General features: G+C 43.7%; 1 protein-coding gene across 3 annotated transcripts; it reads right to left on the bottom strand.

Annotated features, from left to right (window-relative positions):
• Positions 1 to 20,298: 20,298 nt before the first annotated feature.
• Positions 20,299 to 42,884, bottom strand: LOC122924268 (rab5 GDP/GTP exchange factor-like). 3 transcript variants are annotated; one of them, XM_044275219.1, is made up of 9 exons: positions 42,825 to 42,884; positions 41,548 to 41,771; positions 39,038 to 39,180; positions 38,104 to 38,249; positions 37,449 to 37,518; positions 31,170 to 31,305; positions 30,731 to 30,822; positions 22,055 to 22,311; positions 20,299 to 20,812 (listed from the first exon to the last, which is right to left on the bottom strand). In XM_044275219.1, the coding sequence occupies exons 2-9, from the start codon at positions 41,766 to 41,768 to the stop codon at positions 20,510 to 20,512; spliced, it is 1,368 nt and encodes a 455-aa protein (XP_044131154.1). In that variant the 5' UTR covers positions 41,769 to 41,771; positions 42,825 to 42,884; the 3' UTR covers positions 20,299 to 20,509. The 3 variants fall into 3 exon arrangements, 2 of the variants coding, with proteins under 2 accessions (XP_044131154.1, XP_044131147.1); XM_044275212.1 differs by having other exon boundaries at positions 42,810 to 42,882; XR_006387384.1 differs by lacking the exons at positions 20,299 to 20,812; positions 30,731 to 30,822; positions 31,170 to 31,305; ... (3 more) ...; positions 41,548 to 41,771; positions 42,825 to 42,884 and adding exons at positions 24,082 to 24,852; positions 25,447 to 29,289 and having other exon boundaries at positions 22,178 to 22,311.
• Between the last annotated feature and the right edge of the window lie 29,205 nt (positions 42,885 to 72,089).

The following is a 72,089-nucleotide window of genomic DNA, read 5'->3' as shown; positions in this document are numbered from 1 at the left end:
CTCGGGCTTACCATTTTTCAGGATCGTGACATCCGGTGTTTGATTGTTCCTAAAATGAACTTCAACAGAGTTAAACCTTTCCTCAATCACATGACAATTACGTTGGGATTGTGCATTGCAAGAGTACTCATAGGCAATGGGTGCCTTCACCTGAGTCCAGACGGCTTCATTGATGAAGTCTACTATGGAACTCAATCTTCTCAGGAGGTCAATTCCTATGATCAGCCGATCATAGGGAAGGTCCACGATCAGAGTGGGATGTCTAATTATCTTCTTACCAATTTTGAATTTTAACCATGATGTACCTTTTACCTGCAAAGCTTCTCCGCCGACACTTATCAAAGAGCCATCAAACGATTTCAGTTTCGGCTTTTTTGCTGTCACCCCCAATACCTGTTGGAAATGACTATATGACAATATAGTGGCTTGTGATCCTGTGTCAAGTAAACCCCTGATTGGTCCGATAAGTTCATCTTGGAGATAGGAATCAAGAAAATATCGGCCTTCTATCTGAAACAAATCACATAAAAAATTAGGGTGATCACTTATTTGACATTTGTTAAGGATTTGACCTTTCTGCAGCGTCGCGACCTCTGATGAATTCTTGGAATTCCTGCTGCTCGCGGTGGCAGCAGCAGCAGCCCCCACCTTCGGAGAACACTGGATCACATCACAGCTTACAGGCGGCAGCTCACAGGTGGACGCTGAGATGATAGGATCACTCACTGGAGAAGACACATTAGTGCAGGAATCATCATGATTAGACTGTAATATAGACAACATGTTAGACATCTCCTCCTTGGCCTCAATTTTAGGGACAGGAACACTGCAAGGCAAAGTAGGATTAGAAATCACATCAGATTCTTTTACAACTATCTCAGTAGCCTTGCACCGGCCTGGGCTCTGACCCTGCCCTGCCTGCATTATGGGGCTGAGCTGGGTCCTGCAGTTGCCCCTAAAAAAGACTCAGGCTGTTTTCCAGTTGACACCTGGGACATTTTAATAACGATCTCCTGTAATTTGGCCACTTGATCTGTCAACTGATCCAAACGATTGTTTGGTTTGCGCACAGTTTGGACCTCTGGTGTGCCCTTATTAGAAGGGGGTGACCGACTTCTAGGTGAGGTAGGGGATTCAGGCCTATTTTCCTTCTGTTGTCTGGGCCTGTTGTTCCAGCGCCTGTATCCCCCTTGGGGACCCCTATTGTAATATCGGGGACGGTAGTTAAACCTGCCAGCACTGGAGTTATCCCCCTCTGGCCCATTGGGGCTCTGAGGTCTTGTTTGCTTGGGTCCTAACTGTTGTCGCTGTGTTTGTTGGACAGGTCCTGTAGACTGAGGGTACTTACGTGGCTGCGTTTCAAATTTGAAGCTAGGGTTTACCTTAGCTTCTGCTATGCTTTGTTCTGGGGACTTTTTATATCTCCTCTCACCTGTAGCATGGCATTCACTGATGTTATACAGTGAGGTGGCAGCCGTCACCAACCTGTCCAAGGGAGCTTTGAGATCAAGGTCTCTGGCCAAGCTAAGTTTAATTTGCATGGGCATTGCATCATAAAACAACTGTTTGAACTCCTCAGACTCCCAGTTTGGGGATCTATACGCCAACCCATAGGTATTTTTAAGGATGGGGAGGAATTCCCGGGGACTCTGATTGGGTCTACATGTGAGTTTATAGATATCACGTTTTGCAGCAGTCACAGTACGGTAAGGTCCAAATTCTAATTTGACCTCATGCAAAACATCCTGCCAATCCTGAATTCCCCTCTCCCTAAATGAAATAAAGTAGTGGCGATATTTACCATCAAATGCCCATGGTAGGAACCTGATCCTGTCCGCATCAGAATACAATTTTAAAGAATCCATGGTGGACTGGTACAGTTCTAAGTGATTGGCAATTTCAGGAGAACCCTTTTTAGAGAATTTGGGCACAGTGACATTTAGAAACTTAATGATACTCGAGGAGTTCTGATCCTTTTCTGAACACTGGGTATTTTTCTTTCTAGAGACCACCTCAGCATATGTTGGTCGTCTGAAACTCTCATCCCCCTGATGGGCAATCTTATGCCTGCGTGGTAGGGAATGGATCACACGCTTTCCCACATCACTGTCACAATCACTCCTGCTCCGCTCACTTCCATCAGACCCACTTGGCACAGGTGACTTAACCCTAACATTCCTCTCTAGAAGAGGACGTGGAGGGGCACTTCTGCGGCCTTTTGCGTCGCTAGCGCCTAGTAAGGCGGTTACAGCTTGACACGCCTGACTGAAATGGGTTAAGACCTCCTGTGTAATCATGCCATCACCCTCAGGGGGCTTAAGGTCTCGGATGGATTGCGCTTTAAGAGCATGTGATGATGACATATCTACATTTTGGGGTGTGAGAATTGGAGGGTCTGGATATCCCTCATGATCAGACATATCACCTTGAACATCAGCTACAGTTTGGCTTAGTTCATTTGTTTGCTGCAGACTGCTATAACGGATGTGCAGCTCCTCTGCCTCACTTTTTAATTTGTGATAGGCAGCATGGCTGTGATCGAGCTCACATTTTAAGTCCTCGATCGATGCATTTGCAGATTCTAATCTTTCTTCCATATGGGATATATATGCTTTCATTTTCGTTATATGCATATGTCTACTCTCTGAGAAAATGCTGACCTCTAATAATGCATACAAAATTGATGGCAACATCTTTAAGAGGTGTTGGTTTTTACCTGCGGTATTTCTAAGCACATCAAGATAAGTTAGTTGTCTCCTGACTGTGCCAAGTGGCGTCCATACATCCACACATTCTCTCTTGGCTTCTGCCTGCAACTCACTTATCCATGCAGCCACATCATGATCCAAATCTAAATGTGAATTTACATATTCAACAACGTTATGGATTAACTGCTCCGGGCTGGATGGACAATCTCCTGTTGCAACATCACAACCGGCTTCACTACCGGCTGCACTCATTTTCTTACAATAAAGTTATACACAGATCTATGAATAATCTGGTTAGCCAAGAAACGTATGGAACGGTTTACTATTTGCACAAATAATCAAAGAATTAACTCGATCTCGCTGGGGCCTCCATTTTATGTCGGGTATATAAAGCAAATGCTTTATATAAATATTTTTAAAAAATTATCGGGTCAAAAGAAAAATTATGCAAACTATATTGACCCGTTAGATGGACATAAACATCTCAAAGAGTTCAATCAAGAACCTGATTATTTTGTGCAATCAGTAAAACAGGGTACAAGCGTCTATGCAAAAATATAAATGGTTTATTATACAATAGGTTAAAATACAAACGAAAATGAATCAACATAAATTTCAATAATATACAATGATATGCAGTACCCAGAATTCACCACTATATGATACCAACAAAACACTACTCAACCAACACAAGAATATGATGCAATACAGCTTTAAATCTGTGAGAGATATACAATCAATGGATTATGCGGAAAACTCAATCAAGAAGATGACAGATACGAGCCCTTGCTCCGCCCAAAAATGATGACCAATCTTTCAGATAATGGTAGTATTGCAACAAAACGTATAAATTATTGGCTTGATATCAAACTATGGAATACAAAGATTCCCAACAAAGAGTTTCTCCAATATTATCCCCTTTTTTCAGTTATATGCATCGTAACTGAAATCAGAGAAAATACTGATGTAGCAACTAACGTTACACGTCCGCAAGTGAGCGGGTATCTGGCTAAGTATCAAGCCAATTAATTTAGATCAATACTACATAAGAACAGAACATACATTACCCAAGGGTCAAGTGATGTGCAGAGTCTTGGGGCAGCCAGTTCTCGAGAGTTTTTCCCGATAATCCAAATGATTCCCCAGAGATCTATAATCCAAATGTTTGTTTCTCTTTTTTTTTTTTTTCTCCCTCCCTTTTAACTGGTTTCTTAACCCAAAACTTATCAGATGAACACGCCCTCCGAGTTTGGAACTTACCAATCATTGTTGGAGGGGTGTGTGCATTGATAAGGAGCATGGCGTCATAATACTACCCAGAATGCAATTTTGCTACTGATGTAGTATTAACCGCTTATACCTAGATGGCACTGTTGTATAAGCAATATGCATCATACCATTAAGGGTTAACTCATACATGCCTAATATTTTCACTACTTCACACCTCTGACATCTGGGGCCTTGTCTCAGGGCTGAGGGACAAACTTTGATACATGAATATATACTTTGAGGAACATCTAGACCATTCTCACACTGTGGAATTCATGTTCAGATAGGAAAAACAATGAAGCCTCAGAATCGGCAGGTGCGGTGTATCTTCCAACTTTCTAAATGTATAATATATTGTTACAATAACACTAGTTTTGAACAGTACAGTAATCTTCTCATGGACTTACTTCGGCCTACATGAAAATCCATACAAAACAGTGAATATAAATCAACATTGCTCTTAAAGGCAATGAATACTTATTATAACTAAAATAAGTAAGTATAACTGTTTAAACTTATGAAAAAGCACAACACAGCCCCCTGGATCACACAGGCATTAAGGCTGTAAGTGTATTACACTCTTGTAATAAACTTACAGCCAATGCATTACAATACAGAAGTATTGTAAAGGGGACAAAAAATAGCGTTTTCCCCCCAAAAATTCAACGTTTTAAGTAAAATAAAAGCATCCTTTTCCCCAAATAAATGAAAAAAAAGGGGGGGGGGGAGAGAAGACATATTAAGTATTGCGCGTCCGTATCGACCGGCTCTTAAAAAAAAAAATCACATGACCTAACCCATCAGGTGAACATCATCAAAAAAAATAAAAAAATTGTGCTAAATAAACCAGTTTTTTGTCACCTTACATCACTAAAAGTGCAACACCAAGCGATCAAAAAGGAGCATACCTCCGAAAATAGTACCAATCTAACCATTACCTCATCCCACAAAAAATTAGCCCCTACCTAAGACAATCGCCCAAAAAAATGAAAAAAAATATGGCTCTCAGACTATGGAGACACTAAAACATGATTTATTTATTTATTTTTTTAAATGCTGTTGTTGAGTAAAACTTAAATAAATAAAAAAGTATACATATTAGGTATTGCCGCGTCCGTAACAACCTGCTCTATTAAATTCCACATGCTCTTAACCCTCAGGTGAACACCGTATATTCTTTTTTTTTAAACGGTGTCAAAAAAGCTATTTTTTTGTCACCTTAAATCACAAAAAGCATAATACCAAGCGATCAAAAAGTCATATGCACCCTAAAATAGTACCAATCAAACCGTCATCTCATACCGAAAAGAATGAGCCCCTACATAAGACAGTCACCCAAAAAAAAATGGCTTTCAGAATATAGACAGTAAAAAATAATGCTTTATTATGTAAAACTGAAACAAACAACCCAAAAAAGTAGTCATATTTGGTATTGTCGCATCCGTAACAACCTGCTCTATTAAAATACCACATGATCTAACCTGTCAGATGAACATTGTAAGTAACAAAAAATAAAAAGCTAGTTTTTTGTTACCTTGCCTCACAAAAAGTGTAATATAGAGCAACCAAAAATCATATGTATCCTAAAATAGTATAAACAAAACTGCCACCTTATCCCATAGTTTCCAAAATGGGGCCACTTTTTGGAGTTTCTACTTTAGGGGTGCATCAGGGGGTCTTCAATTGTTCTGCCCTGCAAAAACCATATGGCGTTCCTTTCCTTCTGTGCCCTGCCGTGTGCCTGTACAACAGTTTACGATCACATATGGGGTTTTGTTTGGCTGTTAACCCTTTCTTTGTCAGCGGGGGAAAAAATTATTAAAATGGAAAATCTGCCCAAAATTTGAAATTATGAAATTTCTTCTCTATTTTCCATTAATTCTTGTGGAACACCTAAAGGGTTAACAAAGTTTGTAAAAAAAAAAAAAAAATTTACTCAATTTTACCACTGTCATAAAGTACAATATGACGATAAAAGAATCTCAGAAAGGCCTGGATAAGTAAAAGCGTTTCAAAGTTATTACCACATAAAGTGACACATGTCAGATTTGTTAATAATCGCCTAGTCTTTAAGGTGAAAAATGGCAGGGTCCTTAAGGGGTTAATTAGGAACCCGTGTGTGGATCTAAATGGGAACTCAAATAATAGTAGCAAATTTTCGGGCTGCAGCCTTAAATCTTTTCATGTCTAGCAACCTGGCTTTAGTTTGTCTGACTTGTTTCCTTTATCTAGGAAAAATTATACTGGGCCTGGCGATCCGCCTCTTGGCTTCTGTGCCCGGGTTGTTGCTTCCATGTCTGTGGCCTGCTGCCTCTGTGCTGGGACTGCTGCCACCTGCTTCTGTACATGGCCTGCTGCGACTTGCCTCTGTGCTTGGCCTGCTGTCACTTGCCTCTGCGTGTGGCCTTTTGCCACCTGCCTCTGCGCGTGGCCTGTTGACTCTTGCTGCCTCCACGCATGGCCTGCTGACACTTGCCGCCTCCGCGCTTGGCCTGCTGACACTATCCGCCTCCGCGCTTGGCCTGCTGACACTTTCTGCCTCCCCGCTTGGCCTGCTGACACTTTCTGCCTCCCCGCTTGGCCTGCTGACACTTGCTGCCTCCGTGCTTGGCCACATGACAGGTTCCCTTTAAGTTAAAGCTAAAAGGGTCCTAAGGTGAAGATCTCAGATAAGGACCCAATGTGACAGAAAGATTAGGGAAAGCCTAGTGGAGATGAGTGGTAGTTCAATCTATGCACTCTACTATCATTAGTTGAGTGGAGTAGCCTACAGTGCCTATTCACGATATACAGCTTAGCGCAAAGCTGTATTTGGAGCCACATTCCTCCTTGGACAATGTGGACAATATTAATAGAAATCGTATGTAATTCAAGGAGTGCAAGACATATATGGGTACCGTCCATGTGATTTATAGGGTATAGTATACTCTTCATCTGGAGATAGTATGGGTCAGTCTGAAATTAAAGGAACATTAGTGTGACCAGAGCTCTGAAATTTAGTAAAGATCCTACCCTGACCCATTATACTGGGAGGCAGCACCATCCTGGCTGGGAATTCGTCTTGTATGGACTATAGTTATCCCTTCTAAGGCAATAAATTGGTATATCTACCTCAAAACAAATTATTTTCAGTAAATGTCAACTTATGCCCAACTCTGTTATTCTATCTATTTGCACCTAAGGGCGCTGATGTCACGAACATTAGGGACCCAGCCTTCATTGCACCTAATACCCATAACCTCAAGTGCACCTCTGTCACCTCTGGGAAGGAGACTCCCCTTACTGCAAGCCAACCCAGGGAGCTACAAAACGGTAATAGAGACTACTTTCCTTTGTCCACATTCACACAGCCGTGCTCACACATATAGCTGCAGCTATGTACGCTGCACAGGTCCTGTAACCTTTTGCCACTCCTAAGTCTGTCTCCTCGCTAGTGCCATTTAAAGATCTTGTGGAACCCTTAAGGCCCCATTCACATGTCCGCAAAAGGGTCCCCACCTGTTCCGCAATTTTGCGGAACGGGTGCGGACCCATTCATTTTCTATGTGCTCTCCGCTTCCGCAGTTGCGGAGCGCGGCCCTGAACTTCCGGTCTGCAGCTCCGCAAAAGATAGAACATGTCCTATTCTTGTCCTCAGCTGCGGACAAGAATAGGCATTTCTATAGGAGGTGCCAGCCGGGTGTGTTGCGGATCTGCAACACCACAGAATGGACCCCAAGACTGCTTCTGACCTTAAAGCTATGCGGGCAGGTGGGTTCTTGGTTGGCCTGGTTTCATCGGGAGGGTTCTTTCTCCTTTCTTCTCCCTTGAGTTCATACCAACACCTCCTGGTACGGGATCCCAAGCTTGTCCTGCACCGGTATGAAGTTAATGGTACAGTTTGGTTACCTCATCGTTGATGTCCATGTCTGCCATGTGCCAGTGCTCTCAGCTTGGTTCTGTTTCTTACATATACCTTGTAGACATTCCAGAGTTATTTGTTTATCATATTATAACAATTAAGCTCTTGGGAATGAACTGCAATGGGGGTCTCCAGTAAATTTTTACTTAGTGTAGTGTTTATACACCAAAAAAAAAGCCTTTAGCTTTGATTACGGCACACATTTGCTGTGACATTGTTTTGATAAGCTTCTGCAAGGTCACAAGATTTATTTCCATCCAGTGTTGCATTAATTTTTACCAAGATCTTGCATTGATGATGATAGAGTTTGACTGCTGCGCAAAGCCTTCTCCAGCACATCCCAAAGATTCTCAATAAGGTTAAGGTCTGGACACTGTGGTGGCCAATCCATGTGTGAAAATGATGTCTCTTGCTTCCTGAGCCACTCTTTCACAATTTGAGCCCGATGAATCCTGGCATTGTCATCTTGGAATATTCCCGTGCCATCAGGGAAGAAAAGATCCGTTGATGGAATAACCTGGTCATTCAGTATGTTCAGGTAGTCAGCTGACCTCGTTCTTGGAGCACATACTGTTGCTGAACCTAGACCTGACCAACTGCAGCAACCCCAGATCATAGCACTGCCCCCACAGGCTTGTACAGTAGGCACTAGGCATGATGGGTGCATCACTTCATCTGCCTCTCTTCTTACCCTGATGCTCCCATCACTCTGGAACAGGGTAAATTTGGACTCATCAGACCACATGACCGTCTTCCATTGCTCCAGAGTCCAATCTTTATGCTCCCTAGCAAATTGAAGCCTTTTTTTTTTTTGGTTTGCCTCACTGATTAGTGGTTTTATTACGGCTACACAGCTGTTCAGTCCCAATCCCTTGAGTTCCCTTCGCATTGTGCGTGTGCAAATGCTCTACAACAGTTCTACTGTTGTTTTTCTTCAATTTGATTTCACCAAACGTTCGCCGATCATGATCATTCTGGATTTTTTTTCCACCACATTTCTTCCTCAAATACGATGGGTCCCCACTATCCTTCCAGTTTTTAATAATGCGTTGGACAGTTCTTAACCCAATTTTAGTAGTTTCTGCAATCTCCTTAGATGTTTTCTCTGCTTGATGCATGCCAATGATTTGACCCTTCTCCAACAGACTAACATCTTTTCCATGACCACGAGATGTGTCTTTCGACATGGTTGTTTAAGAAATGAGAAGCAACTCATTGCACCAGTTGGGGTTAAATAACTCATTGCCAGCTGAAAGATAATCGCCCATGCAGTAATTACGGTATCCAATAAGGCTCATAACTATTTGCTTAGTTAAATCCAGGTAGCAATAAAAAAAATTTAACAGGCAGTGTAATGATATAATATTTTATCTGGTTTTAGAGCAAGTCGCTTTTACGCAATGGCACTTACCATATAGACTAGTCTTAGAGGTAGACGGCATCCTTTTTATGGCCGATGTCTAATAAGACAATTTATTCTTCCTCTAATTAAGTATTTAAGTCTATAAACAGAGGTAGGTCTGTTGATCAGGGATGCAGATAAAGAGACATTTCAGAGATATGACTGGGTTCACAAATTCTGTCATCAAGATTTAGTTTTCTGGCAGAATCAAAAAGTTTGTCTCAGGTTTGTTCCTGATTGTATGAAATTGTATTTTTATCCAATGATAAATATCTGAGATATGTTGCCCTTAGACTTGGTACCCCCCTAAATTATAATTTGGTACGTCTCCTGTTGTGCTGTCATGATGGACAAACTGGAAAATAGTAATTAGACTTACCGGTAATTCGCTCTCCAGAGATTCCCTCATGACAGCACCCGTACAATATTGCGTATAAGATTTTCTGATGATTTTAATGAATCAGTTGCATCCATCCTGGTGTAGTAATCTAGAAAAACACTGGTGGGTGGAGGTGGGAGGGACCTTTTTAACCTCTCTGTTTCCTGTCCCAAGAAGGCCAAAGGGGAACAACCACCTGTTGTGCTGTCATGAGGGAATCTCTGGAAAGTGAATTACCGGTAAGTCTAATTCCTATTATTCGCTCTATTAGATGCATTTGACCATAAGACGCACCTAGGTTTTAGGAGGAAAAAAATAAGGAAAAAAATATTTTTCCTAAGATCTAACCCCAGTCTTATTAGACTTCAGAGCACTCCTCCAATCTTCATCAGACTTCAGATCTGACAAAAAAATAAAACAACTTACCTGTCCTGCTTCGGATGGCAATGCCACTTGGGAGATCCACCACTGTCTTCCAGCTCTGCTGCATTGTGACCTGACGTAGCACAGCGTTGGGTCATACACTGTAGTATGCGCACTATGTCCTGACACTGTACGCTGTCAGGACACAGTACGGCAACCTGGAGAAGACCAGGGAGCAAAGAGTAATATTAGCACTAGCAGAGTTACACTAACCGCTCCCTGGTCCTACTGTACTAATGAATGCTTCCATTTGGAAGCGCTCATCAGTATTCGCTTTATAAAATGCACTACCAATTGTGGGCGAAATCGATCCTTTTTAGCACCAGCATTCAATCTGACACTGGAAATGTATAGGATAACAGGTCTCTTTCACGCGTCCATGATGACATGATAGTCAGTGGTTCATCCATGAAGATGTCTGGGAAGGATTAGTGTTTGGTCCATGTGTCCATTCTACTACTGGTCCATGAAAACCATGGACCAAACACGGATGGCGCCCATGTTGTGTCAGTGGTTTTCACTGAGCCATAGACTATAATGTGCATGAGGGATCTGTAATCACAGACTAAAATAGTGCATTCTTCTGTGGTGTCACCACCGACCCACAGTCCATGGAAAACAATTGATGTGTGAATACATGTATGGAAACGTAAGGTGTCCATGGAGACCACAGATGGCACACATCTGCGATTGACGTGTGAAAGAGACTTGTTTGTAGTCTATTGTTAAGCTGCTACTTAGGGCTGGCTGATATGGCCTATAAATAAAATATAATTTTTTATATTTTTGGTTCTTTTTGCTGAACAAACTAAAAAGATATTACACAATTCAATTAAGTGAAAGTGATCTCACAGCACAAATTTCTGATCATCAGTATATATAAAAAAAATTGCTGTGCATGCAATTATATTATGTAAAAAATTGGGGTGCAATAAAGTAAATGATGTACGGTATATTGTTTTACTGAACCCCCATTCTTTTAAATCAGTGGTGCCCAACCATTTTTTGTCTGAGGGCCGCACTAGACATGGTAAAAAATTTTAGGCCAGAACCAGGTAGCTTTGACAGAAAGAAATGCAAACACTGTGAGGTGGCATGTGTGAGCATTACTACTGTGAAGGGGCAAATATCTGGGCATTTTTTATGTGATGGGGCACATAAGAATCAGAATTTTTGGTGGTGGTGTTTTTAATTTTCCATGTCAATATCTATATTTAGCCCCTTCGCTGGAGCAGTGGGCAAACATGGCGTCTGCTCGCAGTGGGCGCCCATGACCGGAGGGTCTCCGCTGTTTCAAACTGGAGAGACCCGCAGCTAATGACCGTGATCAGCAATAATTAACGCTTTTAGATGCTTTGATCAAGTGTATTCTTAAGAGACCCAGGGTATTGAAGCTGCAATTCTTATTTTGGCCAGCAGGTGACAGACCAACATAACAAATTCGAAATTCTCTCATCATGGCTATATAAGAACCATGATGGTTCAGAATAAAAAAATATGAGTTTTGTAACCTCAGACATGAGCTACAATATATATAAATATATGACTTGAGAAAGGTTCTGTGAGAGAACCGAAACGTTGTTTTTTCTGACATGTGTGAATAAACTGCACATTTTTTTACTTCAAGGAGTGCTGCGGATTTTCTGTTATATATACACATACATATATAAAAATTTAAATCACCCCCCTTTAATAAAAGAATAAAAAAATAAATACATAAATAACAAAAAATATAAACATCATGGCTGTCACCATATCCGAAAACACCCATACTATTAAAATATATTTTTCCAATACAACGAATGGCGTAACGGGAAAAAAGGGTCATAATAAAATTTGATCAAAAACTCACACACACTCCAAATGATATCAATAAAACCTACAGATTGTCCCGCAAAAAGTGAGCCCATGGGTATAACTATAAAAAAGTTATGGGGTGAGAATATGGTGATGTAAAAAAAAAAATTCGCCAAAGTTTTAATTTTGTTTTACACTATTTAGACATAAAAAACTATACATACTGTATGTGGTATCATTGCAATCCTACTGTCCCAGAGAATGAAGAGCACAGGTCGTTTTTGCCATAAAGGGAAAGCCGTAGAAACAAAACCCGTAAAACGGTGGAGGAATTGAATTTTTTTTTCAATTCCACCCCATTTAGAATTTTTTTACAGCTTCTCACAATTTGTACAATTTGTCCCATAAAAAATAGGCCCTCATATGGACATGTGAACGGAAAAAAAAAAGTTATGGCTCAAGGAAGATACGGAAGAAAAATGAAAACACAAAAACAAACTGGCAGGTAAAATTTTTGGTGACACATTTCCTTTAGGGCAAATTCACATGAATGTGGTTTGGTTCTGCATCCGAGATGCATCTTTTGTGGCAGCTCAACCCGATTCATTTGAATGGGGCTGACATGTGCTTAGGCTATCTGACCGCGATGAACATGACTTCACATGGCCACACGGGGCGCGGCAGCCTCTACATATAGCTGATGCGGGGTTCCCGGGAGTCGGACCACCACTGATGAGATATTGATTACACATCCTGAGGATAGATCATCAATATGTAAATCCCAGAATTGAAGCTGCTGAGGCCTGTGTGCCACGAAGTGTGTATGCATGTAAATTTGATTTTGCAATTCTGTAGTATTGTGATTAATTGCTCTTAAAGGGGTACCCTGGGGCTTTACCAAGGTTCTCTCTTTCAACTAATCTGTGGATGAAAGAGTTTCAGCAGTACTTACCCTTCTGCTGCACCATCAATTTCTCGATTCTTAGGCCTCCTGCACACAAACGTATTCGTTCCGTTCCGTACATTGGGGACCGCAATTTGCGGCCCCCAAAGCACGGACGACCTCCGTGCGGCCGCCGGGACAGATCCAGACCCATTCAACTTGCAAAATGAGCAAGTTCTATCTTTCTCGTGAATGGCATTGGGGGACACAGCACCATGGGTATATGTCCAGCTGCCATTGGGAGGCTAACACTAGAAAGAAAAAGCTATACCCTCTGCTCAGACACTAAACTAACCAGTTTTAGTCTAGTGTCCGTAGGAGGCAGACATGACCTGCTCAGTTTTTTTGCAGGTCTTGCTGCTTTTTGTTTTTTTATTTTATTTTTTTCTTCTCTTCTGCAGGTCTCTCCATCGTGGGTATCCACTTTAGTTGCACCCCCTGCGGGCGCGTACTCTGAGTACCTCACCGGTCACCCACCCTTTACTGCATCAGTTTGCCAAAGGGGTGACCCTGCAGTGCCTGAAGACGCTGGACGGTGAGTATCTCCCCTTTCCCTTACTTCCCTGTCCCATGGGGTTTAAGGTTAGCTCCCCTCCTTCGGTCTGGGGGTGGGAGTCCTTATTCGGGGGGCCTGTCCGGTTCCCCTTCCCCTCTGCCTCTCCTGGGGGGAGAAATCTCTCCACATTGGTGGGGCCCTTGTTCCCCCCCTCTTTAATAGGATCATCCTTGGCAACCCCCTGCCTCTCGGGCCCCTGGTGCTCCTTCTCCCGTGCCCTCTTCTACTTTAGTCCCCGGCTTCTGCCAGGGATTAGGCCACAACTTCCCTCCCTGAGCGTCGCTTCTCCCCAGGAGCCCCCCCTCACCTGTTTCTTTCGTTCCGGAGGGCCCCTGGTTTCCCGCGGTTCCTTCTCGCCAACGGTGCTCCTTTCCCGGCCGCGCCATTAATCGAGGCCCCAGCTTTTTCTTCGCCTAAGCCGCATCCTTCCCGCCTCCCCCTCACTTTCCAGGCTTTTTCCTTGGCCCTCCACTTCCCTTGGCTCTTGGGAGGGGTCTCCCTCTCCTCCTATACCAATTCTGCGCGGGCTTTTGATGTGGGCAGTTTTTTCTTACTTTTTTTTAATTTTTTTATTCTTTATCTTGTCAGCACTCCTGAGGGACACTCTCCAGATCTCCCTGCAGCCTTCCTGGCACTCTCCTGCAACTGCTGCAGCAGCAGCTCTTCGGGGTCTCAGCATCTGGGGTCTGGTAGGACAGCCTCTGGCTGGCTGCTTTTCCCTCTTTCAGGCTCCCAATAAGTCCTCATGTCCTCTTCCAGAGAAAACTCCAATCCCCAGCCCCCCTCTGGGGTCACCAGGTATTATATGTGCGCCCGTTGTAATAAAAGATTGCCATGCGGTCAACCTGAGCCTGTTTGTGCGCAGTGCCTTGCCCCCAGACCCCCCCTCAGGATGCCCTGACTGCTGCTTCCCTGTCCCAAGCCATAGAGAACCTTGCCCGACTCTCCCAATCCATGGTTGAGTCGCTAGACCGCTTGCCTGCCCAAATATCAGCCGCCTCGGTCCCTCTCAGGGACTCCTCAGCGGAAGGGGCACGCTCCCGTTCAGACACCAGGTCCCGCAAACGACCTCGGGTTGTCACAACTATGTCCCGCTCCTCCTCAGCATCCTCGGGTCACTCCCAGGACAAGTCTGGGAGTCCTCCCCTGCTGCACCTTCTGCCTCCTCGGGGGACACCTCTCACTCTGTTTCCAGATCGGAGCAGAGCACAGCCCTGTCTGTGGCCATGCAGGATCTCATCAGGGCAGTTAGGGATGCTCTCCATGTGCAGGAAGACCCCTCCTCTTCGGCTCAGGAATCTGTATCTTTCAGTCGTTCCAGGCGCAAAGGAGTGGCATCATCTGGATAGGCGTCTTCAGCCCGCCAAGAGCTCGGATGTCCTCTTTCCCTTTTTCAAGGGGTCCATTACTATGTGGTCTGTCCCTCCTCAGGTACACTCACAAGTGGCCCAACTTGCTAAGGCGGTAGCGGCCTCCTTGTCTGATCCGTTGAACAAGAAGATAGACTCATTGTCCAAGTCTGCATTTGTTGCAGTGGGTTCCGCTATCCGTCCCGCCTTTGCTGCGTCATGGGTGGCTAAGGCCTGTGTGGTATGGGTCAAACATCTTGTTTGGTCCTTACCCCTGGATTCTACTCAGGGAGAGCTCCATCTCCTTGCTTCTTGTCTTCTCCAGGAATACCGGCACCTTTGTGATGCTTCCCTGGAATCGGCAAGCCGCCCTGTTTGGCTTCATGCCTGGGCAGAGGATGCCGCCTCCAAAAAGGCACTCATATCTCTCCCCTTTCTGGGTGGTAGGCTTTTCAGGAAACACTTGAAGGAGCTTATCTCTGAGGCCACGGGTGGGAAAAGTTCTCTCCTGACCTAGAACCGTCCCCGCCGCCACTGTCCCATGTCTGCATCGTGATCTCAGCGCTTTCGCTCCATTCGGGATTACTCTTCCCGTCAGGACAAAACGACTGTTCGGCCTTCCTTCAAGGCCAAGCCCTCCTGGCACGCCCGCCCTAAGCCTTCCAAACCCCAGTCTGCAAAGCATTTATCTGCATGACTGGTTTCCCCCGCTCGAGTTGCCCCCTCGAGTGGGGGGTCGGTTGCTCTCCTTTCAGGAGTAATGGAGCACAAGCATGGACGCAGCCTGGGTTCTGGAGGTTGTGTCCTCCGGATGCAAGATAGAGTTCTCCACCCTTCCCATGGGTTGGTTCTTCCAGTCGTCACCGCCCAGGTCCCCCTCCCGGACGGCCGCTTTTTTTCAGGCCATTCATTCACTTCACGCGCATGGAGTGATTGTTCCCGTCCTGACCTCAAAACGTTTTCAGGAGTTTTACTCTAACCTCTTAATCGTTCCCAAGAAGGACGGTTCCATGCGCCCCATTTTGGAACTGAAGGCGCTCAATTACTTTGTCCGTGACCGCCACTTTCGCATGGAGTCCCTCAGGTCGTTGATTGCTTCCCTTGAGGTGGGCGAGTTTGTCGTCCATCGGCATCCGAGACTCCTACCTGCATGTACCGCTTCGCAGTAGGTTCTCTGCATTTCAATTTGTGGCGTTGCCCTTCGGCCTGGCGTCTGCCCCGAGGGTCTTTACCAAGGTGTTGGCTCCCCTTGTTGCACTTCTCCGTGCCAGGGGAGTTTCCATAATACCGTACCTGGACGATCTTCTGTTGAAGGCTCCGTCCCAGGAGGACAACCTGTCCAGCCTCCACATCACCCTGTCCGTGCTGGCCCAGTTCGGCTGGCTGGTGAATCGCTCCAAGTCCTCCCTTGTTCCCAGCCAGAGGATGGAATTCCTAGGCATGCTCCTCAACACTCGGCTTGGCCGAGTGTTCCTTCCTCAGGACAAGGTAGTGGCTCTACAGTCAGGGGTGGCTCGCTTCGCGAGCTGTCTCCTTTGTCCATCAGGGTGTGCATGCGCATCCTGGGCCGGATGATTGCAGTGTTCGAGGCAGTTCCTTACGCCCAATTCAACACCCGGTCCCTTCAGCTCTCAAACTTGCCCGGTGGAACAAGTCTCCGTCAGGCCTCGATCACCCGATCCCCCGTCCCCTCAGTCCGCTAAACATCTCCCTCGATAGATCCTTCCTTCCCCTCCGTTGGCAGGTGATCTCCACAGATGCCAGCATGGCAGGTTGGGGGCAGTTTTAGGATTCTTGCCTTTTTTCAGGCCGCCTTGAGAAGGGTCTCCGCCTGGCCTCCCTCAAAGGTCAGGTCTCGGCCTTGTCTGTCTTTTTCCAAAGGCCCTTGGCTTCTCGTTCCCAGGTTAAGACTTTCCTTCAGGGTGTAGCTCATCACGTCCGTCCTATCCGTTCTCCGGTGGAACCCTGGGATTTGAATTTGGTCCTAGATGCCATTCAGTCCTCTCCCTTCGAGCTCTTGAAGGAGGTCTCCCTTTCTTATGTCTCCGTTAAAATTGCGTTTTTAGTCGCGATGACTTCCATTCGCAGAGTCTCAGCTGGCGGTGCTCTCGTGTCGGTCCCCGTTTTTTTTTACACAATAAAAGCACACAGAGCTATGGGGAATGGATATTGCGGATGTGCTAGCGGCGATCTAGCAGCCCATATGTCCTCAGCTCTATACCCAAAATCCAGGTGACAGGTCCCCTTTAAACATGTTTTCTTTTGTCCCCACCAAACTTGTGTGTGGCAGCACTCTTGCAGTTTTTTGGGCCTAAGTCTGAAGTGAATCCAGTAGGAAGGAGGAGAAGTATAAAACATTACTTTATATTTCACATTCCCATCCAAACTACATTTGGCTTTGGCTCAAGAAACTGCCACAAATAGATGTGAGTGACACCAGCCTACTGGGTATAATTACCAGGAATTTATGTTATCACTAAATTTTATAACATTGCTGGCAGGGGAAGACTAGGAACTTAGAGTGGCCCTGGAAAAATTTATTAAAAGTGGTTCCATTTTGTAGTCGGGTCCAAATTGGTGGAAGGCAGGGCCAACACAAGTAGGCAGTGCCAGCAATATCATATTGCGGCACATTATACCACCCAAACAGAGCCAAATACCACAGTCCGTCAGAAAATACTGCGCCTAGCAGCACAAAATATATCCCCAAAAACTTCCACTGGCCGGCTGTGAGGAGGGCTCAGGTGGCCCCCTGGGCATCGGCCCACCGGGATATTTCCCTGTAAGGTATATGGCCAGTCCGCCCCTGATTGCTGGGCCCACAATGAAACCAAATTCCAGTATTTTTTATTTTTCATTTTTTGCTTGGTCTTACAAGATCAGTTTGCAACAAAAACATGCATGTAAATGCTGGAGTTCACTGCCAGCGAGTCCTCCCAGAGAAGCAAAGCTACATGTAATTGATTCAATTGATTGTACACATTCCAATATTTTTTGGCATTCTCAGTTTTTTTTTGTACCCATACATCATTAATCATGATTTTCATTTATTTTGCACATTTTCATCACATGTAATCTTGAAAATGTATATAATTTTCTTTTGATTATTATTGTATTTAAATATATACTTATGATTTGTCACTTTTTTAACATTATACATATTTTTACCTATTTATATTGGAGATTGCACTTTCACTAAATTATATTAATTCATTTCTATGTCGCTTCATATTTATCATTTATGTTGTTTTTAATATGACAATGTTAAATTATGTATAATTGATCATGTAGTTCATAGTTTATTTAATCATGGTAGTAGTTATTTGATTTGTGCATGTATGGGCATTACAAGTCCTTGATGCCGCCGGTAGTTTGCATGCAATGTTAACATCGCGGGACTGCCTGCATCAACACATGGCTTGGTTCCTGATCAGTCACGTGGCGATCCCTTGACATGCGATACTCTTGGAGCTAGGTCTGTTTCATTTCGCTGATTGGGTGTGCTGATTCATTGGCTACCATGGGGTATTTGAAATCTGTCCTGCAGTGATTACGCCACTCCCAGACGAACGATCGCCGAAACGCGCGTCGGGGCTGGCACCATCCTGGAGGAGACACAATATGGGTAACTGACTCTGTCCTATACACTGCCATAGCACTTTAATTTGGTTGTTTGGAGTATTATGAATTGCTACCATTGTGTTCTCTCCCAATGATGCCGCCATTTTCCATGCACTTGTTTTTAATATTTCAATATTTGTAAAGTATACTAATATATTTTATACCGTCTGGTAGCTTTTTGAAGGTATTTTCTACATGTGCTTTAGCCCAACTAGAAAAAGGGAAACACATGCATGATGAAAGTAGATCATATTACACTAATTCACATTCAGTGCTGATTACGTGATATTGCTTGAGCATGCATTCATGCAAAAGATTTTATTATTGAAATCGCCACTATAAATACAGCAGCCGTATACTGTATTGTCTACCTCACAGAAAGTAACGTGTCCTGTCCATTTCCATGCTATCTGGGATGAGAAATCTAAAGTAAGATGCAGAATCCACCTCTGACCTGGTTATACACCAGCCTGTAAGGTGGACACATAAACATGTAAAACTATGCACATTTGTATATTTGTCTAACTGCTCTGTTTATTTGCTCTGCTGTAGCCAGTTATACCAGAGATCCTTTGACCTCACTTAAGTATGCAATTAGCAGACAGGCACTTCACCAAATGGACACAGGGGGTTAGTCTGGTTTGACCAGTACCCTCCCTCATAAATCTTTTAATAGGTGTGTAAACGTTGATGTTACTGTGATCCATAATGTTGGCATTTTTCTGGTCAGAGGTATCTATAAAACTGTATCTAAGGCTTTAGATACACAATAACGATAATCAATGTACGCCAGAAGTTCCTCCATGCGTACTTCTGCCCGCTGTGACACTGGGCGAGGAGACAACTGCACAGAGAGCATGGGTCCTTATTAGAATATGTGCATGATACTCTGGGAAACAGAAAATGGACCACCTCGTGTGCAGTTGCATCTCTCCACGCCCAATGTCAGATCAGGCAGGAGAGTACACCTAGATGGACACTAGGTTGTCTCATTTACTATTTACACAGGCAGATTATCGCTAACAAGTGTTTGTACGGGTCTGACCGAACTTCAGGTAGTGTAAATGGCCCTTTAGTGATGTACACAACTGTATTATAGATCCTTATGGCATGCATACTGTTCCTTTTGATATTCTATAGAGGCACACAGGTATTCTCTCCTAGAAACTGAAGGACTCTGTGTGTGGCTATCAGGACTACTAGTTTCCACAGAGACTAATTAGTGATTTATGGGTTTTCTTAGTCAGACAAGCCTTTGACATTCTTTATGTGGCCAGTGAACTGTATACCTAGCTACACAGAATGACCTAGTCTCTTAATAAAACATACGGTCTGTAGGTGGGGGGCCTTGAGTCAAGAGCTCTGTGGTTGCACAAGGTTCACACATGTGTTCTCCACAAATATTCCTTCCTAAGTTTCCTTAGTACCCCTGGGGTTTCTTTAAACACAAAAAAGTGTATACCTAAAGTTTATGTGGTATATTTTTATACATTTCACACTTTTTCTGTCTTTTAGGCCTCATGCACATGACCGTATGTATTTTTTTTGTATGCATCCCGCAATTTCTGGAGGCCCCATTGTCAAAATGCCTATGCTTGTCCACAAAGCAGACAAGAATAGGACATGTTATATTTTTTTGTGGGATGGACAACATAGGATGCAGAAAAACACACAGTGTATGGTCTGCATTTTTTTGCATCCCCATTAAACTGAATAGGTCTGTGTCCAATCCTCAAAAAAAATGCGGATCGGATATAGGAAAAAAAAAAATATACGGAGGTGTGCATGATGCCTTATAGTATTATGGATAATTCAGACAAGCGATCTATGACAATCTTAAAAATGTGTTTTATTTGATACATTTCAAAATAACCTAGATGATCCATAGTTATTGTTCTCATGGTAAGATTATTAAAATATTAGCCGATTCCTACATATAGACAACATATATAACTATAACATTTATTTTTTTTATTCTGAGTCGAGTGCATAAAACATTTTAGCACCAAGTTGAACACAGTCATATAAGTACAATAATAAGAACAGTTCAATAAGTGTTTTTAGAAAAATCCTTCATTAGTCAGACAGTAGGTCAATAGCAGTTTAGAAGGTAGAACCTGTCGGCATCTCCATCTTGCAGGAAAAGGTCACTGGAGATATATCATATAGAACTAGGTGTTGAAGCTTTAGTGTCCAGGGGGAATCTACCGATGATTTCCTGAATTTCTCGCTGTACAGACAAAGGCCAGGCCTCCACCTCTTTTCCCAGGCTCTTGGCCTTTTGGAACAGAATATCCTGTCGATGCTGCAGCTCTGCCAGGAGTTCCTTGTTCCTCTCTATTTGTTGCAATGTACTTGAAATAAATGTTGTAACTTTTGAGTCCTGCATTAAATGATTAAACTCTTCTTGTGTGAGGCCAAGAGATGAGGCTTCCAGAGTCTCGATGAAAGTAGCTGCACAGCACTGGAAGGGAAACATAAAAACTATACGTCAAACTGTATTCCACTACTACCTACCATTTGCTATCTGATCTCTGGACAATCTGGTCAAAGATATTTTTTTTCCAAGGAGAATGAAGTCCCAATGGAAAATACCCCCACAAAATTTGATGCACTTGACAAATACATTTGCTTATAAATATTACAAATCATTTCTATACAGGAAAGGGGACATCTGATAATGTCACTTAAGACCATTAAGGATGTCCCTTGACATATGGTTATCCCATGAGATTAAAAATTGAGAGGATCCATCTGCAATATGGGAAGTGATTACTCACATTTATGAAGGTTTAGTAATAATATTCACCACTTTAAGGTCTTTTCAGAAACTTAATAGTCAATAGACAAAAATGCAAACAATATTGATTGTATATCAGAGTGCACTGTTCCCATCACACAGTAGCCAAGGATGTCCTCACTATTAAAACATAATTTATTTGCTTCCAAATTTTTCTCTTAATGAGGAAAAAATGCATGCCATTTTTTTTTCATTAACAACTGTGACCTTTTACGCCTCCCACCAATGTTTAAAATGGGGCAGAGTTTATTAGCGGGGCATGACCAGCAGTGGTCCAAAAACACGTATTATGCTTTAAGCCAGTAAAAGGTGCAAAAAGCTGTATAAATCTATGCCTTCTCATAGCAGGTGTATCTTTCATTTTCTGGCTCCACTTAGTAAATTTGCCACACATGAAACCTCAGTCCTAGGAAAGCTCCTTCTTGGCACTCTGTGTGAATAAAACAACCCCAACACATCAGCAAGACTCCTCTATGTATCACAGTAGGGATTGGGTTGTTTTCTTTGAAAGCATATTTTGTTTTCTAGGAACACAGATGCTGTGTGTTCTACCCCATTTTTGTTTCATCTGCCCAAAGGACATTTCACCAGGAGGACTGTGACATCCAACATGTTCAGCCGTGCATGACCAGTTTAAGACTGGGGCCACACACAGACTCTCTGTAGGAATACATAGAACCCCATGTAGATGCAACTTTGATGGGACATTTATACTAATGTTGTGTGACAGATATTGATAAAATCTTATTTCTTTATTGTTCCCCTGTAAACCCATGTATAAATGGATGATAAAAGTCTTCTAATTTCACCACTTTTCAGTATAAATTATGCATTACATAAACTAGTTTGTTTATCAAATGGTACTGAGGTCCAGCGACTGAAACAGTAAAGCTGCAGTATACTCACAAAGCTGGTAAAATAATATCCAGACTCCCCTGTCATAAGTCTTCTGGGATTGCAGAATCTGGTGATGTACTGCAGGTTTGACCACAGGCGGGGCGGGTTTGCCTTCAGTGTACTATATATAAGACAAGACAGTAAATCGTCCGCTGTGGCTGGCTCTTTCTTAGAGTTGTGTATGGATTTGTAGAGGTAGTTACAAGCTCTAGACACGCAGGTTAGCTTGTCTTGGGGAGCTCTCTTGGAATCCATTTCTATTAGTGCTGCAAGAAAATAAATAACACAAACAATGGGTGGTTCTTAAAAAGAGCAAAACAGAAATAACATAATAAACTGAGGACAACCAGATACAAACAGTGCTCAGGAAGGACCTATAGATGGACATAGTCACATTAGAAGAAGACATAATCTCTCTGGTTAGAAATCCTTGTCAAAGAATTGTAAAGAAAGCAACAAATGACAGAAAGCATTTAAATCACTAAAACATGAGGGTAACAAAGAAGAATGGAAAAACTAAGGAAAAAAATTGAACATGTAAAAGACAAATAAAAGCAGCCAAACTAGAGACAGAGAGACTCATCGCCAAAGAGAGTAAAACTAACCCTAAAATGTTCTTCAATTATATAAATGGTAAAAAGTATAAATTTGAAGTTGTCGGCCCTTTACAGAGTAATGAGGGGGGAGTTGCAGAGAGCGATGAGGAGAAAGCAAAGCTAATAAATATTTATTCTCCACTGTATTTACTAAGGAAAATAAACTGTCAGATGACATGCAGAATGTAAAAGTTAATTCCCCATTAAAAGTGCCCTGTCTGACCCGGGAAGAAGTATAGTGGCGTCTTAAAAAGATTAAAATAGACAAATTGCCAGGACAGATGGCATACACCCCCGTATCCTAAGAGAATTAAGTAATGTCATAGCCAGACCCTTATTTCTGATATTTAAGGACTCTATACTGACAGGGAGTGTTCCATAGGATTGCCGCATAGCAAATGTAGTGACAATATTTAAAAAGGGTCCACGAGCAGAGCCTGGAAACTATAGGCCATATCTCTCGCAGGTAAACTGTTTGAAGGTTCTCGGAGAGGCTATCTTGGAGTACCTCAATGAAAATAAGCATATAACGCCATATCAGCATGGCTTCATGAGGGATCGGTCATGTCAAACTAGTTTATTCCGTTTCTATGAGGAGGTAAGTTCTAGACTTGACAGCGGGGAATCAATGGATGTTGTATATCTGGACTTCTCCAAAGCATTTGACACTGTACCACATAAAAGGTTAGTATATAAAATGAGAATGCTCGGACTGGGAGAAAATGTCTGTATGTGGGTAAGTAACTGGCTCAGTGATAGAAAACAGAGGGTGGTTATTGTACACACTCAGATTGGGTCACTGTCACTAGTGGGGTACCTCAGGGGTCAGTACTGGGCCCTATCCTCTTCAATATTCAAGATTGGAGGCTTGGGCAGATAAGTGGCAGATGAGGTTTAACACTGACAAATGTAAGGTTATGCACATGGGAAGGAAAAATGCAAGTCACCCGTACATACTAAATGGTAAAGCATTGGGTAACACTGACATTGAAAAGGACTGAGGAATTTTAGCAAACTAAGCTGCAGAAACCAGTGTCAAAATTAGGGTTAGTCACTTTAGAAAAAAGACAACTGAGGGGAGATCTAATAACTATGTATAAATACATCAGGGGTCAGTACAGAGATCTATCCCATCTATTTATTCCCAGGACTGTGACAAGGGGACATCCTCTGCACCTGGAGGAAAGAAGGTTTGTACACAAACATAGAAGAGGATTCTTTACGGTAAGAGCAGTGAGACTATGGAACTCTCTGCCTGAGGAGGTGGTGATGGTGAGTACAATAAAGGAATACAAGAGGGGCCTGGATGCATTTCTGGAGTGTAATAATATTACAGGCTATAGCTACTAGAGAGGGGTCGTTGATCCAGGGAGTTAGTCTGATTGGAGTCAGGAAGGAATTTTTATTCCCCTAAAGTGATGAAACATATGTTTAGTTTACCGGTAAACTGCTTTCCAGGAGTCCGGAATGACAGCACCCATGGAGGATGTCCTTACTGGTTTCTGTTGGGACAGGAAGAGAGACAGTTTAAAGGGCCCCTCCCCACCCCCTTGCTCCAGTGTTTATAACTTACTACACCGGATAGGCTGCCACATCTTTATTTCAAGAACAAGTGTTACTTCACACTGTATACAGTAGCAGTACAAATATACCAACCAAAAAAGTGTCCCGGAAGGAACAGAAAATGGGGGGGTAGTATTGGGTGCTGTCATTCCGGACTCCTGGAAAGCAGTTTACCGGTAAACTAAACATATGTTTCCAGGACGTCCTCCATGACAGCACCCATGGAGAACTAACAACTTAGAACGCCATTTAGGGGGGGACCACTGCTTGTAGGACCTTACGGCCAAAAGCCAAGTCCTGATTGGCCATAGAGTCCAGTCTGTAGTGTCTGACGAAGGTAGTGGAGGAGGACCAGGTTGCCGCTCTGCAGATCTGGTCGATGGAAGCTCCAGCCTTCTCCGCCAAGGTTGCGGACATGGCTCTGGTGGAATGAGCCCTCAACGTTATGGGGCAGGATGAACTCTGCAGTCTATAACATTCCCTGATGGTCTCCTTGATCCAGCGGGCTAAAGAGGTTTTAGAGGCTTTGCTTCCCTTGTTCCTACCACCGAATTGGATGAGGAGGTTCGCTGACTTTCTCCAGGATTTTGTCCGCTTGATGTAGGCGAGGACCGTTCTTCTTACATCAAGACAGTGGAACCGCTCCTCCTGTATGTTTTTGGGGGAGGTACAAAACGAAGGGAGAATTATCTCCTGTTCTCTGTGAAACGTTGAGACAACTTTGGGAAGAAAGGAATGATCCAGCCTAAGAACTATCCTATCGTCTAGGACTTTCAAAAAGGGGTCCCTAACTGACAGGGCCTGAATTTCGCCTATCCTACGAGCAGTAGTGATGGCTATTAAAAACACCGCCTTGAGGGATAGAAGTTTGATGGGAATGTCCTCGATAGGTTCGAAGGGAGCATCACATAGGCCATTTAGAACTATATTTAGATCCCACTCAGGGACTGTTTGTCTAAGGGTGGGCCGTATTCTGGAGACTGCTCTGACAAATCTCTTGACCCACCTATGTTCTGCCAATGGTATATCTAAGCAGCAACTTAAGGCTGAGATCTGTACCTTGAGGGTACCTGGTCTTAGACCTATATCGAACCCTTTCTGGAGAAAATCTAGTATAATGCCTATGGATGGATTACTGGACCCTGGATGATTCTGAACTAGCCAAGATGAGAACTTCTTCCATATTTTGAGATATATGGCTGAAGTCACCGGTTTACGGCATTGCTGCAGTGTTGATATTACCTGATTGGAGAGACCCTTCTTCCTCAGGGTTTGCCTCTCAGGATCCAAGCAGTCAGTCTCAGCTTGTTGAGATTGGGATGCTCCAGAGGTCCCTGCGTTAACAGATCTTTCCTGTCTGGAAGGGGGTACGGGTCTTTGATCGACATTTCCCTCAAGATGGGATACCAAGCTCTCTTGGACCAGTCTGGTGCGACCAGGATCAGAGTGGTGGTACTGGTCCTCATCTTCTTTAGGACTGCCGGGATTAGGGGAAAAGGAGGAAAAGCGTAGGCCAGTTTCATGTCCCAATTCTGGGCTAAGGAGTCTACTGCCACTGGGTTTTCGCTGGGGTTTAGTGAGTAAAAACAGTCCAGTTGAGAATTCCCCCTGGATGCGAAGAGGTCTATTTCTGGATAACCCCATAGCTGGCAGACCTGTCTGAAGACCTGTTTGTTCAGATTCCATTCTCCCGCGTCTATCCTGTGGCGGCTTAGGAAGTCGGCTCTCGAGTTCTGAGACCCCTTTAGATGGGTTGCTGAAATGGACCGAACCTCCCTTTCTGCCCATATGAAGATTTGATCTGCTAGATCCTGAAGGAGCGGGCATCTGGTACCGCCCTGTCTTTTTAGATAACATACCGTAGTAATGTTGTCGGATAGGATCCTGACATGTTGATCCTTGAGGAGACGTTTGGCTGCTGTCAGAGTCCTCAGCACTGCCTTCAGTTCCCGGTAGTTTGAGGATCTTATCCTGTCTTGAAGGACCCAGGAACCCTGGAAGAGATGCTGGTCCACGTGCCCCCCCCCAGCCATTCAGACTCGCGTCCGTGGTGACGGTTATGGCTGGAGTCAAATTCCACGGGACTCCTTTCTCCAGATTCCCTGGTTCTGTCCACCAGGACAGGGATTTTATCACTTTTCCCGATATTTTCATCCTGGAGTTTAGAGAACGGTGGTCTCTGTTCCAAGCTGTCAAAACTGCATTCTGGAGGGTCCTGGAGTGGAATTGGGCCCAGGGTACTATTGAGATGCAGGAGGTCATCAGACCCAGGATCTGCATGGCTTCCCTGATCGAGTGGGTTTTCCTCTTTTTGAACAACTCTATCTTTTGTCTCAGATTGGTCTGTTTTCTCTCTGGAAGAAATGAGTGTTGTATTCTTGTATCCAGGAGAGTGCCTAGGAATTCCTTTCTTGTGTCCGGTATCAAGTCGGATTTCGGGTAGTTCACGATCCACCCCAAGTCCTTGAATAGGGCTAAGGTTTGGTGGATGTCCCCCATCAATTTTTGAACCGAGTCTGCTATCAGCAAGAAGTCGTCCAGGTAGGGCACGATTGTAATTGTATTCTGGCGAAGGAAGGCCATCATTTCGGATACTACCTTTGTGAATAGGCGGGGGGCAGATGAGATACCGAACGGCAGGCACTGGAACTGGTAGTGAGAGGTCTCCTTTCCGTACCTGACCGCAAACCTTAAGTACTGATGGTGTTGGGGATGTATGGGGATGTGGTAATACGCATCCTTGAGGTCCAATGTGCAAAGGTGAGCACCTGGAGGGATCAGAGGAGTGGAGGATTTTATTGACTCCATCTTGAACCTGTAGTACGTCACCCACCTGTTCAGAAACTTTAAGTTGATGATTGTCCTCATCGACCCGTCTGGCTTCTTTACAAAGAAAAGTCTTGAGTAATGGCCTGTGAACTGCTGGGGAGGAGGAACCTGGGTGATAGCTCCCAGAGCCAGGAGGTCTTGAATATGTGACCTTAGTTGCTGTTGGAGGAGAGGAGATTCGAAATAGGTCACCTGGAACACTTGGGGAGGAGGAGTTCTGAAATCTATCCTGAAGCCGTCCCTGATGGAGTCCAGGATCCATTGATTGCAGGTAACTCTCTTCCATCTTTCCCAAAAGTGACGAAGTCTCCCTCCCACTGGTCTGGCGTCATGGTTTCCCTGTATTGGTGTTGGGGTTGAAGAGGAAACCCCTGCCTCTACCCTTGGGGTAGCTCCAGCGGCCCGATTTCCCTTTCCCTCTATAGGTCCTGGCCTGATTTTGGCCTGAGGGCCTCCGAAAGGGCTGGGTTTTTTTTGGCTTCTCCTCAGGGAACCCCTTCTTGTTATCTGCCGCATTCTGGAGAATAGAGTCCAGAACTGGGCCGAACATAAACGAGCCAGAGAACGGAATGGAGCAGAGTCTGTTCTTTGACGCTACGTCTCCAGACCAGGACTTGAGCCAGAGGGCCCGTCTAGCAGCGTTAGTCTGAGACTGGGACTTGGCTGCGAATCTAATGGTCTCCGCTGAGGCGTCCGCCAGGAAACTAGAGGCCATCTTTAGAAGCGGGAGAGACTCTAGGATTTCTTCCCTGGATGTTCTTGCCCTAAGGTGACTCTCCAGTTGATTAATCCACAAGATTAAGGCTCTGGAAACCGAAGTAGCTGCAATGTTGGTATTAATTGCGGTTGCCCCTGACTCCCAGGATTTTTTCAACAGGCCGTCTAGCTTCCTATCCATGGGGTCCCTTAGCTGTGACGAATCCTCAAAGGGTATTGAGGTTTTTTTCACGACCTTGGCCACCTGGATATCAACTTTGGGAACCTCGTCCCAGAGGTTAGTGTCCTTTGGGTCAAACCGTAGACGATTTTTAAAATCCCTGGGAATAAAGAGCTTCCTTTCGCCGTCAGCCCATTCCTCTGTGATGAGATCTTTAAGATTTTCATTTATTGGGAAGACGTTCTTTCTCCTGACTTTAAGACCCCTAAACATTTCGTCCTCAACCGAACGAGTCTGATCCTCCTCCTCAATAGCCATGGTCTGTCTAATGGCGGTGAGCAGAGAATCTAAGTCCTCGGACGAAAAGAAGTATCTTCTCTGCTCATTCTGATGGAGGGACTCCATGTCGTCATTGTCTGAGACACATAACCCTACTTCCTCTGAGTCAGAGCCTGACTGGATCCTGGCTTTTTTGGAGGAGGGGGGGGAAGGAGGAGGGGGTGTTTGGCTAGAGGTTGCCGCCTGCACCTCCTCTCTTACAATATCCCTTAGATCTGAAAGCAGGGATGTGCGTTCGTCCCTCATAATTTTGGAGATACATTCTGGGCATAGCTGCTTCTTATAGGACTCTAGCAGCTTTGTTTGGCAGGTCGGGCATTTCCTGCCCTTCTTTTTGGGATCCCCATGAGGCCTGTGCCCTGGTTCCTTAGAAGTCTAAGAGAAAGGGGGGGATAAGGCCATTAGGGAACTGCTGAGCCAAAGACCTATCCCTGTACAAGGTATTACTTACAGGGGCCTGGACGGGGGAGTCTGAGCAAGTTTCAAGTTTGCTGGACGCCTGGACCTCCATGATGCAACCTAGCAGGCTGCCATCTGGCGTCTTAAATAAGATTCAGGTGACTTACCGGTCCGCCCGTCGCCGCCTGACTCCGCCTCCACTTCTTTCCCAGGGGGACTCATTCCAGGGAAGAGTCAACCCCCAGGACATGCGAGACCACCGGATCGGCGTGTCTCCAGCATGCTGCTCGCCGCGTCGCTCCACAGATCAGCGTCATTACTTCCGGCTTCCGGTCACGTGAGTGCGGCCAGGAACTGACGTCAGAGGAGGCAGGAGCCGAAGCCGAGCCCAGAGCTCCGATGGGGAGAAGCGGCAACAGCGTCCCCGATTCCGGCCGGCCAGAGAGCGAATCGGGGACTTAACCAGGGGACCGCTTCCCAGAGTGGTGCTGGTTCGGGGGCCTGCCGAGTCTGAAGAGGAGAGGTAGGAACCCCCCGACCAGACTCGCCCCCGTTCCCTACCTAACTTTCTAGGAGAGAGCTGTCTAACTCCTCCTATCCCTGTTGGGACAGGAAGAACACTGGAGCAAGGGGGTGGGGAGGGGCCCTTTAAACTGTCTCTCTTCCTGTCCCAACAGAAACCAGTAAGGACATCCTCCATGGGTGCTGTCATGGAGGACGTCCTGGAAAATTAGCTTCTACCTCACAGTTTTTTTTTGCCTTCTCTGGATCAACTTGCAGCATAACAGGCCGAACTGGATGGACAAATGTCTTTTTTCAGCCTTATAAACTATGTTACTATGTTTGTAGCATGGACTTCATATAACAATAAAATGTGTGCTCCTGGCTCAGACTCAGCAGACATTAGATATTTGTTGGCAGCCATCAATATAATTTCAAAGTTGCAGGTACTATAGAAAGGCCCGATTACATTTTTTCCTGTACATATGTTTTACACAAGAAAAGTGACTCTAGGTATTGCAGGTCATTATAAGAGAAGAGACAATCGGCTCACCTGCAGTTCAAAATTCATATGGTAGTGAAGGAACGTCAGGGCTGGCTCCCACATACATATACATCCAATAGAAGCAAAATCCAGCATGGCACCTTAAAATCCCAGGTGTTTTTTTTCAATATAGGACACAAAAACATGTTGAAAAACCAATCCCCTCACACATTTCGAGTGATAAAATACTCTTACTCATAGCATGACATTGGATTTTAATGTGTGCTGGATGTCACTTCTATTGATATTATGTTATTGTAACGCAACCGTAAAATTCGTTTCTATAGGGCCATGCCCACATTTGTATTTTTTGCAAATCAGCGTGGCCAATCCACAAATTACAGAACATGTCCTTGTGGGCGAAATAGTCATTTCTATTGATGAGAGTGAGAAAAATATGGAATGCACAAAGAAGGTATCCATATCTGAAATACTGGTATGGTCGAGTGCATGACACCAAATGATTTATCATAACTGGTTCAAAGAAAAAGCTGAGCACCTTCTAATGACAACTCATCAGGTGGACTCTAAAACAGGATCTGTCACGTCCTCACAGAAGTGCTACTTACCTCTGCAGCCGCATTATCACAGTTTTTCTTTTTGTTCTAACCTCTCCTATTTGCCCGCTATTGATACGGTTATTTTCAGCGCCCAGAAGTAGTGAATTGTCAAGTGGGCAGTACCCAGTGTCAATGGCTGAGGTGACATTTCATTGACAATAAATGCTGGGGACTGCTCGCTTGACTATTCACAGGGTGCCAAAGCTCTCGGCACAGATAATGGCTTAATTGGAGGGGCTAGAAGAAGAGAAAAAACAGAGCAGAGGTCAACAATAAGGCGGCTGCAAAGGTATGCAGCCAGTCGTACATCTGGGAAGACGTGATGGCTCCTGTTATAGTTTGTAAGGTTTAGAAAGTCCCCTAATAACATATGCCCAAGGGCTAGGACAGAATAATTTGCTTCCGTGTAATTTTACTCCATAAATATCATCATACCACATATGGAATTCTGAAAAGAAACCTATATTTTCTTGTTACCAGTTACAGCACAAGAGATCCCATTCTTCTCGTCTTCACTCTCTTCTACTATTGGGAGTTGAAGCATCCTTGGCGTGACCCAACTCAATGACCTAAAACAGAAAAGGGGGTCATAAGAAACACTGAAACCGGGAAGGGGCATCATGCACTGGACATTCAAATGTTTTGTAGGCTTGCCATAATGAAATATTTTCTCTGTCAATTACACTAGGTCCACAAACACATGCAAAAAGCCACAGGGAGTCTCAGGTTACTGCTGGGCACTCACTCAATGTCTCACAAAGATCACTCTTTCTAGATCACTCATTGCACCATCTGCTTGGCTCATCATGGCTTCCAGCAAAACAAAGTAAGATCAATACTCTGTAGGTCGGGCATCTGTGGGGGAAAAAGCAGGAATCCTACTACAGGCTTGAAATTCTAAATGTAGAGCACTTACTTGATGCGCTTTCGAAGAGCGAGATCTTTCTGCTCCTCTTGTGAGCTAGGCAGGCAAAATACGGACTTATAAAGTCGTGTCATCACCAGCTTCTCAATATTATCCATCAACTGGTCTCTCTCATCAGACATGTGATCTAGAAGAGATGAAGTCCAAAAAATATTGAGGCCCTAAGGCAGCTCCGTATCCTCCATTCATATAACCAAGAATATGTCCACATAGTAGTTTATATGGAAGCACAGAGACAACTACATCCAAATAGACTGCTATGTGGATGCATACAAGCAAATAAACAGAATTCCTTCCCACGCCATGGTGGTGGTTCCCAACATCCACTATCACAGACTGAATATTGACAATATATTACATAATTATCCTAAATCCACACAACCGTTTTGCGGAATGGGTGTTGACCCAATCATTTCAATGGGGTCGAAAAAGACGCGGACACCACACAGTGTGCTGTCCGCATCTGTAGTTCTGTTCCGCCCCTGCAAGAAAGATACAGCAAGTCCTAATCTTGTCCACAATCGTGGACAGGAATAGGCATTTTCTATATAGCACCGGCCCTGTGCATTCTGCAAAATGTGGAACGCACACTGCCGGTATCAGTGTTTTGCGGATCTGCAATTTGCGGACTGCAAAACACGGTATGGTTGTGTGAATGTATCCTTAAAGTGTAGATAGCTTTATTTCACAGGATCCCAGTTGCTCCAAGTGGATTCATTCCATAAGGCCTCATGCACACGGCTGTTGTTTGGGTCCGCATCCGAGCCGCTGTTTTGGCGGCTCGGATGCGGACCCATTAATTTCAATGGAGCCGCAAAAGATGCGGACAGCACTCCGTGTGCTGTCCGCATCCATGGCTCCGTTCCACGGCACCGCAAAAAAATATAACATGTCTTATTCTTGTCCATTATTTGCGGACAAAAATAGGCATTTATATTGCCGGCGTCCGTTCCGTTCCGCAAATTGCGGAAGGCAACACGGGCGCCTTCCGTTTTTTGCGGATCCGCGGTTTGTGGACTGCAAAAAACGGCACGGCCGTGTGCATGAGGCCTAATACTGTAAATCTTTATAAAGCTGTTGTCCAGTAAATATAATTTTATTTTTTTGTAATAGCCGCGATTGGTGGTCATGTGATACGCTGTCCAGAAGTAAACGGAGGGGACTGGTGCTGGAGGGGTAGTAAATAGGAGTATTGCCAGCTTTATTATTTGGAAGCATCCCCTATCTAAATCAAATATTTACTGGACAACCCTCTAAATGTTAACATTCCGGTTGCCTGCAGCCACCAATAGGGGGTGCTTAGGAGCTTCCAGAAGACAGAGGTATCACTGAGTTAAGCAGAATGTTATAATTTAACTCTATGGTTGTGTGAAGGGAAGCAGGGGTTTGGAGCCCCATAATAAATTTATTATAAAATTAAGTCAGCACAACATTTGGGGTATTTTAACCACAAATATATGATAGGTCTGCTATAAATCATATTTAATGCTCAGTTAGATACATCTTTTTATCAAAATGATTCTACAAATGTTATTTTGAAAGGCAATGACTGTCGATGGCTTTACATTTAGAACATACAGTTTTCTGACTGTCTATTGAAAAGGATCCCTAAATAATGTAATACAATTACACATTATAGTTACACTGACCCCTGACCCCTGACCCCATAATGGACACTGTGATAAGTTTTTTTTTTTTTTTTTATCAAACTTCTGAAAGCAAGGGGAGCTAAGAGATTCCACTTTACTCTCTAAGGGCTGTTTTACACGAGTGGATGCCGTGCGTGACATCCGCTCCATGAATGACAGTCAAGACCCGATGCAGACTGCAGAAGAACGGAGCAGTAACATGACTGATAATGCTCCGTGCCCCTCTGATCTCTTTACTACGAAATCAGTGAGATAAAGTTGTCACTGTGATTTCGTAGTAAAGAGATCACAGAGAGGCACAGAGCATTATCAGTCATGTTACTGCTCCGTGCTTCTGCTGTCCGCATCGGGTCTTGGCTGTCATTCACGCAGCGGATGTCACGCACGGCATCCGCTCGTGTGAAACAGCCCTCAGAGTGGGTCCAAGCTTTTGCCTAGATTCCAGCATAGGAACAGAATACAAGAATTGCTGGATCTGGCATATGTTGGGTACTGCTGAACCCCGATCACTATAATACGTTAGAAGGGCTCCAGCGCATTTTGCGTGATGAATACAGCGGTATTTCATTCTTTATTTTTGCCGTAGATGAGCATGTAGCCTTATGGACATGATCAAACTAACAGGCAATTAAAGACATGGACACCAACATTCATTTACAATGGTCAATAGAAGAGCACAGTGAAGAGGGAAGGAAACATTCATCTGACAGATGGAAACCTTTTATTGATTTACAATCCACAATCGCTACAGGGTTGGTCTTGTTTGTGTAAAGCTCAGGGGAGGCAACAGCCTGGGCAGTGCTCCTGCGCCTACTACAGTGACAATAAACTGGCATACTGTGGAAATCACAGCATATGGTTGATAAGTTGGTATAAACATTTCCCAATGAAAGACAGAAGATACAGTGCCATTTGTGATTAACACCTTAAAGATGCAGCAAATTTTCATTTTTTCATAGTCATACTTTTCTCCCTCAAAAGTGTCATTTCAAAGACAGGTTTTTTTTGCACAGAGCACATGAAAATTAAGAAGCAGCACACCCCAAATTGTATCACCCTGTTTCTCCAGTCTTCAGAAATATCCCCATTGAGGCCCAAATGTAAAGAAAGACCCAGTGGCTTCCAGAACACAAATTTAGCTTGAAAATGTTTGAGGCCCTACTACACCCTTGTAAAGGTGTTAAGCTGCAAACGACAGACCCCCATCCTCCACCCCACCCCAGTTTGAAAACTAGACCCCTTGAGGAAGGGTGTAGTGAGTATTTTGACCACCCAGTTTTTGAAAGAAATTAATGCTAAGCAGGTAAAAAAAAAAAAAAAAAAAAAAAAAAAACTTTTTTTTTTTTTTTTTTACACAAAAGTGTTGTTTAAAGGACAGTTGTTTTGTACAGAGCATATGAACTTGAAGTCGCACACCCCTAAATGTATCACGCTGTTTCTCCTGTCTTCAAAAATATCCCCATTGTGGCCCTAATCCGTAGAGGAGCAGCCAGTGGCTTTCAGGACACATACTGAAAATGTTTCAGGCCCCACTGCACACTTGTGGGGGCATTGAGCTGCCCGAATTATAGAAAACTCCCCAGAAATGACCCTCATTTTAAAAACTAGACCCTTAAAGCAAGCATCTAGTGGTGTATGGGCATGTGGAGGGTGACATTTTTATAGGACAAAATAATGTATATATGGTTTTCTTCAAAAAATTTTATACATTTTCACACAAAACAGAAAAAACTATATTTTAAAACTGGTAACTGTGACTGTCTTAGAAATACCCCACATTCTTATCTTTGTGGTGCATTCAGATGAGAAGTAAAGCTGTATAAGAGGCAGATTTGCCTGTACACACGACTATGTCTCACTAATAAAGTCGTTGTCCACATTTCTGTCATTCTGATGCTGTTGTGAGCAGCGTTCTGGTCTGACATATAATAAAATGATTGCATATATAAAAAAAAAAAAACTGTACTGTAGTGAAGGGAAACATGTCCAAGAAAATGAAGGAAAAGGTATCCAACCATTTGGCAAATTCGGGTTGGACTGAAAGAAAGATGAAAGAACAACTGCAGGGCTGTAATGACAAAGCTATTTTTTCCTGCGCGTCAAGGTAGAAACCTACAGAATATATAAAAGGACAGAACCATCTGTCAGGACAGTAAAGGATCACTAATCCCCAAAATGATGTCAGTATTTCTAGACGGGTTGTCGGGTGTAAGAGGTCCACCAAAAATAAATTCTTAATAAAGCCCTTTGTGTACTGGTAAGGGACAAATCAATCATTAGAGATCAGAGTCTGAATGCCCATATCATAATCCAGTAATGTGGATGGAATTAATAGCTTTGTGTGGCAGGACACAGTCATAACAAATGAAAAGAAAATGAGGTCCTCTGAAAATCCATTCACTAAAAAAATCATATCTGGGATGTAGGGCTTTAGGAATTAGTCCAGCAGGAGGGTGATAAATGACCTAAATTTACTTGGGCAATTATAACCTGAAAAATGTCACTAAGATACATGAAGCTCATGACTGCTAAAATACAGGGGTGGCATAAGGAGCAATGGTTGCCCAGCAAGAGCAAGCTAATATTTTTTTGTGACCAAGAACGTTTGAAGAGGTCCACATTCTGGAATGGACAGATGTGGGCTACTGAGAGGAAACTGCCTTAAAATGAGTTTGTGATTGATAAATTAATTGTACAAATAATATATATATTTTTTTTAAATGTGTTTCCTGTCTGAAAATACTTCACAGTCTGTCAGAGTAAAACAAGCTCAGTAACAGTGCCCAGGCATGGACCGTGACAGACAGTAACGGACACCCAGTGACCGATGGTCACACATGGACAGTAGCTGACATCCACTGACGGACAGTAACGGATGCCCAGTTTAGGAGGTATGTGTATTGATTAGATTTTTTTCACAGTAAAGCGCAGACAGGACAATAGTCTGATCTTTCTCCCCTCCCTGAAGAACTGCGCTGAGGAGAGTAACTCAGCGCCTGTCCTGGCCGTGTTCAGTAAATATACCCCTATGTGATCTCCATGGTAGGTTTATCATGGAGATTACATCATCAGGGGCCGATGGATGGTTCTAGTGAAGCCTGAGCACGCATGCACCATTTGGGGAGCAGGACGTTAAGGATGGGGAGCTCAGGAAGCTGATGGCACAGAGCTTTAGTGCTAGTTAGCGCTACTGTGCCGCCATAAAAAAGGAGGCACCATAGCCCAGAGCCCCTTAGTGATAGCTGTAAAAAGGTGTATGGGTGGTTACTAACCAGTTAATATTTTGTGCTTTTAAAAACCTTTTTATTTTTTATTTGTTCTAGTATCATTTTTAGTCCCTCTAGGAGACTTGAACCACAGACAGCAATATAAAATAGTATATAATACTACACTATTGCAGTCTACGGGAATTGTCCCCACTGCCTATTAGACAAAAAGTCCCAGGCTGCCAGAGCAACTGATCGAGGGGGCCCGCTCCCTCTGTCTAACCATTCAGATGCCACAGTCGTTAATGAATGTGGCATCTGAGGGGTTACGTGAACAGGATTACAGTTATCTCCGATCCCAGTCACTGCCAGCAGGTGTCAGCTTGTGAGCCTGCTTAATACATACCGCACATGTAAGACAGATACAGATGTAGCAAAACTAACGCTGAAAACACTGGCAAGAAAATTCTAATTAACTTTCATGGCTTTTGATCCAAGATATCACTGTGACGGTGTTGTCTTGGTTCCTTTTAACTGCACAAAGGGTTACAGAGGATCCATCAGCTCTCCTGACATGTCTTAGTGAATGTGCCACATAACCTAACATTTCTGGAGCATCTATTCTTAGAACTCTGCGTGATGCCATTCCTCTTTTATTCCTACTATAACAATTGGTGTTATTAGTTGTGATGTGCCCCTGCACAGCCTGGCACTGTCCACTCAGTACCGACAGTACCAGTCTCTGTAGGGATACACTCCTTTGACTGGTAACACCCAGATGTCCATTGAGTCATAAAATCCCAGGAGAAATAAAAGAGCAAAGACACAATATTGAGACATAAGGAAAGATGCTCTAGAATTATTATTTCAGGAATACAAGGATGGACTAAAACAGACATAACAAGAGAGGTGACGGGTCCTCATACTACAGATTTACAGAGGAGTTGCATACGCTACCATGTAAAACCTCATTCTAGATGTATTATGAAACTGGGTGTTATTTTTACTTTTAAAGAGGACTTCCACTTAAAACAGATAAAATGCCCAAATATCACTGCTTTGCTATTCAGTAGTAGTGGGCATTTTTGCAAAACCTACAAAAAGGGCAGTCCTATCAGTCATCGCTGGAATTTGGCTGCTGCTAGAATTTAGGAATTAATATATGGCCATTTTTTTTGTTTAACCCTCAAAAATGAAGGTGTTCGTTTTCATGTAGCATGCACTTAGGCACTGACACATTCAGGCACATGTATAATACTTGGGTACCCCCAAATGTCCTTTTGTCAAAAGAACTTGATAAGTATGGTGGTTAATGAATGGTTAATGGATGAAACTGACACAACTGCACTGATAAATCTGCGCCATTGTCTATTCATGAGCCTGTCAGGCACTGGGTATATCTGAGACCGTCTCACCAGGGTAGGAAAGCACAATTTGCTGGTAGAAGCTCTGCACTTCTTCTGCTTTCTGGTCCACAGTTATGACCTGGAAGACAAAACATTTCCCATAAGTCATTCACCAATCTGATAATGGAGTGGACATTACAAGGACACGATGGCAGTGAATAAACGATGACAAGCATGATCTGGGAAGAAACAATACAACCATATGCATCTAATTTGTCCTCATTGTTATATAGCACCAACATATTCCACAGCGTTGTACACTGACTCGCTGTGCTAATACATAGCTCCCATTGGAAACGGTGCAGCATGTCCCGCTTGGCTGAGCTACAGACAGAAAATGTCAACATATCTACCAGTTATATAGGTTTGTTCATGGCAAAGAATACTTTTCATTGTTTTAAAGCTTCAGGGTACAGGGCGCTGGATTTACACGGCCCAATTGTCAGGCGAATTACCGGGAACAAACGCTCATTCCTGATAATCTGCCCTTGTAAATGTGGTGCCGCTCACCCAATAAATGGACACTCTTTCATGCAGCACATTGAATCCTCATTTCTGGGCAGGAGATTGTGCTGCCCAGTGACAATGAATCTCTAGGAGGACGAGCGATGGTAGTAGCCATTTCTCATCCCCATACAGTGCACCATGTAAATGCAGCTCTCACCTCAGCCTCTTGTATCCTCTGAACGAAATTATTGCAGCAAGATAATAACGGTTGTGCCTCTGGACTGCGGAGAGCTTTGAGGAATTCTGTAAAATCTCCTCGAGCCAGTGAGAGAAGGCAAGACTGGGAAAAGTGCAATATGGAACCTGCAAAATAAGCAAAATGTTGCACATATTCCGTGGTGCTTAAATGCCATTGTAATCCCCCACTGTCCCCAGTGGGACTCACAAAATAAATTCCTTATCAGTACATCTGTGGGAAGAAACCAATGCAAACTTAGGGAGAAGAAACAAACTCCATGCAGATGTTGCCCTTGGCTGGATTAGAACCCAGGAGCCCACTGCCAACCAGTGAGCCATATCTGACATTACAGGGGTTTTCCGAGGTTTAAATACTAATGACCTATCTTCTGCCATCAGTATCTGACCCCTGGCACTGGGGAGACCTGCCAATCAGCTTTTCAGTGGCACATGCAGTAGCGCCGTGGCCTTCTCGCAGCTTTCCCTTGGCCAAGTGATGACACCTTCGTCAGTCACGTGGCCTAGGTGCATGTCAGCCCCATAGAAGTGAATGGGGCTGAGCGTGATACCAAGCACAACTGCTATACAATGTACAGCCCTGTGCTTGGTGAGCAGGGAGAAGGACGCGGTGCTCACAGAAGCGCCTTCTCGAACAGCTGATCGGCGGGGGTCCCGGGTGTAAGACCACCATCGGGGACTGAGCTGCACATAGACAATGGAACTGATGAACTGTCCTAGAAAGAGGCACTCAGGGCCTGCAGTCAATTGGTCAGAGAATGTCCCATTAGTGACCCACTGGTGATGGCATCTGCAAAAAAGCTGTATATTGGCACCAAGTACATGAGAGTAGGGCGCTTCTGATCACTGTGACTAATATAACCCAGAGAAAGGTGTGCAGATGAAGAATGACTTACCTGTTGCAGTTTGGCTTGAGGTACATTGCAGACTTCTGACATGGTTGTTGCTGTCATCCTGAAACGCGTCTTTCCTATTGAATAGTTGTGTAGTCTCATTCATATCAGGCTTAACCTGTAGCTTTCCCGTGTGATGTCTAAAACTGCAGAGAGGATAAGACCATGTGGACACACAATGACACTTGTTAATAAGAAGTGCGGAGTTTCCAGGTTATGATGTAGAGTTCCCTGATCAGCCCTGAAACAGGGTTATTTGACCATATAGCCTGTGGGGCCATGACGGTATGTGCAGCGGATTGATCAATACTGTAGCATTACAGGAAACATCACTGGGTGATTGCTGTACACTTGTATTACTATCCCCCTTGACGTGATGGGGTGACCTTAATGTGAAATCCACAGCAGTCACACCATGTGCATAAATGTTCTCAGATACGTTTGCGTTTGGCGGACCATGTGTGGCTTCACATGTATAGTGCACACGCACCTCCTATAAATGACTGGTGTATGAGAAGAAGAGTGCAAACATCACAAAATATATCACCAAACCAGTACATGCAGGGAAACATAGAGAAATGCAGCTCAGTGAAAGAAGTGTGCGCCAAAGAACCATTCTGTCATTTACAATAGGACTTTTTTTTAACCGGAAAAATGTGAATTTGGTCTACATTTCTGCTTATGGATAATAAACAGTTCTGTATACTAGTGCTGGACTATTAGACGCTCAAAGAAAATGTACAGCTTTTATTTTTCTGTTTAAAGGGGTTCTCCGGGATTTTACTAGGATAGGCCATAAATATCTAATCAACGAGCGTCCGTCCCCCTGCACTCCCACCAATCAGCTGGAAAGACACTGCGCTGTCCGTTGTGTAGTGGATGGAGCTGGTTACTGCAGCACTGATGCCATTCACTTCAGTAACCAGCCTCATCTACGACACAGTGGACGGAGCGGTGTAGTTGCAGTGCCGGAGCTACTGAACAACAGCTGATCGATGGGGGGGTCAGATCCCCACTGATCAGATATTTATGGCCTATCCTGAGACTAGGAGATAAACTGCTAAATCCTGGAATGAGGAGAAGGATGTAAATACATAAAAACTAACAGATGACAGAAAGTTTACAATATTCCACGGTTTAAAGGGCATCTGTCAGTAGATTTGTATCTATGACTTGCTGACTGTTACATGAGCAGCTGAAGGCACCTGTGTAGGTCCCATGTCCTTATGTGTCCGCATTTTAATATATGCAAAGGAGCCTCTAGGAGCAACAGGGGTGTTGCCGTTACATCTATAGGCTCTGCTCTCTCTGCAACTGCTGAGCCCTCTGCGCTTTAGCAGAGCTAGGAGTTAGAATGTTTACACTGCCTGTCCCTGTCAATTAAAGTGCAGGGGGTGCAGCAATTGTAGAGAGAGCAGAGCCCCCAGGTGTAACAACAATGCCCCCATTGCACCTAGAGGCTCATTTGCATATATTAAAATATCATTGTTCTCAGCAATGCGGGCACATATGATCATGGGGCCAACACAGATGTCTTCAGCTGCCAAGTGCACATGTAACAGGTCAGACAGTGTCATAGGTACAAATCTGCTGACAGATGCCCAGGGACAACAGAAGTTAGCGGGGACACTAATACCGTAGTGCAGAACAAAATACCGCCACATGCGCCACAGTATGAAACTGTATCGTCGTCCTGAGCATGGCAATATAGGCTAATTCAGGAGGGCACCTGCAGGCACTGGCCAGGTGTCTAAGTGCCTGATGCTCATACATGAATTAATGCTGAGAGCAAGAGATTTTGATGTACCCGGCAGAGGGCAACGTGGATGTCTTGGGCAGCCCCCTGGGCATCGGCCCACGGGGAAATTTCCCTGTAGGGTCTAAGGCCAGTCCGCCCCTGGTGTAATGTGCATGGAGAGCTCCCAACAGATGTTGGGACAGAAAGATCAGGGGAAGTGAATATTTTCACCCGATCCTTTTGTTCTCCAGGAGATAAGTGTCTGGCAGCGGCTTTCTCCTCTCTCCCCACTGAATACACATACTGCCGAAACCAGGGGGTCGGTACTGAAACTGGGGGGTCAGTAGAGACAGCTGTCGCTGTATGGCTGCCCTAACACCCAACATCCTCAGTTGCTGATGATATTCTTTATATCTATGCCTGGAGTTAAACATGAAGATGATATAAGAATAACCAGTCCTATTGTTCTCAACCAGAGAAAATGTCACAACGTTAAAATGACCAACTCAGAGGACCACCCATGATGGCGGGTCGGGGGATAACATGAGCCTTTTCATCAATACATTAGATAATTTCATCTCGATATTACATCGAGATTAGAAAGGAAATGGGTGTTCATTAGGAGACCATAATCATATTACGTGAGATCAGTGGGACACAGAGCAGCTGGACAAAGAAAGACAGGGACATACATATGAATGACAAAGCCAAGTCCTCCAGACTGCTGGCATACAAATGGCCTCTCCAGAAGAACAATAATGGGGTTTACACCTACCCGTCTGTCAGGGGCTGGGCCCGCTGCCTCTGCTGGATCCAACACCTGGAACAATAGCCATGCCATGCTGGATTACCATAGAATCCACAGCTCTTCCTGCACATCTCGGCTTGGTAGAGGAACCCTTGGAGTTGGTAAGACGCATTGTCAGTATGCAAAAGTGTGGGATTCTGGTCCTGGGGTAACAGTAGGGCTTTGTGTCCGGGCGATGCAGAACTCATGATCTGTGGAGATGAGAGACCGCACATCCATCACTTACTATAATCTACTACAACTCCCCACAAACAAGCCCCCTTCTCTGGGCACACATTGTACCGCTCCGTCCGCCTCAACCCCTTTAAGCAGGTTATCTTACACTTAAAGGGGTATTCAATGATTTGACGGTATCCCCTATCCAATATTAGATTGGTGGGGGTCTCACTGCTGGAACCCCTACCGAGTACGAGAATGGGGGCCTGCAGGGCTCCGTGAAATAAGCTGAACGGCAGGACAAGCATGCACACATGCCATTCATATCTATGGAACCTGAAAGAACAGGCGAGCGCTGCACTCCGCTATCTCCGTAGTCTCATCGTGCACATGCTCGACCTGCCGCTTACCCCTGCAGGGTACAGGGTTCTTGTGATTAGGGGGGGCCCCATAGTTCTAATAGTTATCCTCTATCCACATACTTCTAATTACCGGAATACCCCTTTAAGCGTTCACATGGCTCTATCATTGGTCCAATGTGAATGTTCTAAGCACATGGATGGAGTACATCCTCTGAACGGCTCCGGCCCGCTAATCATCAGGGTTCCTGACAGATAATGGAACCTCTGACAGAAAGCGAAAAACTATGAATGTGAACAGAGGCTTAGGCTCAAACTATCCCCAGCATAATATACACCCGACCCGTCACATTATACGTAATGCTGCGTACAAAGCTATGCCGTCACCAGCAGCGCCTATCCTGGATTTAAAGGGCGACTCCAATCTCATGAGCGGTGGAGCACCCCCAACAATCCTGAGATTATCCCTGCTGGATAAACAGTATGGCTGGCATGCATAGAAAACAACCAGTAGGAAATGTTAGGGGGTATTTGGGCAGCACTGTGGTGAGAATGTGCCCATGTGATGGCAGTAACACACGCTAACCTGACAGCACTCATACATCATGGCTGGCACAGTCAGACACTCAGTGGAAGCAGGAGGGTAACCTACGCCCCCCATAGAGGACCTCACTATAAACAGCCCACCCCCACAACACAAACAAGAAGAAATACCATGCTGATCACTACCAGCGGGTGTCACCAAAATGTCACGTGTCCCACGTCCCAGCTGATCACTCGCTTCCGGGTCAGCCGCTGCCAAAAGCCGGAAGATCGGGACCGGAAGTGTCCTGTCGTTACTATGGAGACCGGAGTCACACGTTGAACAGTCGTAGAACGCGTTACCTGGGGGTGAGAGTGCGGCATTGCCCGCTAGGAGGCGCTGAGAGAATGCGGCTGGGCCTGTCACCGGCTGGTCACACACACAGTACACGGCCAGACAGATCCTAAGATGGCAAAACAGTACTGCCACCAATAGCGATCTCGTTATTGAATATTTATTAATAATGTCACATATATGGTGAGGATGCCATGCTACAAAGCTTGTGGCTCCGTCACCCTGGGTCATGGATTAACCCCTTAATGACTGAGCCTCCGTGACCAGGCCTATTTTTGAGAATCTGACATGTATCACTTTATGTGGAATGAGGTTTAAGTGACCCTCTATATTTAATATTTCAATAATCTGCGACTATAAATTCCTGTTTCTGGTCTTATCATTTAAAATATAACTTTTATTCTTTCTTTATTAAACAATACATTGCCACGAAAACATAAAGTAAAAATGTTAAAAATACATATGGAGGGCAACTATATTTGGGGCTGAGGGTGCGATGGTGAATCAGAGGGATATTACTCCATATCTCGCCGAAGCTGCGTGCAGGCTAGTTAATGATGTAACCTATATCACTGTAATTTGATGTCTACAATGTCGGCCGACACCAGGCATTCTGTCACCCAGACCGCACCCTATAGAGGTTGCTTCTTTGATTAATATCATGCCCCTTTCTATGAAACATGTCGGGGGAGCTGCATCTTTAATACTATTTAAAAAATTATGGCAGGGCAAAAAACGGAATAGGGATAAGGCGATCTGCAGACGCCGAATACACCTGAATATATGATAGGGGCAGTGTAGATAGGAAAGTACAATAGTACAGCTACCGAGAGAGTCATAGCCTGCACGCAGCTTCAGCGAGATATGGAGCAATATCCCTCTGATTCACCAATATAGTAGAGACATCGCACTTTATGTGGTAATATCTTTGGAACGCTTGTACTTATCCAAGCAATTCTGAGATTGGTTTCTCGTGACACATTGTACTTCATGGTAGTCATAAATTTGAATCAATATATTTCACTATTATTTATGAAAAAATCCCAAATTTACCAAAAATTTTGAAAAATTAGCAATTTTCAGAATTTCAATTTCTCTGCTTTTAAAACAGAAAGTGATACCTCATAAAATATTTATTACTTAACATTCCCCATATGTCTACTTTATGATGGCATCATTTTGTAAATATCATACTTTTTTTTTTTATCTTTAAGATTTCCAAAACCCACTTTTTAAGGAGCAGTTCAGGTCTGAAGTCACTTTGTGAGGCCTACATAGTGGATACCCCCATAAATTACCCCATTGTAGAAACTACACCCCTCAAGTTACTCAAAACTTATTTTACAAACTTTGTTAACCCTTTAGGGTTTACCATTTTAATCCATTTTTTTCTTTAACACATCGAGGGCTAACAGCCAAATAAAACTCAATATCTATTACCCTGATTCTGCAGTTTACAGAAACACCCTACATGTGTATGGGCGCATTGCAGGGGACATAAGAAAAGGAGCGCCATATGGTTTTTCGAAGGCAGATTTTGCTGGACTGGTTTTTAGATGCCATGTCCCATTTGAGGCCCCCCTGATGCACCCTTACAGTAGAAACTCCCCAAAAGTGACCCCATTTTGGAAACTACGGGATAAGATGCCAGTTTTATTGGTACTATTTTGTGGTACATATGATTTTTAATCGCTTTATATTATGTTTTTTTCTGAAGCAAGGTATCCAAAGAATAGCTGTTTTGGCACAGTTTTTATTTTTTACAACATTCATCTGACAGGGTAGATCATGTGCTATTTTTATAGAGCAGGTTGTTACGGATGCAATGACATCAAATAGGTCTACTTTATTTGTTTGTGTGTTTCAGTTTTACATATTAAAGCATTTTTGAAGCATGTTTTTGTCTCCATTTTCTGAACGCCATATTTTTTTATTTTTCTGCCATTCGTCTTGTGCAGGAAGAGTTGACTTTTTATTGGTACCATTTTTGGGTACATATGATATTTTGATCATTCATTATTACACTTATTACAAGGTTACCAAAAAATTAGTAATTTTGGCACAGTTTTTATTTTATTTTTACGGCGTTCACCTGAGGGGTTAGGTCATGTGACAATACGGCGTTCACCTGAGGGGTTAGGTCATGTGACATTTTTATAGAGCAGGTCATTATGGATGTGGCAATACCCAATATGTCAACTTTTTCTTATTTATTTAAGTTTTACACAATAATAGCATTTTTGAAACAAAAAAAATAATGTTTTAGTGTCTCCATAGTCTGAGAGCCAGGGTCTCATTTTTTGCGGAATGAGGTGACTGTTTGATTGGTACTATTTTGGGGGGCATATGCTTTTTTGATCGCTTCGTGTTTCACTTTTTGTGATGGTAGGTGACAAAAAATTGGCCATAGACCCTACAGGGAAACTTACCGGTGGGCCGACGCCCAATTGGCTGCCTGAGCCTTCCTCATGCCTACCAGCCAGCTTTCAGATATGTTGAGGAGACATCAGGCTCCAATGTTCTGAAGCAAATGCCAAAAAACATATGAAGCTTGGGGCTGACTAAGGAAGGTGACTAAGGAAGGCATGCAAGAGGGAGAGAGAAAATCACCACTGAGGCCAGTCACTGGCTGCAGCGATACACATGACCCTGGAAAGACGGCAACAGGAAGTCCATTGAAGACAGCCATAGAGCCAGAATAGAGCGGAGGAAGGCAGGTGGGTATGGATTTCTCCACAGGTACCGCTGGCTGGACGACCCCTTTAAGCATGGAGACTATGCCCACTCCATAGTGACCAGAGATACCTGCTCATATCTTTTTCAAATTTTTATGAGTACATCGTAAAAAGGAATTTTTTTAATAAAAGTTACTCTCACAGAATGATCAATTTTTTTGCCACAGTTTCCTCTAAAAACTGCTGCAGATTGATAAATGGCTTTCACTTGCATAGTTAGTGGAAGGTAGTCACTCAGTGGCCACATCTATGCAGATGGAGAGCAGTCTAGAGTAGGAAATGTAGCAGAAAAGTCATGACTAAATCTATTAGCAACCTAAGGACTCGTTCAGACAGGAGATACATTGTGTGGTATTTAGATGTTTTTATCCTGTCTGTATAAATTGGTTTCAATAAAGTATAAAATATAGTTATTCGAGGTGCAGTCTATCTGCATGTGTTCTTCTATGCGGCATGCAGGCTAGCACTCTGGTGTACGTATTAGGGTAGTACCCGTCTGGCCAAATGAGTCTACCGTCTATAGCAGGCATGCACAACTGCGGCCCTCCAGCTGTTGCAAAACTACAACTCCCAGCATACCTGAACAGCCTACAGCCATCAGACTACAGCAGGCCATTGTGGGAGTTGTAGTTTAAGAACGGCTGGAGAGCCGCGGGTTGAGCATGAATGGTGTATAGTTACCAACCATACTGCTCTACCACGCCGACATCATACAGACTGGCGGATTTCAGTACATTTGAAGAATTTTATAAGGCTTAGTTGTATCACAATTAATGAAATGTGTATGAGCTTGTAACCTAATATGTTTACGGCCAGTTACACGTAGATTAGGAATTGTACTTCTAAGAATTATCTTTTCTTTTCAGAGCACACAATAAAAGATATCCAACCTAAGCAATATGATGTCCAGGACCTGCTTGGAGAAGCAGTTTTCATTGAGCGCACTTTCCATTAGCAAAGAGCAAGAAGCTGTGTGATGTGTAGGAGACGGCACTGTACAAACAGAGATACCCTTGCTGTCAATGCAGTCATCGTCTTTGTATATCTGATAAGCAACCACTATTCCCCCAGCTGAGCTTTTCCCTTTCCTGCCAGAGAATCCCTGCAGCTGTCTCAGAATAACATTCATTTCCTTCCTGGACATTAGCCGCCATAATGCCATGTATGGCCGAGTGGAGCCCAAGGTTAACCACCGTGGGCTGAAAACATCTTGAGTAATTTGTTTGGATGATGTTGCTTCTCCATCCGTTACAAATAATCTGTATATCTATGAAATCACCTTCCATGGTAACATTGATTCATATCTTGTGGTAGGCTGCAAATTCTCTGATTGCTTTAAATGTCCAAAGCAAAATTGTCTATAGTTATAGTAATACATAATAATTGTGTTACAAAGTGGAGGTGGATCTGCTGTGTCCCTTGAATAGATTTTTCTTAGGGCCACTCCTAAGGATGGTGTCTAAGTTCCCCCCTGGTCTTCATCCTTTAACCCCTATACCGGCATTTGTACTCTGCTGCAGGGGAACCACCAGGCCACTACTTCATGGAGTAGTCTCTGTACAAATGACTGCTGACCCATGAGGATCAAGAGACACCATTGGGAAGCACTGAAGAATCAGGCAAAACTGTAGTTAGGGACCAGCCGAGGTCAGGGCAGGCAGAGTTTGTGCGATCTGATAAATTGTTCAAGGTCAAGGTGGGAAGGTCTGGGTGGGCCGCTCAGGGTCAGAATAGAGGTCAGACAGAGGTACGGTCAGGCAGCATGGGGTCAAATCTGGGAAACAGAAGTCATCACATGGGTAGATGAACACAGAAACAGCACACCCTTGCAGGACACTAGCAAACTAGAACCTATTGCTCAGGCACCTTCCCACAGGGGAAGGTGCCTTATATACCCCAAGGTCGCTGGCGAAGATTAGGATGTGCATGTCTTACCTAAGGGCAGTGAGAGTCATTGCTGCTGGAATCCTGGACAGGTTAGCAGAGCATTGGCCGTGCCCTCTAGGGATAGTAGAGCAGCAGCGGGCATGGGCTACCAGCACAACAAATTGTGCTTAACTATATGCATTTTTGTATCCATGATATTTGATTGCAAGTTTTGTGGTACCTTCAGACAAAAGACAGGAATTATGACCTTGACTCGAAGGGCCCTTTAGCACAGTTCAAGGATTAGAGCATTATTGGGAGCAAATGTTCCCATAAACGCTCTTTCCTGGGTGGGCCGCTCAGGGTCAGAATAGAGGTCAGACAGAGGTACGGTCAGGCAGCATGGGGTCAAATCTGGGAAACAGAAGTCATCACATGGGTAGATGAACACAGAAACAGCACACCCTTGCAGGACACTAGCAAACTAGAACCTATTGCTCAGGCACCTTCCCACAGGGGAAGGTGCCTTATATACCCCAAGGTCGCTGGCGAAGATTAGGATGCGCATGTCTTACCTAAGGGCAGTGAGAGTCATTGCTGCTGGAATCCTGGACAGGTTAGCAGAGCATTGGCCGTGCCCTCTAGGGATAGTAGAGCAGCAGCGGGCATGGGCTACCAGCACAACAAATTGTGCTTAACTATATGCATTTTTGTATCCATGATATTTGATTGCAAGTTTTGTGGTACCTTCAGACAAAAGACAGGAATTATGACCTTGACTCGAAGGGCCCTTTAGCACAGTTCAAGGATTAGAGCATTATTGGGAGCAAATGTTCCCATAAACGCTCTTTCCATATAATTGACCTGTGTAAGATGCAATCACTGTGATAAGGGGCACTTAAAATTCACACACATTGGTCTTTGTTAACAGGGATGTGCTGCAGACAAAGATGGAAATTGTATGGGGACAAATAATTGTAGTAACGTTTATTACCGTTTATGATCTGACATTGATCGACAAGTAGGATCAGGGGCGGATTGGGAAATTAAAGTGTCCCTGGAAAAAAAACTTAAAGTGGCCCAATGTTGTAGGCGGGACTAAATTGGTAGAAGACAGGGCAACATAAGTAGGCAAGGACAATAGAAGTAAGCAGGGCCTGCAATGCAATAGTGCAGCACAAAGTATCGCCGCAGCAGAATCAAATACCACAGTAGAGCAGCACAAAATACTGCCGCCCTCTCTACAGTATTCAACTGTCTCATTGTCCTAAGGATGGTAATACAGTTGAGTTTAGGAGGGCAACATCGGCCGATGAGCATCAGATCATCATGTACCTGACCTGCGGCCATCAGGAGAGCTTGGGTGGCCCCCTGAGCATTGGCCCACTGGGAAATTTCCCTGTAGGGTGTATGGCCAATCCACCCCTAAGTAGGATAGAAGAGTGTTGTTGACAGATAAAGATTTCAGGTATGGAAGTAGAGTGTGATAAGAAAAGTATCAAGCTCAGTCTTGTCCGTGTTTAGTTTTGGGATGAGGACATAATGGGGTAGACAGTCAAGGACCCGTAGTATTTGAGTCTAAATAAGGAGTGGAGAGATAGATTTCGGCAGGGGGGAATTGGGAACTTAAAGTGGCCGCGTGTTGTTGGTGGGTTCAAACTGATAGAAGGCCAAAACAAGTAGACTGGGACAACCGAAGTAGGCGGGTCCTGCAATACTTTAGTGCAGCGCAGAATACTGCCCCAGCAGAACCAAATACCACAGGACAGGACAAAATATTGCCGTCCTCACCACAGTATTCAACTGTATTACCATCATGAGGACAGTAATACAGTTGAGTTCAGGAGGGCACCTGCAGCAGTTGAACATCAGATCATTATGCACCTGGCCTGCGGCCATCAAGAGGACTTGAATGGCCCCCTAGGCATTGGCCCACCAGGAAATTTTCCTGTAGGGTCTATGGCCAATCTGTTCCTGGATTTAGGTGTCATCTGCATGTTGATCATATTGATGAAACCCCATAGACGTAGATGGGGAAAAGGATGGAGTGTTGAAATGTATGGTACACTGCAGTAAAACTGGCATGGAGTATACATAGCATAGAGTAGGAGGTACTAAATGTTCTGTCAAAAAGATAGAAGAGAAGAGCCAGACCTTGGATGTTTAATGAGGAGAGATCTGGAGGAGTAAAGAGTGATTGACAGTGTAGGATAAGTGGAGCAGTTAGGCTTGTTTCGCATTTGTGCTGACAGATTCGGTTGGCTGATCCAGCATTGCTGTTCGCTAGCGGAATGCCACCCGGACCCATTAACTATAAAATATGCCAGGAATTGGCCGGGCAAGTACCACTGAAGGCTGTACCGTCAGTGTGAAACAAGCCTTAAAATGTTTTTATGTAATTTATTTACTGATATGTATATAATACTAGGACTAGAATTTACCATGTAAGAAAACACGCATCATATGTCATTCGTAAAAAGGTTATCTAAAAGAGAAAAATTGTTAAAACGTCTACATTCTAATATAATATATTTGTGATATATTGATATGAAAGTCAACTTGCCATCATGACCGTATATAATTTCAATATAGTTTTCTATTTTATTGTTATCTTTTGAGGACATTGCTTTCCAGTGCTGTTAACTGGCAATAGGAGTTTGAGACGTATTTGGCCTTATCTCGTCTCAAAAGTGTGTGCAGCACACCACAATGTTTATTTTTCCTGTTTTCATTCATTGTTCCAGTTTTTGATTAAACCAGAAGTAGATTTGGCTGGAAGCAGCAATAATTATGGTACTGTACATCCTGTTGAGTCAGTTTTATCTTTGAAGAAGTCTACTGGTAGCAGTAGAGGGCAGCCTGTCTTAAAATGGCACTAAACTCCGAATACAGTGACGTGCTATCTGACATATTTATGTACCCTAAAAATGTTGTTAAAAATATTTTTGGGCTTTTTTTTTTAATTGTATGTTGTAAATAAAATTTCAGGAAAATCATTTATATACATGCTTTTGTCATTGCAATGAATTCAAGTGGAAGCTTTGAAACATATGTGACCCATTTGGAAATTGTATGTGTCAGAAGTCAAGACAAAAGACTAGCTCATTCATAGGCTCACTAACAACTTATTTACACAGTTTTTCAAATCAATGAGCAATAGGTGGTTCTAAATATAGTTGTGAAGGCCTGATGAATGTATTCCATCAGAGCAATCATCTGGGAAGAGTTTTGGCTCATAGACACTGTAAATACTGATATTGTCGCAAATACTTTTTATAGTGACACAATCAATTATGATCAATGATAAAGAATGGTTTAAAAGGGGTTCTTTGAGAGTTTTTTTTACTGATGACCTGTCCTCACATCATTAGTATCTGATTGATGGGGGTCCAATACCCGGGATCCATGCCGATCAGCTCTTTGAAAAGGGAGTGCTGCTCACAATTGGGCCGCGGCCTTCCCTCTGCTCACCAAGCACAGTGCCGTAAATTGTATAGCGGCTGTGCTTGGTATTGCAGCTCAGCCTCATGAGCTGCTCCTAGGCCGATGAACGTGATGTCACATGTCCTAGGCAAATCTAGAGAAGCGCTGCTGCCTTCTCAAACAGCTGATCAGCAGGGGTCTTAGGTGTCGGACCCCCACTGATCAGATACTGACGACCTATCCAGAGGAGAGGTCATCAGTAAAAAAAACTCTCAGAAAACCCCTTTCATGCTGATCTTTTTCAGCATTTACACTATCCAATCAGTGCTTCAATCATTTGGATACTAATGAATCATAAATAGTAACTGTACTTTTGATATGTCATAGGGACATATCAAGGGTTTTGATTGGTGGCGGCTCAAATACTGGGACCCCCAACAAGGAGTTAGATGCACTCAGCTCAGCGCTGCTTCTCTGCGCTACTGAACACAGAAATGAGGACAGCCTCAATAGGGAGTCTATGAGGCCGTCTCCATTTCCATGCTCCTTAGAATAGGCCAGCAATATCAAAGCGACAGGTATCTGGAATCTCTGTCAATCAGCTGATCTGCAGTAGCTTCGGTGGCGGAACTGAACAGCTCCGTCTATTGTATAGTGGACAGAGATGGTTACTGCAATACTGCTCCCATTCATGTGTCGGGAGTCGGATCCGTGAGATATCTGAACGCAGGTCTGTGTATTGTTTGGAGAATGTTCATGTACCACCATATACAATAAATGTGAGGAGTAGAGCTGTTACCTGTATAAGTAAATGACAATTAAAAAGACCCAATTAATATTTTGCCCCTATATATAAAGATCATGATTATTTTATAAGATCAACTTTTATAAGTGTTACATAATGTAGCCTCTTTAATAATGTTATAGTAATTTCATAATACAAAGCAGCCTGATCCATTTTTTAAATGAATAAGAATACAGTATTCTGCTTTTATGCAATATTCTTCTAAGAAGACTACTGATGGCTAAAAATGTATATATATTGTGAGGCTGCATGCAGGTCCTTCCTTCAGCGGTCAATTCTACTGGGTTGTGGCCTAAATGTTCAATGAAATGATTGCTTAAAGGGAACCCGTCACCCGGATTTTGTGTATAGAGCTGAGGACATGGGCTGCTAGATGGCCGCTAGCACATCCGCAATATCCAGTCCCCATAGCTCAGTGTGCTTTTATTGTGTTATTGAAATGATTTGATACATATGAAAATTAACCTGAGATGAGTCGTGTACGTGAGATGAGTCAGGGACAGGACTCATCTCAGGTTAATTTGCACATGTATCAAATCTTTCTTTACACAATAAAAGCACACAGAGCTATGGGGACTGGGTATTGCGGATGTGCTAGCGGCCTTCTAGCAACCCATGTCCTCAGCTCTATACACAAAATCCCGGTGACAGGTTCCCTTTAACACCCACCCTCAAAGTGAATAGCATGGTTGGGAAGTACATGCCTGAGATTAGTAAAATCACACCAAAAAAAAACAATTTAATCAGGGTTACATATCTCATACACAGGAAGAAAGGCGTTCACATTTAGTTGACCAGAATTGAGAACATGATGAATTCTCCAGATCCTGGAAAGGTTCCTAGACTATAGAGCCTAATATTCTGTGCTACTCAGCCCCATTCTGTGTGCTCTGACAGTAACTCTTCTGTGGGATCGGAGCAGGCAAGCCAGCCTTTGTACCATGCACACCTTGGGTCTTCATGTCCCTGTCTTCTGTTCACCGACTGCCCGACTTTTGGTTCATACTTTACCACTGCCTACTGGAAACAGCCAACAAGACCTGCTGTTTTGGAGATGCTCTGACCCAGTCGTCTACTCAACACAATTTGGTTCTTGTAGGGTTGTTCAGATCTTCACGCTAATTTTTTCTGCTTCCAACACATCAACTTAAATAATGGACTGTTACCTCTTACCTAATATATATGGGGAACCTCGACAAGGTGTCAGTGTCACAATATAATCACTTATAATTCATTTCAAATCTCAGTGATTTTAGGCTGGGTTGACACGTTCAAGTTTTTAATGGAGTTTTTTAAGCCAAGGAGTAGATGAAAAAAAGAACTTATACATGTGTGCTTCTCCTCTGTTTATGATTCATTCATGGCTTTGGCTTCAAAAATTGCACAAAAACCTAAATGTGGAAATCCAACATTACTGTTTTAGTTGATCGGGAGTAAAAAAAACAACTAGTAAGACAATATTAGCATCTAGGACATAGACATATGATTTTTGTTGGCAGATCCTGCTGATTTTAAGTGTATCTTTTCTCAATCTTATGTGTCTTGGGAGAGCATGCCAGTCTCCCCGAAGTCTCCTGATAGGGGGATCAGGGATCAGACATGCTGACCTTTGCTGTTGCATAACAGGCACCAGAGGTGTCTGCCAGACACTTTCCGCCTTCCCTAAAGAGAAACAACATGGCCATTTGGTAGGCTAAAGGGGTATGTTTATGTGATTGGCAAGGGTGATAGCTGTCTTCTATCTTATGTATATGGCCAGCTGTACACATGACTTCACATCTCTGTCTAGTGCAGATTAGATAGGGATTACATAAACAGATCTCTCCATTTCCCATTAAACGTTCAGATAATACCTTGCAGTCTAAATTTTATGGTTACATTTAGATGCAAAGAGGTACTTCTCAAGGAAAGAGAACCATCTCGCTCGTGCCACCTTGCAGAAAAGGCTGCCTATGAGTCTAAATCTGACTTTTTCACAAGCCTTGGAATATGACAAGGGAAAATGCCAAGTCAGATATTGCATATTATATAAGCGCATAAAATAAATAAATAGGGGCACATTTATTAAAGGGGTATTCCCATCTTAATGATCACTGTTAAATCTGTTAATGATTTAACAGTGATCATTTTTCTAAATATATTTTATTAACAAATCCCCACTCCTTAGAAAAAAATAAACCTATACTTACCTGACTGTTGTCTTCCGTCTCCCCCTCTTCTCAGACGACTTTTCTTTTCTTCTCCCGGCCGGCCGCGCTCTGTACTGAACGCGCACTCCGAGTCCGCGCATGCGCCCTGGTGACTTCTTCCTGGCAAGTATACTATACTGGCCAGGAAGAAGTCACCAGAGCGCCCGCCCCCTGCCGAGTGCCGAAACCAGGAAGTGGACGGCGCGCCGGGACCAGGTAAGTATGAAATAGCCTGTTGAGAAAACCCCTTTAAAACCGTCTTTTTAGATGCCGGTCTTAATAAAGCCCTAAACTGGCGGTGGATCCACTAGAGTTATGAAGAGGCGCAGGCCTCTCCATAACTTCCGCGAATCCAGTGCCAGTTCTAAATGTAAGCTTCAGAGCGGTCTTACATTTAGACTTTTTTCTACGCCTAAAACAGGTGTAGAAAATAGTGAATGAGACGGGCCTGCCGCCCCGTCCCCTTCCCACGTCACGTCCACAACTTTAGAACTTGTGTGAGAGGTGCGAAGTTGCAGATAGCGGTGTAACTAGCTATTTGTGCCTAAAATATGCCTAATTTAGGCGTATTTCAGCATAGTAAATAACCCCCATATTATTTGCCATGAAGCACTTCCAGTAAGTCTTCATACAGGGCTGGTCTCTTTACAGAGAGCCGACACCCTAAAGGGGTTCTCTGCGAATTAGAAAAGTGAAAATACTTAAATAGTACTTCATTATAAATATATTCCCAAATACCTTACATTAGTTATAATGGCTTGTTTTGTTTAGGGAGCAATGATTAGGAGAAACAAAATGGCCGCTGTCCTATTAGCTCACACAAAACCTGTCCTAATCACACAGCAGGACAAGTTACTTCTGAGCAATGAAGAATGAACTCCATTCCTACAGAGATTCAGCTAAAGATTTTATCATCTGTATTCAGGATCATAATCCCTGACAAGCAAAGCAGAGAGGTGGATGAGGCAGCTCTTTACCTCAGTGCTCAGAAGTAAATTGTCCTCCTGTGTGATTAGGACAGGCTTTGTGTGTACTAATAGGACGGCCGCCATTTTATTTCCCCTGATGATTGCTCCCCAGACAAAACAAGCATTTATAACTAATGTAAGGTATTTGTGAATATATTTATAATATAAATAATAAAGTAATATTTAAGTGTTTTCATTTCCTTAATTCCCAGAGAACCCCTTTAAGATAGTTACATTTAGATATGTTCACTAGGATGTCAGCAGGAAAAAACACTAATTTTTGCAAAATAAAGCTCTACCATTTTCAGTTATAGAGATCACTTTGATCATAATTTACATGTCAACAGTGATCCGGTTATTGGATTTTTTTTTGTAATAGATCTGATTTGTGTAATCTAAAAACTGCAACTGTGTAATCTGACATGCATTATGGTATTATACTGCTTCTTTTAGGGCTGTTTTACACCAACAGTAAAACAGATTCAGCAGGCCATCCTGGCTGGGAACAGCCTGTCGGATCCGTCCTTGCCGGGCGCAGCCGTGCGCTGTTGTCAATCTCTCCAGCCCCATTCACTATAATGGGGTCCAGTGGAGATCCAGCCACAACCTGTCAAATATGCAGAGGACAGGCAGCTGATTTCGTCCGGCCGCTCCTCTGCATATTTGCCAGGTTCCGGCTGGATCTCCGCCAGACCCCATTATAGTTAATGGGGCTGGATGGATTGCCGGCTGCGACCAGCAAGGACGGGTCCGACAGGCTGTTCCTGTAACTGCCTGCCAGATCTGTTTTACCATTACTGTAATACAGACCCTACCAAGGAAAGGCTAGAAATATATGCTGCTAGATATGGTATCAACAGAAGCAACTCCTCCTCATATATGGAAACAGTCCAAACAAAAAGAGTTAAGGCCCCAATACACATTAGACTATTGTTGTCCAAAGCTGCCGTTTTCAGCAGGACCAGATGATAGTCAAAGGCAGGGATGGCCAACCTGTGGATCTCCAGCTGTTGTAAAACTACAACTTCCACCATGCCCTGCTGTAGACTGATAGCTGTAGGCAGTCTGGGCATGCTGGGAGTTGTAGTTTTGCAACCGCTAGAGAGCCGCAGGTTGGCTATTCTTGGTCTAAAGTGTGTACAAGCCTCCCGACTCTCCCCGACAGATAATGTCCAGGAGAAAAGGATTAGGCGCTTTGAATTGTAACGTCCAATTGCTTTCCTGGATGATAGGCCGCAGCCAGAGGTGACCCGCTGCGGCTTTCCCCTCTCCCCACACTCATTACAGGTGTATGGCCACTCTTAGTGTTCTCCATTATGGCATATCCCATGCTTTAAGATGCCTACAATGAGTTTAAGGTGTTTAAATTTTAAAAAGCAAAGCTTGTTAATTCTCAATAAAAGAGCCTTGTGTTTGCTTGCGTCCCCATCTGCTTTGCATGACCACTGGGCCTTTTTTCCACCCTCAATTCTCTGATAACATTGTGGTTCCTGTGAAGTTAGATCTGTAGGTATAGTGATGGTACCAACCTGACTGCTCTCTATGTCCAGGTGCCTGACTGCAGCCAGAGGTGCTGCCTCCATGATACCTATGCAAATGCTCTGGGGTACTATTTAAAGGGGTACTGTAACAAGTTATCCCCTATGTATAGGATAGGTGATAACTATTATATCGGTGGGGTCCAAAATGAACAGAGTGACAGGTCAGGCATGCACTCTATGGGGTTCTGGAAATAGCCAAGTGCTGTACATGGCTGTCTCCGCAAATCCCCCAGAGATGTATGAAGTAGAAGTCCCCATTCTTGTGATCAGTGGAGGTCCCGGCAGTAGAACCCCAACTGACCTAATAGTTATCCCCCTGTAGAAGGCAGTTGTTCACAACTGGCTTTGGCCTTACCCAGCAGTATTAGGCTACTTTCACACTGGCGTTTTGGCTTTCCATTTACGAGATCCATTCAGGGATCTCACAAGTGGTCCAAAATGGATCAGTTTTGCCCTAATGCATTCGGAATGGAAAAGGATCCGCTCAGAAGGCATCAGTTTGGCTCCGATCAGTCTCCATTCCACTTTGGAGGCAGACACCAAAACGCTGCAGTGTTTTGGTGTCCATCTGACGAAACTGAGCCAAACAGAACCATTCTGACACACAATGTAAGTCAATGGTGACGGATCTGTTTTCTAGGACAAAATAGAAAACGGATCCGTCCGCCATTGACTTTCAATTGTGTTCAAGACAGATCTGTCTTGGCTATGCTAAAGATAATGGATCCGTTCTGAACGGATGCAGACGTTTTTATTATCTGAACGGATCCGTCTGTGCAGATCCATGACTGATCCGCACCAAACGCCAGGGTCTTGGGAATGGGACCCACAAATATTTATGTTGTTCATTTACATATATAGCGCTTAGGCTAGTTTCACACCCGCCGGAACAGCCTACTGAACTCCCCTGCCAGAAGTGTGAAAGTACCCTTACATATTCCACAGTGCTGTACAGCGATGGTAGTCAGTCCCTGTCCCTAGTCCTATTGAGACTCACAATCTAAATTAACCTGTCCTTTTTGGAATGTGGGAAAAAACGGATAACTTGGTAGAAACCCACTCATATTCAAAGAGAGCATACAGGGTAACAGTGCCAACCACTGAGCCACTGTGCTGGTTGCATCCGATCGCTGTGGCGCCTGCACCCAGCACCCAGCGTCCACTGCTGGGAATAGTAGTATTACATGGCAGACATTCAGATGAATGGCTGCTCATGTAAGACAAGCACCTCTCTGTTCTGGCTCAGACTTCTCCCCTCTGTGATGTCCATATGCCCTATTAGGCCTTCAAGAGACAACTCCTTTAAGAGTGAGTTTTGTTCACACACGGGAGACGGTGTACGTATTGGTTACAGTTAATGTGTTGTAATTTTAGATCTTCGTGGACATGACATCCCCTAGTGAGAGTCACACAACAGCCAAGGATGTTAATCTCAATGCCGAACACAAAGATCTCTGTATTCTGCTGGCACCTGTATTCATGCAGCTCATAGCAAAGTACTTGTGTATTGCGGCCCTATGACGGTCTGTCAGCATTGTAGATGGCAGGTCTAATGCCTCGTTGTTTCCTATTCATACCGAAGCTGATCCTTACAAGAGTCAGTTGTTCTCAGAATTGATGTGCAAATGCACAAAACCTCTTCTGCTTTCACAGTTATTATTATTATTATTATTATTATGGCTTTGTACTTCCATTTCATGTGCAGACATGTCTCCACCATTTCTGTAATTGCATTTAATATGCCAGGGATAGGACAGTGTTTCTGGGCTGGAATGTCATAAGGGAGTGTTCCATCAGAAAATGACCTATTGTTTATGAATCACATTTTTATGTTAAACATTTTTAGTCGAATTTTCAATGTTTTTTGTTGTCCCCCCCATTTTCTACGTCATTATCCATGTTTAATAATAGGTCATGATTTGCTGTTCCGTACAGGTAACTTTTCAGTAGCTATTATAAATATCACCACAGGCAGAACTACAATGACAGATATCACCTCTATATAGATAACAAGGAATCCACCATTCACAATAGGTGATATCACAGATCATCTACTCCTTCTTCGTTTCGTTTTAAAATTGTTTTTATTGGTTTTACAGCAGTAAGGACTTACAATCTTTACTTGCCCTACAAGGGCGCCAATACAAGAATGCATCTGAAATAGTACAGTCGTATGGGAAAATGCAGATCACATAATAACAAACAAAAAGAGGAAGGTCAAAACGTAGGAAGGTCCGAGGGAAGGAAAGGGATGGGAGGGGGGGGGGAGCATCCCTAATGTTGCCAAAGGGTAGGACTGGTTCCAAATAATTTATGCAATGATACCTTTGATGTTCACGAGATCCCTAAAGCTATGCAATTCAGATCGAAAAACCTCTATAGTCTTTCCAAGGTTTCCATATCGCCTCCAATCTATGTGGTGTTCGGGCCTCCCAGTGAGCTATCTGCTCAAGGCGGTACAATTGATCGCATCTATTGATCCACTGTTTTATTGGGGGTATCTCAGTCTTTTTCCAGTAAACTGCAATGAGTATTCTGGAAGCTGCCAGTAAAATCTGACTCAACTTTTGCGTATCTCTAGGGCACCTGAGATCCCCGAACACCCCAAAGAGACACACCTTCGGAGAGGCCGGAAATGGCATCTTACAGATCTCAGACAAGACCTTACATATTTTTTGCCAGTAGGGAGAAATCTTCGTACACTTCCACCATAAATGGCTGTGAGTGCCTAGTTTGGGCTGCATTCAGGGAACATGCGGTTAACTCTTTTTGGCGTACATCTACTCCTTCTTGAGCACGCCTGGAAAACTCACACACACACAGGTCAATGGGGTCAGCTCCTGTGCATAATGTCTATGGCCCATGTAGCTGCTCTCAAAAGAAGGGAAGTCTTAACCCCTTAGTGACCACTAATATGCCTTTTTACTGACGTAATCAAAGTTTTTTTTTAGCTAAACAGCTAGCTTTAATCAATCATTACATGTACTTAACAGGTTGCCAACCTAGGCCGAGAATGCTCGTCCTAACTGGCCGGTATTTAACGCCTTAGGACGAGCATTCTCACCCTAGGGTTAACCGGCTGCCCCACACGCGCTGCCGCGAGCAGCAGCAGGGGCCCGGCTGATACTGACAGCCGGGCGCCTGCTGTATCTGCCAGCATCTGTGAAAACACTAATGCCAGCGGATTAACCCCCTGTATGCCGAGGTCACGCTGACAGCGGCATACAGGGGGTTTGCGGCAGCTTGTACATCCCCATCGGGTCCCCGTGCTGCGGTGACGGTGACCCGATGGTTGCTATGGCAGCCCCAGAGATCCAGCCCCAGGGCTGGGTCTCCTAGGCAACTGTCAGTGTCTTACAGTGTAGGGCACTGACAGTTCAATACAGCACAATACAGATGTATTGTGCTGTATTGAAACAGGGATCAGACCCTGAGTGGGACAAAAATAAAAAATTATAAAAGTGAAATAAAAGTGTTTTTAACAATAAGAAAATTTAAGTTTCAATTAAAAAAAGCCCCTTCACCATAAAAAGAGACATATAAAATTGTAAAAACTAAAATAAAAAACACACATATTAGGTATAGCTGCATCTGTAACAAACTGCTCTATAAAAATATCCACCCCGTCCAGTCAACACTGTACAAAATAAAAAATGAAAAACTGTGCTAAAAAAGCCTTTTTTTCCACCTTTTATCACATAAAGTGTAATACCAAGCGATAAAAAAGTCATATGTACCCAAAAATAATACCAATCAAACCGTCATCTCATCCCGCAAAAAATTTGTCTCTACATAAGACAATCGGCCAAAAAATAAAAAAGATATGGCTTTCAGAAAATGGAGACATGAAAACATCTATTTTTTTTGTTTCAAAAATGCTTTTACTGTTTAAAATCAAAATATAAAAAAACAGACATATTAGGTATAGCCGCGTCCATAACGACCTGTTCTATAAAAATATCACATGAGGTAACCTGTCTGATGAACACCGTAAAAAATAAATAAAAAAAAACTGTGCCAAAAAGGCATTTTTTATCACCTTACATCTCAAAAAGTGTAATACCAAGTGATCCAAAAGTCATATGTACCCAAAAATAATACCAATCAAACCATCATCTCATCCTGCAAAAAATGAGACCCTACATAAGACAATCGGCCAAAAAATAAAAAAGATATGGCTTTCAGAAAATGGAGACATAAAAACATCATTTTTTGTTTAAAAAATGCTTTTATTGTTTAAAACCAAAATAAAAAAACAAACATCTTAGGTATTGCCACATCCGTAAAAACATGCTCTATAAAAATATCACATGAGCTAACCCGTCTGGTGAACATCGTAAAAAATAAAAATAAGAAAACTGTGCCAAAAAATAAATTATTTTCTCACCATACATCACAAAAAGTGTAATACCAAACGATCAAAAAGTAGTATGTACCCCAAAAAATTACCAATCAAACTGTCATCTCATCCCGCAAAAAATGAGAACCTAATTAAGACAATCACCTAAAAAATAAAAAAGATTTGGCTTTCTGAAAATGGAGACATAAAAACATGATTGTTTTTCTTTAAAAAATCGTGGGCTCTGCCGTGTTCCCGTACAGCAGTTTAAGATCACATATGGGGTGTTTCTGTAAACGGAAGAATCAAGGTATAAATATTGAGTTTTATTTGGCGGTTAACCCTTGATGTGTTACAGGAAAAAATTAATCAAAATAGAGAATCTGCCAAAAAAAATTACATTTAAAAATGCCATCTCCTTTTCCTTTAATTCTTCTAAAACACCTAAAGAGTTAAAAATAAAGTTTATAAAATCAGTTTTGAATAACTTGAGGGGTGTAGTTTCTACAGTGGAGTCAAAGTGTACTATGTCACTATGTAAGCCCCACAAATTGACTTTAGAATTGAAGTGGTCCTTAAAAAAGTGGGTTTTGGAGATTTTCTTTTCTTATTTCAAATTTAAAAATTTGCTCCTGAAATTCTAAGCTTAAAGCCTCATGCACACGTCCGTGGAACACAGACCGTGAGATACCGTCCTGGATTCCTGCTGAGTGCAGGAGCGCACGGCGTCATTGGTTGGTATGACGCCGTGGGCTTCGTGCCGCCGCTGCTGTACAGTAATACACTTGCATGATCTAAACAAGTGTATTATTGTACAGCATCGGCGCCATGAAGCGCACGGCGTCATACCAACCAATGACGCCGTGCGCTCCTGCACTTAGCAGGAATCCAGGCCGATATCTCACGGTCCGTGTTCCACGGACGTGTGCATGAGGCTTTAAGCTTAGAATTTCAGGAGCAAATTTTTTAATTTGAAATAAGAAAAGAAAATCTCCAAAACCCACTTTTTTAAGGACCACTTCAATTCTAAAGTCAATTTGTGGGGCTTACATAGTGACATAGTACACTTTGACCGTGAGATACCGTGGAACACGGACCGTGAGATACCGTCCTGGATTCCTGCTGAGTGCAGGAGCGCACAGCGTCATTGGTTGGTATGACGCCGTGGGCTTCGTGCCGCCGCTGCTGTACAGTAATACACTTGTATGATCTAAACAAGTGTATTATTGTACAGCATCGGCACCATGAAGCGCACGGCATCATAGCAACCAATGATGCCGTGCGCTCCTGCACTTAGCAAGAATCCAGGCCGATATCTCACGGTCCGTGTTCCACGGACGTGTGCATGAGGCTTAAGGAGAGGAGTAAATAATTAACAGCGGAGTGGTGCTGGTCTCCAGATAATGGGTGTGGCTAGGTGCCAACGACCAGAGGGAAACCCCCTTGGGCTTCTTAGAGAGGTAATTTGCATATAAATGAAGCAATTTTTTGCCTAAATGACAAGACATATGGGGGTAAGACTAGTATATTTGTAACTAAATCGAGGAGACTGAAGTGATGATGTGAAATGCTCTGTAGCTAAAATCCAGGTGACAGAATCTCTTTAAAATGGTGCTTTAAAAACTGTAACTTGTCCTGCAAAAAATAAGACGTCATACAGGTACATTGATGAAAAAACAAAAAAGTTATAACTCTTGGAATGCAATTTTTAAAATATGTGCATGGTCACTAAGAGGTTAACATATTTTAGGCCTAGTGGCCGGTATGAAAATTGCAGGATTATATACATTTGTTTTAAATATAGATAGTGACATGGAAGAAAAAAAATGCAAAAAAAAAAATATTTAACAAATATTATGAGATTTAAACAATAGGTCATTTTCTGATGAAACATTCCCTTTAAGATAAATCTACCATGGGGGTGCTTTAAACCATATTTCTGGATAATGCCTAATCTGTAATTAACAGATTTATATCTGTTACCTGAATCACTACAAGAATTTTGTTTCAATTTAAACATTACAAACAGAATGTTACAGTACCGTATTTTTCGCCCTATAAGATGCACCGGCCCATAAGACGCACCTGGGTTTTAGAGGAGGACAATAGGAAAAAAATATTTTTCATTAGACCTCAGATCAGACCACCAATCAGACCCTTAGTATTAATCAGACCTCAGCTCACAGCCCCAATCAGACCCCCAATGTTAATAAGACCCTCAATCAGATCTCAGATCAGACCCCCATGCCTCAGATCAGCCCCCCAGCCTCATGTATGCAGCCCCCAGCCTCATGTATACATTTATCAACGGAAGTTTAGCTTGATTGGCTACCACCTCGAGATCAGTGGAGGTGGCAGCCCCACCGATTCTCTGTTTTCAGCAGCCATCGGCACCAGAAACAAAACAGTAAATTCATCCAAAAGCAGAAGATATAAGGCTCTGTCCACTGTGTTGTGGCAATGCCAGCATCTTGCAGCATTCAAGTGAGTGAATGAGAGCTGAGCTGCAGTATGCTGGCATGGTCACTACACAGTGGACGGCACCATCGGACTGGAAATTCTCTCATGACCCAACCTCTATATCATCAATAAGGTCTAACTGAATCAAAACCTAGGACAGATCATGGTGGCAGTGATTAGCTCAAAAGACAGCTCCAAATGCAATTTTCCCTTGGTTGTTTGGGGTCCATTATGGCTTCATAGATTGGGGCCAACAGAGGATCTTCTGGTATTCTGGTGGGCCAGTCCAACCCTGGACCTTTTGCATCTTCTTCTGGCTTCATCCAATGTTTTGTTTCTGGTTTCGGAAGCTGGGGTGTTGGACCACCACTAAACTTATGTCGATGACCTATCCTTCGTTCCTAAGAATGTTTGCGATAATTGCCCCGATTCCTGGCCCATGTAAAGGGGCCTTAAATCCCTTTATGGAGAATCAGAAGAAAGAGAGGAGCCAGTTGGCATCCAGTTGCCCAACACTACTATTACAAATTGTTCACTGAATGTCTATTGTGGTAAGATGAAATAGTAGTAGTATTCAATAGTCAGGGTTAGGAAAGTGAGAGAAGGAAGCCAAAGGGTGCTCTAAACCCTCAAAATACAAAGATCTTCAACCTATATACTATGTATGCTTGTAACCAGTGACATGACTGACATTTACATGGAGTTAGATATGAACCCTGCACAGTTATAATGGTAATACTGTTACAGATTATTGTACTTTTTGTACATGATGTGTAAATCTAATGTTAGATTCTGTACATTACCTGTACAACTGTGATATAGGAACTAGTCAGAGGAAGGAAACATGTGACCTCTGTATACATCTTCTAGATCTGTATCTTTATAATAACCACTGAGTTACAGCTTAACAGCTTGACTTGGCTTCTGTACATGCATATATGTAGCTAAATGTCACTTCTCTTCCTTTACTGATTTATATATGGTAATTTTGGGAGATTGGGTCACAATGTGGCCAAAAGTACATAAGTAGAGAAATATATAGAAAACACAACCAATTAGGAAGCTATCATACAGTCAGGGCCGGCCTTAGGTGTTCAGGCGCCCTGTGCGAGCTAACCTTGTGGCGCCCCCCCCCCCCCCCCCCAAAAAAAAAAAAAACACTGCTTGTTGCTGGCATCATGGCATAGGCTGGCTGACTATCCAACCAAGTAGTTACCAGCCCTCACACCCCAAAGGCCGGTGTAATGTTATACTTCCCTAGTTCGTGAGATTTCCCTACCCTCGTCACTTCCGGTCGCACCGGACATGACGTGAGGAGGTGTGCAGCGCCGCGCAGGCGCACAACGACAGGTTAGGGAAATTTCACAGCAGAGTGCGCATGCGCCAGGAGCCTCGCCGGCGGTTAGGGTAGGGAAAAACTATGGGCCAATGCGCAGTGATCGGATGGATGTTTTCAGCTGAACACCGGCCGACACTGCGCATGCACCGGGAGCCTCACCAGCGGTTAGGGAAGGGAAAAATTACGTACGGGCCAGTGCTTTTTCCCTACCCTAAACGCTGGTGAGGCTCCCAGCGCATGCACAGTGTCGGCCGGTGTCCAGCTGAGAAAATTTGTTTCCAATGTAGTATTAATAACTAAACAATTAAATAATAAACATATTGCATTGTCTACTTACCACCAGGACAATAAGATGATCTGGACTCTGGCTGCAGTCTGGCTCTGGGGACTCCATTGTCATTCTCTCCCCCCCCCCCCCCCCTTCCCTTGTCACTCTCATTATCCCCCCTCTCCCTTGTCACTCATTATTCCACCCGCCCTCCCTTGTCACGCTACATTATCCCCCCCCCCATCACTCTCATTATTCCCCCCCCCATCACTCTCACTATTCCCCCCCCCCCATCACTCTCATTATTTCCCTCCCCATCACTCTCATTATTTCCCCCCCCCATCACTCTCATTATTTCCCCCCCCCATCACTCTCATTATTTCCCCCCCCATCACTCTCATTATTTCCCCCCCCATCACTCTCATTATTTCCCCCCCCATCACTCTCACTATTCCCCCCCCCCATCACTCTCATTAGTTCCCCCCCCATCACTCTCATTATTCCCCCCCCATCACTCTCATTATTTCCCCCCCCCATCACTCTCATTAGTCCCCCCCCCCCCATCACTCTCATTATTTCCCCCCCCATCACTCTCATTATTCCCCCCCCCATCACTCTCACTATTCCCCCCCCATCACTCTCATTATTTCCCCCCCCCCCATCACTCTCATTATTTCCCCCCCCCCCATCACTCTCATTATTCCCCCCCCCATCACTCTCATTATTCCCCCCCCCATCACTCTCATTATTTCCCCCCCCCATCACTCATTATTTCCTCCTCCCCCCCCCATCACTCTCATTATTTCCTCCCCCCTCCCCCCTTGTCACTCTCTCTCTTCCCTCCCCCCTTGTCACTCTCTCTCTTTCTTTCCTCCCCCCTCGTCACTCTCTCTTTCTTTCCTCCCCCCTTGTCACTCTAGTGTACCTCTAGTGTAGCGTGGCCGAGCTCTGTTCGATCCGCGGTACAGGAGCATTTGTTTCCTGTACCCGGCCGGACTGACAGGAAGTGCACACTAAGTGAGCACTTCCTGTCAGTCCGGCCGGGTACAGGAAACAAAAGCTCCTGTACCGCGGACCTAACAGAGCTCGGCCACGCTACACTAACAGGCGCAGGCAGGATTCTTTAGAGCGGCAAGCCACTCAGGCGGCGCAGAATGAGGGGCGCCGCCAGCCGCCCCCAACTTATATAAGCAACTTTTTTTTTTACCGCAACGGGCGCCGGGCGCCCCCTGCTGAGTACAGGAGGGGGGGGGGGGGGGCTCGCCTGCCCATATTACATTGCGGGCTGTCGGCCGCCCGGCGCCCCTGTTGCTATGGCGCCCTGTGCGGCCGCACAGCCCGCACACCCCAAAGGCCGGCCCTGCATACAGTCCATTATTTTAAATCATATAAAAGCAGTTGCAATCCCATTTCATTTACACAGTAGGACAGACTGACTCTCTTTGGGAGAGCCTTTACTGATCTACCAAGACAGGATTCAGTCCGGAGTCACAATACCCTCAAGTGCATGAGTAGTAGTTTGATGTTTCCCACAATGACTTGTAAATTTACGTAAAATTGTATTGTATAAGGCTAATGTAAGATCCTCACCTGCTTTGCACTCCAGGGGAACCAAGAGGGGTCCTCGTGGAGTTGCGGGACAGGTTATGCGTGTCTCTGATGCACCAGCGCTGACATCTTTGCGAGCCAGTGCGGAGATGCGTTCGCGTGGACATCGGAGGGGAGGACCGTCGGAGTCCCGGGGACAGAGTGGCCAGGCGAGTGACAAGACGCCGCGGCCAGGGTTGTCTCCGGTGTCTCCTGCGACTTCCGTTTCCGCATCTGGGTCCACGTGCTCGCATACTCGCGCTGAGTCAATCATGCGTCCGTGCGTACGCACGAGGGCAGGTTCGCAAAGGGATACACGGTCGCGAGTACGCGCTTCTTATGCACTTCGTCGACCAGTGGCGCATATTATACTGACTCACAAGAGCAAAGTGGATTAGGGAGCCAGCCATGGGTTAATCAACTTGTGATTGCCTTAGGCCTTGTACTCAGGTGCAGGGCAATTTGTTCACCTATGGTAGTGGACACTTGGCACCCTGGGATTGGTCAGCAGGCATTTATAAGGAGGTCTCTCAGGGTGATCAGTGCCCACTGTTATTTTCCCTCAACCAGGTATAGGTCACAACTCCTAGTGACTGAAGTCTGCCAGGAACTTTGTCCTTACAGCGGACCCAAGATCTGGAGTGACTCGACTGCCAAGTGCACAGCATCATTCAGCACTGGTTGGGACTATTCCTGGAATCTCCTTGCCTGGTTTTTTGTTATTATTCCTTGTTACCAGCAAGTGTCCTGGACGTTTATGTTTCTGGTGAATAAACACCTTTTTGCTTTCATCACTGGTCTGTTTGTTGGTGCCTTGCATTACAGCTAGCCTTATGGAAAAGGTGTTAGATAATTGTCAGTAAGCACGTAGAAACTACAATTTCAATTCCATGGAGTATTTATGCAAATTATGACAACCATCTTGAAATAAAATCATATATATTTTTTATAGCGCCAACACTGTGTAAAATGAATAAAGCGCATCGCTGTACTGATTGTCATCGCTCACATCGGTACCTGTTTCTATTGGGGCTCACAATCTAAACTCAGAAAGAGCCAGCATTGGAGGCAGTGTTGGACTGGGGTGCCTAGGGCCCACCAGTAAAATTCATTCGGGGCCCCACTGTACAGATACATGCCACACATAGTGGTTGACAGCAATAGGATGCTCAAGATTATTGTGGGGGTCCCTGCAACAACTTTGAGAATGTGGGTCACTGGGGAAAGAGGATACTGGTTGGCCTGCCTCTGTACCTATAGGTCATCTCAGCCACCCAATGCATCTAATATAATAAACTGGGTAGATTGTTAAATAATGTAGGTTGTTGGCTGGTTGAAATGCTATTCTTGGGGACCACCTTTGTCAGAGGCCCACCGGGTGATTCACCTATTCCCCTGTGGGCCAGTCCAAGCCTGGTTGGAGGTATACGTCTGAAGGATCTCCTCACATATACCTCCAACAGAAAGCTGTGACATATCCTACCGTTAGCATGCGGTATACTTTTTATTACTGTATACCTTTGTATGGAATAGCATAGCCTAAGGTGCTATTCCATACCAGAATAACAATGTATGCTGGCCTGGCGGAGTGTTCTTTTGGCCTCCTTCAGGTGAATAGAGCGTTATAGATAAGTTTGGCTTATCTGATGGAATCTTTTATCATCATATACACACAAACATAGGTTCTGAATCTTAGGGCCATATTAGACCACTAGATTGTCAGGCCAATTATAGAAAAAAAGTGTTCATAGGAAGGCTCCTTCCTGATAATTGGCCCATATAGTTGATCAGCTGATGAATGATCAAATGCTCGTATGTTGGTTGATGGGCATCTTTCATCAGGATCTAGCATCTTACATCACCCTGTGTAATCAAGGATGTGCTGCCGATAAGGAATAGAACAGAATGAAGGTAGTAATTGTTCCTCCCACATTCAGTTTGCATCGGCCTGTGTAATCAGGCCGATGGATGTGTGATGATCCATAGGCGCTTGCATTGCCCAAACATCAGGCAGTGTAATACAGCCTTCATGTGAACAGGGCCTCAGGCTACACAAAGAATCTTTGTGTAGGTGTTTGAAGTCATGAAACATACTAAAGGCTGTGTCTTAAATCTGGAGAACTGTGATATTTTACTGTGAGCTAAAAACCGTATAGCACAAAAAAGAACTGTGATATTTTACTGTGAGCTAAAAACCGTATAGCACAAAAAAAAAACTTTTTGCAGATGAGCGACTGTGTCAAACAAACACTTGTTAAGTGGCTCTTTTTTCAGCAAATTGAAGAAACCAGGAAAAAAAGAGTAGTGTACATCTTCAATTCCACTGAAGGGCACTTACCTGTGAAAAGCAGATCAGGAAGGAGGGGTGTAAAGTCCAATGTGTTTGTCAGAGGGGATGTGAGGAGAGATGGCACTGCTTTGAATTTGCAGTAATTGGGAGAAGTTTGTTTAACTGATCTTAAGTGGAGAGAAGGGAATTAATTTGCTAATAGGGATCAGCATATAACAGAGAGTTAAAAAGAATTCACTAGCCTTTTAATGAATGCACAAATCACAAGAGGGAGATCAGCTCCGAGGTGTGAAAGCAAATATTTACTAGACTTGCTGTTCATTTTATTACCTACTGCTATTAATGACATATCAGGATACTCTTTAATCCAGGGTTGGGGAACCCAAAAATGAGAGACGTTCTCTATAAAGAAATAATAAGCTGTGGGATATCTGTGTTGTTTATAGCAGTCAATCATTTTCCAGTACAATGTATAAAATTAAAGTTGAACTTTGATTGGCCCTATAGAAAACTGCTTTGATACATGAGGCCCATTGAATATTGCTAAATGGGTTTTCCAAGAGTAGAATATTGATGACCTATGTGCTTGGTGGGGGGTCAACATACTTTGTATAGTGGCTTGTGTGGGACTGAACTGCACATGAACCATGTGACTGACGAACATGTCGTCACTGGCTGTAATACAATGTATGGTGCTGTGCTTGGTTGTGAGGAGGCCTCAACACTCACCAGAGTGCCACAAGCTCTTCAGATAGCTGATTGGCAGGGTTGCTAGGAGTCAGACTCCCACCAATTTGATATTGATGACCAATCTTGAGGATAGGTGAACAATATTATACTCCCCGAAACCCCTTTAATATTATTATTCTCTTTCAACAATCTTAAATAGGTATCAGTTCCTGTCTGATCGTGGTGTTGACATGATGATGTGAGTAAAGTCCAATGCAACCACAATCAGATAGGAACCGACTCTATGTAAAATTACTATGATGGAGATAGTTTCAGGTCAGAGGAGCCGTTATTGGTCCGAGAGATACGGCTGACACACGGCTAGTGTTTCCTGGACCCAGCGTTGGAAATCAGCTCTTAGAAGAACTATTATTTACTTTTAAGTTGGCTGTGGGCCGGATTGCCTATAGCAACCTTGTGCAGCTGTATATATTGTACATGCAGTATGTCGACCCCCGATTTTATACAATAGATATATGAAGACTCTTGAAGATGCTACAATGTGAATTAACTGCTGACAACTCACAAAATTAAAACTATTAGAAAATTAGTTAGGACCTTTACATTTAATTTTAATACATTTCAATAATTTCATATTAATAAAGCCTGACCCAAAAGAGTTCAGCCAAACAACCATTTAGATTTAGCTGTAATCATGGAAAATGGTGAATGAAAAACATTACGGTAATGTTAGAAAATGTAATGCTGTTGGCTATTTGAAGATTGTAAGTGGGTAGGGTCCTCTCTTAGGGCAGCTTTGTCTAATGTTATGTACTTAAAAGGGAACCTGTCACTAGGATAGAGGGGGCACAAACTCACCAGCATATGGGGTATAGCTTTATAAAAATGCTCCATCACAACCGCCTGTTTCAGCATTATGTAGTAAAATAACATATATTTCCCAAGGTGAGACCAGGAGATCGGTCTGGTGGCGTTGGGCGCATGCGTAGAGAAAGTTGGGCACTGTACACTGCTTTTCACTGTGCAGGCTTACTGCAAAACAACTATTCTAACATTGGCGCTCCACTACTGAATAAAAATATGGAATTGGAGTCAATCTGACCTTGGCTAATATAAGAGCATGGTGAGTGTTAACAGCTACAGCACAGCAGTGTGCACAGCGCCTGTACAGATGTACACAGAATCCTGGAGGCTTCTGTACTACAGAGCTGTAGGTAGTCACTGCATACAGCTTTCAGTGGAGCATGACACAATTATATTCCTGTTAAATTGATACAGAATCCCCTGCCAAAAAACTAAAAAATATATATATATATACCTCATCGTGAAGCTGCAGGCTTATGAATGTACTTCATTGCTGATGTACGAACTAGAAGGTCAACATAGTCCATCTAAACCTTCTGACGTTAGTAAATGCCTGATGTGTCTCCATGTGGATCATTTACCCATCTTCTTAAACTAGTGCATGTAATAAGTAATATTATTTCTTTCAGGAAAGTCGTCCAGCTCCTTTTAAAGTCTAATGTACCTCCTTCAAAGCTTATGGTGAAAACATCTTTCCACTAGATGTTGTGGATGACCACCTAATTCTAGTCAGCTTAAATCTGTGGTTTGGGACAGATGGAAGGGAGAATGCAAGGGTCAGACAGGGTCTGCATGTACTTTGTAACCATGGATAAACAGTACATAGGTCTACATAAAAGCTGCGTGCACATAATGGTAGGATACATTTCATTAAAACATTTGCAATATTTCTTTGTTTCATTTTAGAGGCATTACTGCTATAAAAATTGGTCGTAAAGATGGATATATCCTTTACAGTAGATTCAAGGATACTTTGTTGCATTAATTCTCTTCACTTAGGTTAAATCTATTTCATTATTACAACTCCCAAGCACCCCTAAGGATGGCTTCACACACAGCATTTTTAACATGCCTTTGTTTATGATTTTTCCTGCATTTTTTGCCCAACAATTCTAAGGCCAGATGTTACATAAAAGTCTATGGTAAAGTCTAAAATGCACTACAATCAGTGGGGCAGCTTTACTAACCCTATAGATGATGTAAACTTAGACAGTCTTTCTAATTCAGCTCCAGATTCAACACAATGACTCTGGCTAAATGGTAAATTAATGTAGAGCTGGACACTTTTCTCTGACTCTATTATCATTATTTATTATTAAAGCGCCATTCATTCCATAGCGCTGTACATATGATAAGGGGTGCGCATACATAATACAGACAATTGCACTAATCACAAACAAGATGAGTTACAGACTGGTACAGAAGGAGAGAGGGCCCTGCCCGTGAGGGCTTAAAATCTACATGGTATGGGAGAAGCACACTATAACAATTATTGGAGACAAAATTTTACATGTTATTTTAATGTTGCATGTGAGACCACACCCCCTCTCTGCTAACCCCGCACCTTTTTAAATAAGTAACAAAATAATTTGGAGAAACCCCACCAATTTGTGCCACTTTGTAGGTAAATTCTGGGTGTAGACACATGAGTAATTCTGGGCCAATGTGTTTTTGTTTGTGGTTATTTCCTCTCATTAGGTTGTGCTTTTTCCCCCCGAAATGTAGCATGCTCCAGGTATGGTGTTTTCCCACA

Source organism: Bufo gargarizans, chromosome 1 (genome assembly GCF_014858855.1).
Source record: "Bufo gargarizans isolate SCDJY-AF-19 chromosome 1, ASM1485885v1, whole genome shotgun sequence".
Taxonomy (NCBI): Eukaryota; Metazoa; Chordata; class Amphibia; order Anura; family Bufonidae; genus Bufo; species Bufo gargarizans.
Note: the sequence above shows the minus strand (reverse complement) of the source record. Positions and strands in the feature narration are given on the sequence as shown.

What these genes read in the sequence shown, in the direction of transcription:
- LOC122924268 (XM_044275212.1), bottom strand. An exon ending in GCTCTTCGAAAGCGCATCAA is followed by an intron (nt 30,823 to 31,169) that starts GTAAGTGCTCTA and finishes TTTCTGTTTTAG; the next exon opens with GTCATTGAGTTGGGTCACGC. An exon ending in GATCTCTTGTGCTGTAACTG is followed by an intron (nt 22,312 to 30,730) that starts GTAACAAGAAAA and finishes ATTTTCTTGCAG; the next exon opens with CACTAATAGAAATGGATTCC.